The sequence below is a fragment of the Microcebus murinus genome, chromosome 24 (assembly GCF_040939455.1).
Source record: "Microcebus murinus isolate Inina chromosome 24, M.murinus_Inina_mat1.0, whole genome shotgun sequence".
In the NCBI taxonomy this organism is placed as follows: domain Eukaryota; kingdom Metazoa; phylum Chordata; class Mammalia; order Primates; family Cheirogaleidae; genus Microcebus; species Microcebus murinus.
The window spans coordinates 25,957,581-26,029,117 of record NC_134127.1 but is presented as its reverse complement, the minus strand read 5'-3'; the positions used below and the strand labels follow the sequence as shown (position 1 = coordinate 26,029,117).

Genomic DNA, 71,537 nt, shown 5'->3' with positions numbered 1-71,537 from the left:
AGCTCCCCTCATGGGTACAAGCTTCTGGAGACAAAATGACGTCAAAATCCCAGGCTGCTGCTACCAAAGGTGTAGAAGAGACACCCACACACAACCCTGCCGTCTCTGGTGGACGGGTTTGAGTCACTGACACCAGGGTGTCAAAACTTTTCTAGGCACAAGGGCATTCCTTGCCTAATAGGGTGCCGTGAAACTTAGACTATCCGAAGAAACCCCAAAGTTGGACCTTACACAAAAAAACACCCAAAGAAATAAAATTCCTAGACACAAAATACTGAAATACAACCTGAAATTCAGAAAACACTAAATGTACAAAGTCAACCATGAAACGTAGAAGAACATATGGGGGGAATGTTCAGGGCACGGGATTTTCTAAGGATTTCTTGCACATGACACCAACAATCAGGCATAAGAAAATAAATAGATTGGGGTGTATCAAAATTGGAACATTTTTTATTTTTCTCCAGCATATTGTGGGGGTACAAATGTTAGGGTCATGTCTATCACCCTTGCCCACCCCCTCCTTTGAGTCAGAGCTTCAAGCATGTCCTTCCCCCAGTTGGTGCGCAGTGCATTCACTATGAATGTATATAACCGTCCCCTCTCCCGCCACCTGCCCGACACACGATAAATGTGATTCCTTTATGTCCACTTAGGTGTTGATCACTTAATACCAATTTGCTGGTGAGTACATGTGATGCTTATATTTCCATTCTTGGGATACTTCACTTAATAGAATGGGTTCCAGCTCTATCCAGGAATAAACAAATGATGCTGCATCACCGTTGTTTCCTGCAACTGAAGAGTACTCCATGGCACACATATACCACGTTTTATTAATCGACTCATGTATTGATGGGCACTTGGGTTGTTTCCGCTTCTTTGCAATTGTGAATTGTGCTGCCCTGAACATTCGAGTGCAGGTGTCTTCTTCTTAGAGTGACTTTTGTTCTTTTGGAAGGGTGCCGAGTCATGGGATTGCTGGATCAAAGGCTAGATAGACTTGTTGATCCAGTCGCTTTAGGGAATCTCCATATTGCTTTCCACAGAGAATGAACTAGTTTGCAGTCCCACCGGCAGCGTGAGAGTGTTCCTATCTCTCTGCATCCACGCCGACATTAGAACTTTTATGCTTCAAGGCCACTCTAAAACAATGACGGAACTACCAAAAGGAGGCGACAAAATATTTGCAAAATATATTTCTGATCAAGAAGGAGTATCCAGAATATTACAAAAGTTTGTGACTTAGAAACAAATTAAATCCCAAAAATGTATAAAAGTAGACGTTTCACCAGAGAAGATATGAAATGGCCAATGAATTCTTGAAGGGAGGCTCAAAATCCTTCTTTATTAGGGAAACACTACTCCAAATACAAAGAGATAATGCTCTGCTCTTCTGAGGCTTGAGACATTCAATCTATCAGTCAGTCAAAGCAGAGATTCAGAACCATTGTTAAGGATATATTGAATGAGAATCTCTGCACATTGCTACTGAGAATGAGAAAATGAGGAAACTCCTGTGGAAAACCACACGACCATTCCTCACAAAATTAAATGGATAATTATCATATAAGGCAGAAACGTCCCTCTTAGCTACATAGACAAAAGACTGAAAGGCAGACGCTCTAAGAGAAACTTCTATACCTTTCCTCATTCTACCAAAATTCCAGAAAGGACACAGTGAAAACCACCCAAATATTCAACAGTGGATGAACGGATGAAAACAATGGGGTGTTTGGGTGTGTGTTTTTCTATGTGTGTCCCGTAACATCATTTGGCCTTAACAATGGATAAAGTGGCCTCTTTGAAGGTTGCTAAGGGAGGAGAATTGGTGGTAATAAAGCTTCTGTCAGCCAATATGAGAGGGGTGAAAACAACGTTCACAGTGTCTGTACAAATAAGTGGAAGATGGAAATGAAAATGCAAGAAACACAGACCCATCTGGCTCTCTAGAGGTATTTTAGAAAAACTTCCTTGAGGCACAAGGCACGGTGAAACATCAGCCAGTCACCCAAGGACAAATACTTGAGGATTCATGCCATGTGAGTTCTCTAGACCAGTCACATCCGTGGTGACACAAAGGAGAATTGTAGTTTGGAAGGAGTTCCCAGAGGGGGAACGTGGAGTTAAGGATTAATACATATAGAGTTTCCGTTGGGAAAACGAGAAGTCCCTGGGAGGTGGATGGTGGTTAGGGTTACACCTGAAGGAGAATGCACTGAATGTCACAGAATCCTGCTCGGGTGAATACGATTAAAATGTTGCATTTCATATTAACTATATTTTATTTCAATAAAAATGCAAAGTGCAAGATGAAACAGGTATATGCACAAAAATTTATTTTTCCTACACATGGAAGTGGTATCTCCGGATTAGAAAATAAGCATGAGTGTCATTTAAAGCTCACCAACTGCATTGAATGTGAGCCCAATTGAGAATAAGTCTGCACCCAACACTTACCACACTTGAATTTTCACAAACATCACTCAGATACATTGTTTTTTAAAAATTATTATTACATTTTTATTTTTACACTTTAAAAATACAGAGTTTATTATATGTCTATTATGGTTCCATAAAATTATATTTAATAATTGAAGGATATGTGTTTTTTTTTTCGGCATATTATGGGGGTACAGATTTTAAGGTTTCAATAAATGCCCAGTCTCCCCCTCCCCCAACAAGTCTGAGTCTTCAGCATGACCATCCCCCTGATGCCGCACATCTCACTCATTATATATGTTTCCCCCTCCCCCTCCCACCTGACCAATACCCTATTACTGTAGTACCTATGTGTCCACTTAGGTGCTGCTCAGTTCATACCAATTTGCTGGTGAGTATATGTGGTGCTTGTTTTTGCATTCTTGGGAAACTTCACTTAATAGTATGGGTTGCAGCTCTAACCAGGAAAATGTAAGATACATTGTTAATGTGTATGTTTTTGATTCATAAGGGGTGAGTTTTACCATAGATTTCTGTATTTCTAATAAGGTGCTACCAAGGTTTTCACTGCTCTCACATAATTAAACATTGATGACTATAACTACCAAGAAATTGAACTGGGGTGTTTTAGAAATTAAGCTCTTTGCAACATAGGGAGACACCAAATGCACAACAACAAAACATTCGCCAGGCACGGTGTCACCTGCCTGTGGTTGCAGCTGAGCCAGGAGGATGTCTGAAGCCTGGAGTTGGGGGTAGCAGTGAACTGTGACCTTGCGACTGCATCCGCTCCACCCTGGGTAAAGAATGAGTCTCTGCTGCCGAGGGAAAAAAGGAACTACAGTACCTATGTCACATTGGGATGAATTTTATTAACATTTAACAGATTTTAAAACTACAGCTTTGCAATGAAATTTAATAACCTCATACAGACAAGTCCATATTGGATCATGAAGCACAAGTAGCACCATATCTAGAAAAAATGTAGACTTTCCAGCCTACTGTATCCAGAGAACACACCATTGCACTTAATTTGATAACCCACCAAAATCCATGGAACAATCTTTACCAGCTGAAGGCTTGGAGCGGTAAAACGATCATACGTGTCTTGAAATCTTACTCCTATTTCAATTACTTAAAGTGTCGCACATGATTCCCAGATATCCCACGATACCAAAAGGCAAACATCTCACACCCACCCACAAGTGAGAACAAGTACTAACACAGCACCACCAGAAAATCATGAGACTCCATATTAAATTCCACCCACTCTAAAAACCTCACAGTGGAATCCTACACTTCAAAACCTAAAAATCAGAATTCACAATGAATTTCATATACAGTGAACATCTGCACGTAGGAAGTTCCTTCAAATGTTCAGAACACTCAAAAATCCAAAGAAAATATTTCACATATGTGGCCACATCCTGGAATGCAGCCACCAGGAACCAATGGCTGCAGGTGCTTGTAGCCAAACCGGACCTCTTCATTTCCAAGTTTCTTCCTCCAGTACTGACTTGTGTGTGTGTGTGTGTGTGTGTGAGTCACTGCACATGCATCAGTTCTCATACTGATATTACTGGAACACAACCAGAGAACTTGTGCCGTGCTTGTTCCTCCTCTTGCTACCCCTGGCCCTCCCACCCACACAAGGGACTTTGCTAGCTTTCAGGGACACCTGGTCTCTTTCTTCCTTGTCTGATGCGGGCAGCAAGTTATTGTCCTTTGTCATCTCCGTCTTGTATTTTGGTGGATGAATCACAACTGCATTGGAAGGCAGGGTGGATTCAATTTTTCGGAAGTTCACCGCAGGCTTTGGTCGGTTTTGTTCCAGGAGGCACTTCCACTGATCTAAGGAGAGCTCCGTAGTTGCTGTCTTTTCCAAGCGTTCCTCAAACTCGGGAATCTTGACGCCAGAGTCACTTTTGAGCTCCCGTTGGGTTTCTCCCTTGTCCGTGTCTTCAGCCCCACGGGCTCTTGGTTTCTTCCCTCTGGAGGCACACCCTCCGTCTCTCCCCAATTCACTCTTCTGGATGTAAAAGAGAAGGTAGGCAGGTTGACTGAGGACAGAAGAAATGTGACAGGCGGTCACCTTAGCATCATCCATTTTGTACCACTGGCCATTCCCAGCTTTGACATAGCAGAAGTAATGTCCACTTTGACAGCTGCTCCCAGCATGGACCAGCACAGCATACAGGAGGTAAACAAGGGGTCCTCTGTTCCGCTGAGACATGTATGGTTGCATGTCAAGGCACTCGGGATATTGCACTTCCTTTGCAATTTTGTTGCCTGTGACATCTGAGAACCTTTTCAACACAAGCATCAGGACCTTGGAGGCAGTGTGCACAGTCAGAGACTTGGACGCAGGGACCTTCTTTAGACAAGTACCACAGTGATAGGCATCCTCTCTGTCCAGGTGCTCGGGCTTCACCAACCATTGCAAAGCTTGGTTGAGGCTCTGAGCTGCCTCGATATCCAAGGCGATGTCCAGGTAAGGTTCAAAGGTGTCTGAAATGCCATGGCAGTGCAGACACTTGATCTGAGACCTCCAGTAGCCTCCAAATATTTGACGGATTAGGGTTGTGTCCTCAGAGTGACCGTCTAAGGGCTCGTGCCCAGACAGACAAGCTCTCTTCATGGCATCCACAGTGCACATGAGAAACTCATGGGCATCTTCCTGGTTGTATCTGTGGAAGCCAGCAGCCAGTGCCAGCGAGGGCTTGATCACCTGGCCAGGCTGGGTTAGCACCCGGGTGACATGAGCTTCCATAGTGCACAGCATGCAGCATTCCTGACGACGACAGCTTAGAGAATGCTCCTGGGACAGCACATAGTTGGCGAGGGGTGGTGTGTACGTCAGGCACTGCAGTGCAGCATTCATGTAGCACGTGTTTCCCACATTGCAGAGCCCAGCACCAACCCCATAAGGTCTCTTCCAGGTCAGCAGCAGTTTGTCCCTGGGAGCCAATGGCTTTGTCCCAGGAGCCTGTTTTAAATGCAGGTCGGGATCTCTCTTAGATAGCAGTGAAGAGTTCTTAGGTCGGTAACAACTGGGGTTATCCATATCGTCAGCTAAATTTGGCTGAGAAATTTTGAGTTTTGCAAAGGCATTGAAAGGAGGCTCCCCTCCCTGGAGGACTGAAGCAGCCTTCATGTTTCCGGGAGCGATGATCACGAAGCTCCCCCGCTGGGACCGTAAGTTGAGGAAGGACGATGCTTTCCCTTCTGAGAGCGCCTTCAAATGGCAGGTCCGTCTCCACATCAGCCTTTTTATAGCTAGCCCGACTCACCACACCCACTCCCGAGGCACAACATCCACCAGTCACGTCCAAGCACTCAATCGGATTAGGAAGCCTCAGGGTGTGTTCTCTGGCAGTCCCCAGATAATCCGACCAGCACCCTCCCCAATACTATTTGTGCAACACCTGGGGCAGATTGAACTAGCAGGATCCCGATTAAGTACCCTTAATCGGGATTTAACAAGGGTGGGGTGGTGGACATATATTTGTCCTAGCCCTTTGAAAACAATAATGGGGGAACGTTAGATATTAAATAACAAGTCGGACTCACGCTTCGAGATTTTATTTCTCATTGCAAAGCTACAGTTCCTAAGGCAGAATGGCACTGGTGTAAGATCAGACATAGAGACCAATGGAATAGAGCAAAAGGCCCAGAAATAGCCCTCCTTCTATGGTCAATAGAGTGAATGATTGGTGCGTGGGTAATAACACTTTTCAGTGTGGACAGGATAGTGTTTTCAAAAAAGGCTGCTCTGAAACTTCGATATCCACAAAATAATGTAAATTTCCACACTCAGCCCTCAAGTCACAGAAAGATGCCTCTGCTTCTCAGACTCCAAAGTGCAGTTTCGAAATCTCCTCACCCCTTCCAGGGCTCAGGCCTGCCGCTACAGCCAGCACACCCACTCACTAGGTGAAAGGTCAACAATCAGATCCAAACCATTAATGGCCTCAGGGGGATTACAGTGGGGTCCCTTGTGTTCTGGTGGGAATCCCATGGGCCTAATCCACGTTACTATTTATTGAACACCGGAAGCAGATTCAGATATCAGTATTGTCCTGAAATACCCTGAGAGTACCTCTGAGTCACGGTGGTGGGTTTCCCTCTGTCTGGCTTCTTCCAACAGAAAGAGAAGGGATAACATGGGAATAAGTGACGTGTGTATGCCTCTGTGTGCGTTTGTGTGTCTGTGTGTGTGCGTGTGTGTTTATCTATACTTTCATGCGTTCACATGTGCGAAGCACTAAAATGCCTTAGGATGCTGATAAGCAGAATGTGGACTCTTCCTTCCTGATTTTATATCTTACTACAAACTACATTAATAAGTCACTGCGTTGCTGGCACAAGATCAAACCTAGAGATCAAAGGAACAGAATCCGTAGCCAGATACAGCCCCTGCCGTCTGTGGTGCACTGGGTTGAGTGATTGATACAAGGGTGTCCAAACTCTTATGGAGAAAGTGCAGTCGTCTTTATAAAATACAGGATTGTGAAACTCTGATATCCACAGGAAACCTTCAAAGTTTGACCCTAAACAAATACGACACAAAATAACAAAATTACCTGGCAGAAAATACGAAAGTGTATCTTTAAATTGATGAACAAGTAAATATACAAAGTAAACGATGAAACGTTTAGAAGATGACATGGGGGATGTGTTCTCGGCACTGAATTTCTGGGGATTTCTTGGATATAACACCAAAGAATAGGCACAAAAGAAAAAAGCAAGTAAATTGGGGTTTAGCTACATTAAAACTTTTATTCATCATGGCCACCAGGAAATGAGTAACAATAAAACGCATAGGATGGGAGAAATTATTTGCCAATTTTATATGCGATAAAGGACCAGGTAACCAGAATATTAAAACTTGTATGCAACTTAAAACAAAATTAAAAGCAAAAGGTACAAAAATAGCATTTTTCCTAGAAAAGATGCACAATGGCCAATGAATTCATAAACGGATGATCAATATCGTTATATATTAGGGAAGCACTAATCAAAATACAATGAGATAATGCTCTGCTACTGTGAGGGTGGCTAAAGATTCAATCAATCAATCAACCAACCGATCAATCAAAGCGGAGACCAAGAAGCGCTGTTAAGGAGGTAGAACAATGGAATCTCCTTACATTGGTATTCAGAAAGAGAACATGATGAAATTCCTGTCCAAAACAACATGACCATTCATTACAAAGTTAAACACATAATCATCACATGATCTAGAAACGGAACTCCTATGTATATACACAAAGGATTGAAAAGCAGACACTCAAAGAAATATTTGTGCATCGTTGTTCATATTATCAAAGTTCACAACATCAAGGGTGAAAAGAAAGCAAAGATTCAACGGTGGATGAATGGATTTAAAAACTGTGGCGTTTGGGTGTGTGTTTTCCTGTGTGTGTCACGGAACATCGTTGAGCCTTGAAAATAAAGTTGTCTGTATTCAGGTTGCTAATGGAGGAGAGAGAGTGGAAATGAAGCTTCTATCCACCAACATTGCAGAGGTGAAAACAACGTTCACCGTGTCTGTACACATAAGTAGAAGACGGAAATGAAGATGCAGAAAACAGAGCTCCATCTGCCTCTCTAGAGGCATTTTAGGAGCAATCCTTGGAGTCACAAGGCAAGGTGAAAAATCAGCCAGTCACTCAAGGGCAAATACTTGAGGATTCATGTCAGGAGAGGTCTCCAGACCAGTCACTTCCATGGTGACAGAAAGGAGAACTGTAGTGTAGAAGGATTTCCCAGAGGGAAAACGTGGAGTGAAGGTTTGAACATTGCCGAGTTTCAGTTGGGAAAATGAGAAGTTCCAGAGGACGGTGGTTAGGGTTACACCTCAAGGTGAATGCAATGAATCTCGGGGAATCACAAATGGAAATACAATTAAAATGCTTCATCTAATATTAAGTACATTTCAGCTCAATAAAAATGCAAAGTGCAAGATGAAACAGGTGTATGTACAAAACTTTAATTTTCCTAAAGAAAGCATATGTTCTTAAAACCGTGCAGGTATACCAATACATTTGTTGTAAATAGGCTTCCAAATGGCAAACGACAAAGAGGAGTGCTTCCGTTCCCGGGACCATTAATGGAAACGTAACTGGATTACGCTGATTAGGTTAGGTCACACCCACAACTGCCAACCCACGGAACTGTATAAAAGTCGGCTCAGACAGGAAGCCTCCCTCAGTGCCCCTTGCCCAGGAGTCCCGGCTGCTGCAGCACACCCGGCGCAGAGCTGGCCCCGCAGCAGGCTCCCCTCCTCTGAGAACCCACTGACAGACAACAGGGGGTCCCCGCACTTCAGGTTGGTGACTTGCACTGATGTCTTCAGAAAATTAGTAGAGTACAGGAAATACATGATATTCAGGTTGTAGGTCAAAGATAGGTATTCTGTTTTTATGATTGTACTTCTTTGAAAAGAGACCTAAAATACTTGAGTGAAATGTCAATTATCTCACAAAAATTCACATTCCTAAGGAAATACACCCCTCCCACCCCCGACTTTGTAGGGAAACGGTTTTGGAAACGTGGTGCTATTGTCCGTAAGCAGTAAAGGCTGAATATTTCAGTTCTCCTTCGTTTCTTCAAACAGTTCACTGTGCACGTTTTAGAAAATACATAGAGGGTGGGCTTGTGGAGATAGGACAGTTAATGAAAGACTGTAGACCATAAACTTGCAGCAGAGCAGGGGAAAATTACATTTGCGTGTGAATTTGAGTTAGGAAATTGAATATTTTACCATCGATAGTGACAATTCAAAAGGTAACAGGAAAGCATGTTTGATTTCAGATTTTCAAATATTTGTGCCCCACGATTCTGGATCCCATTTTCTGTAGCTTCGATTTTTTGTCGCTCCTGGAAAATATTGTCCTTCATTTCACTCATAGAGGAAAGTGTCATAGAGCTTATCAAAGTCTGCAGCGTCAACGATTCTGGGGTAAAAACCTAAATTGATCGTTTCAGTACGTCAGGTCTAAGACAGGGCCCTATTTTGGGGATCGGTAATGATAGGAGAGGAAGGTAACACATCAGGGAATGAGAGTCCACTTTGTGAGGAAAGGACTTGAGGAAGTGGCTGACATGGCTTCCTTAAGGGGAAGAAGGTGTCGCGGGAATTTTTTGCACTATGCGAATTCATAGTGCTCTTAACGATCTTTTTTTTTTCTTTTACTCAGCAGATCCAAAGGTCCACCCCTGAGGTCATCCAACCTCAAGCTGCCGGGAGATGAGACGGGTGGCGGGTCACTACCCACAGTCTGAGAAGAACACACTCAGCAGAGCCCAGACTATGAGGAAGCAGCAGAGGGGACCCGCAGGGCCCAGGGCTCCCCGACCCGAGGAAGAGAATCCCAGGGTAAGTGGAGACGACGATCTTTGGGGATCAGGGGACACACGGACCTCAGAGTCGGGGAGTGACTGTAGAAAATTCTGACACCATAAGCCAGTTTTCATTCCTACCCAAGGATGGCCCTGCCCGAGGCCTCCTGACCATCAGGGGAGTCTGTCAGAGACTCTGAGGACCAAACTCACCTCCCAGTGAGTTCACGTGCAGCCAGGATTTTGTCCTGGTGCTGAGATCTGGTTCATGGCGCCCACCCCTAGAACCTTTAATCTCTACTCCTAATGCCCTTCCTAACGGGTGCTTTTGGTTATGACCTCCTGGCTCGAGTGTGCAAGCACCTAATTGGCTACTTGTGCCGCTCACCTCCCTAAAAGCAATATTCAGGTCTGAATGGAAACTCTGTCCTTACGTTGCCGTTGGACGGCTGCCCCTGACTGCTGCTGAATCGCTCGCTGACCACTGTCCTTGTTCACCCACAGGTCAAGTGCAGGGACTGTGGGGCTTTTGGACACACGGCCAGAAGCACCAGGTGCCCCATGAAGCGCTGGGGTGGAGCCCTGGCGCCGCAGCCCTTGGGCCCCAATAGGGGGAAGGAGAACCTGGCACCCCGGAAGCCCCATGATCTCCAGGACCCAGTGTCACTCGACCAGAGTGAGAGGGAGAAGGAGCAGAGACCGAGGTGAGCCATGGGGGAGGTGTAGCCGCTGCCTGGGCCCTGGACCCCCAAAAGGTGGTGTGTCTCCTTCTCACACCTCGTGCACAGCCTTGTCCAGGCAAGGAAAACAGTACTGGGGGGACAAAGGGCCAGGAGGTCCCTTTCGGGTAGGTCTCCTGCCCCAGGAGCTCTTTCTCCTCCTGCACATTCAGGAAGGGGAGGCCGGAGCAGCTGCTGAGCTTGTGCACATGACCGGCACAAAGGGTGTGGAGACTTCAGGAAAGTCCTTGCTGGGAAAACCCGGAGGGCTGCCTGGAGTAGGGCAGGGATCTGACAAGAGGGAAGGTGCAGCTTTAGCCCAGGTCACGGGGCTTCAACACCTGTGTCACACCCAAACAGTCACTGGGACCCTGCCCCCAGAAGGATTCCTCCATGTGTGGACGGGAAATCCCTGGGTGTTGATCACACCCTTTGTTCCGCAGGCGGGAGCAGCAGCAGAGGAAGTCTGTCCTGCACGCGTTTCCCAGGACACCCCAAGGGAGGCCCCAGCAGGACTGCAAGGAAGTGCCGCAACCTTGTGCCTACCTGAGGGTGAGTGTGGCCCTGGTCCCTGCTCCCTGGGCCTGCTGGGCACCCCCGCTGCGTGTCCCTCCAGGCCCCGCTGTGTCTAGTCCTAGTTCTAGTCCTTACCCCCGAGCGAGTGTTAGTTAGAAATCCTTTGGGGCCAAGCTGATTCCAGTTTGTGTCCCTCTCAGATGTCATTTTCCCCATTTCCTCGTTTCAGCAAATTTACTTCCAAGCCTCCCAACGCTATGTGTGTGGGGGCACGTGCAAATCTGTTACCAGATTATTGCAAAAGCCAGAATCCTACATCCAGAAACACACATCTCTTGAGTGGATAAATATTCCGAAATTCCCTGTCCCGCCTCCTCACCCACCCAACTGCTCTCTGAAGAACATGAGGCAGTTACACTCCATGGGATGAAACGTGTGTTTCAAGGTCCTGCAGAGGGGGCGCTGATTTGAAGACCACCCTGTGGAATAGGACCTAGTCCGGGATCCCGTTCATTCTGTACTTGTCCCGATCACCCCAGGTGGAGAGCCTGTCCATATTTAGAATGACTTCTCATAATTAGGTCATCGTGACATCTAAGTTGCTTGGATCCTCGTTTCTAATCCTATGTGGTTGATTTTCATGTTGAGTCGTCGGTGAGGAGTTTCTAACGTGTGTTCTGCCTTTTCCTACAGATTCCGAGCAGACCCGTGCCGGTCTACACAACCAACGACAGGCCTGCCCTGGACCCTCCTCTTAGAAGCCAGCCACCTGCCAGGGGTGACATGAGCTCCACGTTCTCCTCACTGTCTCCCATGGAAATGCAGAGACTGAGCTCCTTCTGCAGTAGTGGACCAGATAGAGGACAGGCAGGGCTCCTCACAGAGACCCCGAAGCCTGCGTTCAAGCGCTACGGCCAGGACCCTCTCGCCATTGACAGGCTGGCCCCGAGCAGAGGTGACCGCAGCTTCCTTGGAGCTCCCCACGCTGCCTCCACAACCCCTGTCCTGGGAGACGTCCTCAAGCCCCAGGCAGGGCACAAGCGTCCTGTTCTGATCTCACAGCCCTGCCCACCGCCTGCCACACGGAGCTCGGGCCAAGACTTCAATCTCAGCATCAGGGCACCCGGCAAGAGACCTGCAGAGACCCCCACCCAGACTTGCCAGCGTCCTCCAAAGAAACCCAGACGAAACCCCTTGGAGACACCTCAGAAGAGCACTCAGAGGCCGAAGCTGAGCCCTGTGCGGGCTGACCTGCCTCCACCAAGAGAAGCTGGACTTGAATGCAAAGTGGCGCCTCAGTGGACCGGGAAGAGTGCAAGCCAGGTGCCCAGCAGTGACCTGCAGCCTCCACATGGCAGAAGTCTCCTGAGCCCTGTCCAGGCCTGCACCGAGCCCCGTCTCCCGTCACCCAGCCCTGCTCCAGGCCAGCCCCTCAGGATGGCCTTCAGGAGACTGGACAGCGGGCAGTGGAGCTCCAGGCTCCTGCCAGCTCCCTCCTGCCTCCTCCCTGAGAAGCCAGGTCCTCCTGCCCAGAACCCTCACGCCCCAGAGAAGTCTGAGGCTCACTGTGCCCGGGTCCCCCCGAGTGTCCTGTATGAGGACCTTCGGCTTTCCTCGTCCTCTGAGGACACTGACTCCGAGTGAGACATTGTGTACTTGGGGTCCAAGTGTGTGTACTTCGCGGTGTCTGGGTGGTGCCTGGGTCCTTCATCTCTGAAGCCCTGTCCCGTCCTCAGGGGAGAGGCTTTGACTCTGGAAGTTGTCAGGGGAACCCAGGCTTGGGATATTTCTTCACCTTGTACATTGGAGTTCTCTAATGTCACTGTATGAAAGTCTCTTTGCACTTTGCTTCTCTGTCAATAAAATTGTCACCTCGATACCAGGCCGTGTCCTATTTTTTCTTTATCCCAGTGCAAATTACGTAAAACCTATCTCTATAGGTGGAAGTTTATGGAAGGTGATGAGGAGGCTGGCAGGTCTAATGGCTCCTTAACAATTCAGAATCTCAGGCAAAATTCATCTCCATCCGATCCCAAGCCACTAAGATTGTGGGAGGGACCTGTGGATTTACATGGGGACAAGGACCCGTGCGCTGTTCGTTCTGGTCAGCCAGATCCCCACACTTAGCTTCCTGAGCTGGGAAAGAAGCCCCAGCACACGACCCCTCCACCCCGACCCTCACACCCCAGGAAAAATAGGCGTCGTTCTCCAGAGGATCCCCCATCGCCGCCGCCCCCACCCCCCAAAACATCACTTTCCTTTGCCGAGTCCTAGTAAACTTAGATCAAAATAGGAGTCTGAGGAAGGCAGCCTATGGAAATTTATGTGTATGCCCCTATTAATGCAAACTTCACTGGGCATCTGCTCCGTGTCCACACCCTCCTTACTGTACACCCTGTGCTGAGAACTTCAAGATGTTACCAGAATCAATTCCATAGCTGCTCAGGGAGGAACGCCCATGTCCTGGGAGGAAGGAGGACATGGGGACTGGGAGGGAGCAGCAGGGCAGGAGCAGACACTGCAGAGTGTGAGGAAAAACTGTCTCTGCCGGGATTCTGCTCTCAGGAGGAGTGACCTCCGAGCTCCCCTCATGGGTACAAGCTTCTGGAGACAAAATGACGTCAAAATCCCAGGCTGCTGCTACCAAAGGTGTAGAAGAGACACCCACACACAACCCTGCCGTCTCTGGTGGACGGGTTTGAGTCACTGACACCAGGGTGTCAAAACTTTTCTAGGCACAAGGGCATTCCTTGCCTAATAGGGTGCCGTGAAACTTAGACTATCCGAAGAAACCCCAAAGTTGGACCTTACACAAAAAAACACCCAAAGAAATAAAATTCCTAGACACAAAATACTGAAATACAACCTGAAATTCAGAAAACACTAAATGTACAAAGTCAACCATGAAACGTAGAAGAACATATGGGGGGAATGTTCAGGGCACGGGATTTTCTAAGGATTTCTTGCACATGACACCAACAATCAGGCATAAGAAAATAAATAGATTGGGGTGTATCAAAATTGGAACATTTTTTATTTTTCTCCAGCATATTGTGGGGGTACAAATGTTAGGGTCATGTCTATCACCCTTGCCCACCCCCTCCTTTGAGTCAGAGCTTCAAGCATGTCCTTCCCCCAGTTGGTGCGCAGTGCATTCACTATGAATGTATATAACCGTCCCCTCTCCCGCCACCTGCCCGACACACGATAAATGTGATTCCTTTATGTCCACTTAGGTGTTGATCACTTAATACCAATTTGCTGGTGAGTACATGTGATGCTTATATTTCCATTCTTGGGATACTTCACTTAATAGAATGGGTTCCAGCTCTATCCAGGAATAAACAAATGATGCTGCATCACCGTTGTTTCCTGCAACTGAAGAGTACTCCATGGCACACATATACCACGTTTTATTAATCGACTCATGTATTGATGGGCACTTGGGTTGTTTCCGCTTCTTTGCAATTGTGAATTGTGCTGCCCTGAACATTCGAGTGCAGGTGTCTTCTTCTTAGAGTGACTTTTGTTCTTTTGGAAGGGTGCCGAGTCATGGGATTGCTGGATCAAAGGCTAGATAGACTTGTTGATCCAGTCGCTTTAGGGAATCTCCATATTGCTTTCCACAGAGAATGAACTAGTTTGCAGTCCCACCGGCAGCGTGAGAGTGTTCCTATCTCTCTGCATCCACGCCGACATTAGAACTTTTATGCTTCAAGGCCACTCTAAAACAATGACGGAACTACCAAAAGGAGGCGACAAAATATTTGCAAAATATATTTCTGATCAAGAAGGAGTATCCAGAATATTACAAAAGTTTGTGACTTAGAAACAAATTAAATCCCAAAAATGTATAAAAGTAGACGTTTCACCAGAGAAGATATGAAATGGCCAATGAATTCTTGAAGGGAGGCTCAAAATCCTTCTTTATTAGGGAAACACTACTCCAAATACAAAGAGATAATGCTCTGCTCTTCTGAGGCTTGAGACATTCAATCTATCAGTCAGTCAAAGCAGAGATTCAGAACCATTGTTAAGGATATATTGAATGAGAATCTCTGCACATTGCTACTGAGAATGAGAAAATGAGGAAACTCCTGTGGAAAACCACACGACCATTCCTCACAAAATTAAATGGATAATTATCATATAAGGCAGAAACGTCCCTCTTAGCTACATAGACAAAAGACTGAAAGGCAGACGCTCTAAGAGAAACTTCTATACCTTTCCTCATTCTACCAAAATTCCAGAAAGGACACAGTGAAAACCACCCAAATATTCAACAGTGGATGAACGGATGAAAACAATGGGGTGTTTGGGTGTGTGTTTTTCTATGTGTGTCCCGTAACATCATTTGGCCTTAACAATGGATAAAGTGGCCTCTTTGAAGGTTGCTAAGGGAGGAGAATTGGTGGTAATAAAGCTTCTGTCAGCCAATATGAGAGGGGTGAAAACAACGTTCACAGTGTCTGTACAAATAAGTGGAAGATGGAAATGAAAATGCAAGAAACACAGACCCATCTGGCTCTCTAGAGGTATTTTAGAAAAACTTCCTTGAGGCACAAGGCACGGTGAAACATCAGCCAGTCACCCAAGGACAAATACTTGAGGATTCATGCCATGTGAGTTCTCTAGACCAGTCACATCCGTGGTGACACAAAGGAGAATTGTAGTTTGGAAGGAGTTCCCAGAGGGGGAACGTGGAGTTAAGGATTAATACATATAGAGTTTCCGTTGGGAAAACGAGAAGTCCCTGGGAGGTGGATGGTGGTTAGGGTTACACCTGAAGGAGAATGCACTGAATGTCACAGAATCCTGCTCGGGTGAATACGATTAAAATGTTGCATTTCATATTAACTATATTTTATTTCAATAAAAATGCAAAGTGCAAGATGAAACAGGTATATGCACAAAAATTTATTTTTCCTACACATGGAAGTGGTATCTCCGGATTAGAAAATAAGCATGAGTGTCATTTAAAGCTCACCAACTGCATTGAATGTGAGCCCAATTGAGAATAAGTCTGCACCCAACACTTACCACACTTGAATTTTCACAAACATCACTCAGATACATTGTTTTTTAAAAATTATTATTACATTTTTATTTTTACACTTTAAAAATACAGAGTTTATTATATGTCTATTATGGTTCCATAAAATTATATTTAATAATTGAAGGATATGTGTTTTTTTTTTCGGCATATTATGGGGGTACAGATTTTAAGGTTTCAATAAATGCCCAGTCTCCCCCTCCCCCAACAAGTCTGAGTCTTCAGCATGACCATCCCCCTGATGCCGCACATCTCACTCATTATATATGTTTCCCCCTCCCCCTCCCACCTGACCAATACCCTATTACTGTAGTACCTATGTGTCCACTTAGGTGCTGCTCAGTTCATACCAATTTGCTGGTGAGTATATGTGGTGCTTGTTTTTGCATTCTTGGGAAACTTCACTTAATAGTATGGGTTGCAGCTCTAACCAGGAAAATGTAAGATACATTGTTAATGTGTATGTTTTTGATTCATAAGGGGTGAGTTTTACCATAGATTTCTGTATTTCTAATAAGGTGCTACCAAGGTTTTCACTGCTCTCACATAATTAAACATTGATGACTATAACTACCAAGAAATTGAACTGGGGTGTTTTAGAAATTAAGCTCTTTGCAACATAGGGAGACACCAAATGCACAACAACAAAACATTCGCCAGGCACGGTGTCACCTGCCTGTGGTTGCAGCTGAGCCAGGAGGATGTCTGAAGCCTGGAGTTGGGGGTAGCAGTGAACTGTGACCTTGCGACTGCATCCGCTCCACCCTGGGTAAAGAATGAGTCTCTGCTGCCGAGGGAAAAAAGGAACTACAGTACCTATGTCACATTGGGATGAATTTTATTAACATTTAACAGATTTTAAAACTACAGCTTTGCAATGAAATTTAATAACCTCATACAGACAAGTCCATATTGGATCATGAAGCACAAGTAGCACCATATCTAGAAAAAATGTAGACTTTCCAGCCTACTGTATCCAGAGAACACACCATTGCACTTAATTTGATAACCCACCAAAATCCATGGAACAATCTTTACCAGCTGAAGGCTTGGAGCGGTAAAACGATCATACGTGTCTTGAAATCTTACTCCTATTTCAATTACTTAAAGTGTCGCACATGATTCCCAGATATCCCACGATACCAAAAGGCAAACATCTCACACCCACCCACAAGTGAGAACAAGTACTAACACAGCACCACCAGAAAATCATGAGACTCCATATTAAATTCCACCCACTCTAAAAACCTCACAGTGGAATCCTACACTTCAAAACCTAAAAATCAGAATTCACAATGAATTTCATATACAGTGAACATCTGCACGTAGGAAGTTCCTTCAAATGTTCAGAACACTCAAAAATCCAAAGAAAATATTTCACATATGTGGCCACATCCTGGAATGCAGCCACCAGGAACCAATGGCTGCAGGTGCTTGTAGCCAAACCGGACCTCTTCATTTCCAAGTTTCTTCCTCCAGTACTGACTTGTGTGTGTGTGTGTGTGTGTGTGAGTCACTGCACATGCATCAGTTCTCATACTGATATTACTGGAACACAACCAGAGAACTTGTGCCGTGCTTGTTCCTCCTCTTGCTACCCCTGGCCCTCCCACCCACACAAGGGACTTTGCTAGCTTTCAGGGACACCTGGTCTCTTTCTTCCTTGTCTGATGCGGGCAGCAAGTTATTGTCCTTTGTCATCTCCGTCTTGTATTTTGGTGGATGAATCACAACTGCATTGGAAGGCAGGGTGGATTCAATTTTTCGGAAGTTCACCGCAGGCTTTGGTCGGTTTTGTTCCAGGAGGCACTTCCACTGATCTAAGGAGAGCTCCGTAGTTGCTGTCTTTTCCAAGCGTTCCTCAAACTCGGGAATCTTGACGCCAGAGTCACTTTTGAGCTCCCGTTGGGTTTCTCCCTTGTCCGTGTCTTCAGCCCCACGGGCTCTTGGTTTCTTCCCTCTGGAGGCACACCCTCCGTCTCTCCCCAATTCACTCTTCTGGATGTAAAAGAGAAGGTAGGCAGGTTGACTGAGGACAGAAGAAATGTGACAGGCGGTCACCTTAGCATCATCCATTTTGTACCACTGGCCATTCCCAGCTTTGACATAGCAGAAGTAATGTCCACTTTGACAGCTGCTCCCAGCATGGACCAGCACAGCATACAGGAGGTAAACAAGGGGTCCTCTGTTCCGCTGAGACATGTATGGTTGCATGTCAAGGCACTCGGGATATTGCACTTCCTTTGCAATTTTGTTGCCTGTGACACCTGAGAACCTTTTCAACACAAGCATCAGGACCTTGGAGGCAGTGTGCACAGTCAGAGACTTGGACGCAGGGACCTTCTTTAGACAAGTACCACAGTGATAGGCATCCTCTCTGTCCAGGTGCTCGGGCTTCACCAACCATTGCAAAGCTTGGTTGAGGCTCTGAGCTGCCTCGATATCCAAGGCGATGTCCAGGTAAGGTTCAAAGGTGTCTGAAATGCCATGGCAGTGCAGACACTTGATCTGAGACCTCCAGTAGCCTCCAAATATTTGACGGATTAGGGTTGTGTCCTCAGAGTGACCGTCTAAGGGCTCGTGCCCAGACAGACAAGCTCTCTTCATGGCATCCACAGTGCACATGAGAAACTCATGGGCATCTTCCTGGTTGTATCTGTGGAAGCCAGCAGCCAGTGCCAGCGAGGGCTTGATCACCTGGCCAGGCTGGGTTAGCACCCGGGTGACATGAGCTTCCATAGTGCACAGCATGCAGCATTCCTGACGACGACAGCTTAGAGAATGCTCCTGGGACAGCACATAGTTGGCGAGGGGTGGTGTGTACGTCAGGCACTGCAGTGCAGCATTCATGTAGCACGTGTTTCCCACATTGCAGAGCCCAGCACCAACCCCATAAGGTCTCTTCCAGGTCAGCAGCAGTTTGTCCCTGGGAGCCAATGGCTTTGTCCCAGGAGCCTGTTTTAAATGCAGGTCGGGATCTCTCTTAGATAGCAGGGAAGAGTTCTTAGGTCGGTAACAACTGGGGTTATCCATATCGTCAGCTAAATTTGGCTGAGAAATTTTGAGTTTTGCAAAGGCATTGAAAGGAGGCTCCCCTCCCTGGAGGACTGAAGCAGCCTTCATGTTTCCGGGAGCGATGATCACGAAGCTCCCCCGCTGGGACCGTAAGTTGAGGAAGGACGATGCTTTCCCTTCTGAGAGCGCCTTCAAATGGCAGGTCCGTCTCCACATCAGCCTTTTTATAGCTAGCCCGACTCACCACACCCACTCCCGAGGCACAACATCCACCAGTCACGTCCAAGCACTCAATCGGATTAGGAAGCCTCAGGGTGTGTTCTCTGGCAGTCCCCAGATAATCCGACCAGCACCCTCCCCAATACTATTTGTGCAACACCTGGGGCAGATTGAACTAGCAGGATCCCGATTAAGTACCCTTAATCGGGATTTAACAAGGGTGGGGTGGTGGACATATATTTGTCCTAGCCCTTTGAAAACAATAATGGGGGAACGTTAGATATTAAATAACAAGTCGGACTCACGCTTCGAGATTTTATTTCTCATTGCAAAGCTACAGTTCCTAAGGCAGAATGGCACTGGTGTAAGATCAGACATAGAGACCAATGGAATAGAGCAAAAGGCCCAGAAATAGCCCTCCTTCTATGGTCAATAGAGTGAATGATTGGTGCGTGGGTAATAACACTTTTCAGTGTGGACAGGATAGTGTTTTCAAAAAAGGCTGCTCTGAAACTTCGATATCCACAAAATAATGTAAATTTCCACACTCAGCCCTCAAGTCACAGAAAGATGCCTCTGCTTCTCAGACTCCAAAGTGCAGTTTCGAAATCTCCTCACCCCTTCCAGGGCTCAGGCCTGCCGCTACAGCCAGCACACCCACTCACTAGGTGAAAGGTCAACAATCAGATCCAAACCATTAATGGCCTCAGGGGGATTACAGTGGGGTCCCTTGTGTTCTGGTGGGAATCCCATGGGCCTAATCCACGTTACTATTTATTGAACACCGGAAGCAGATTCAGATATCAGTATTGTCCTGAAATACCCTGAGAGTACCTCTGAGTCACGGTGGTGGGTTTCCCTCTGTCTGGCTTCTTCCAACAGAAAGAGAAGGGATAACATGGGAATAAGTGACGTGTGTATGCCTCTGTGTGCGTTTGTGTGTCTGTGTGTGTGCGTGTGTGTTTATCTATACTTTCATGCGTTCACATGTGCGAAGCACTAAAATGCCTTAGGATGCTGATAAGCAGAATGTGGACTCTTCCTTCCTGATTTTATATCTTACTACAAACTACATTAATAAGTCACTGCGTTGCTGGCACAAGATCAAACCTAGAGATCAAAGGAACAGAATCCGTAGCCAGATACAGCCCCTGCCGTCTGTGGTGCACTGGGTTGAGTGATTGATACAAGGGTGTCCAAACTCTTATGGAGAAAGTGCAGTCGTCTTTATAAAATACAGGATTGTGAAACTCTGATATCCACAGGAAACCTTAAAAGTTTGACCCTAAACAAATACGACACAAAATAACAAAATTACCTGGCAGAAAATACGAAAGTGTATCTTTAAATTGATGAACAAGTAAATATACAAAGTAAACGATGAAACGTTTAGAAGATGACATGGGGGATGTGTTCTCGGCACTGAATTTCTGGGGATTTCTTGGATATAACACCAAAGAATAGGCACAAAAGAAAAAAGCAAGTAAATTGGGGTTTAGCTACATTAAAACTTTTATTCATCATGGCCACCAGGAAATGAGTAACAATAAAACGCATAGGATGGGAGAAATTATTTGCCAATTTTATATGCGATAAAGGACCAGGTAACCAGAATATTAAAACTTGTATGCAACTTAAAACAAAATTAAAAGCAAAAGGTACAAAAATAGCATTTTTCCTAGAAAAGATGCACAATGGCCAATGAATTCATAAACGGATGATCAATATCGTTATATATTAGGGAAGCACTAATCAAAATACAATGAGATAATGCTCTGCTACTGTGAGGGTGGCTAAAGATTCAATCAATCAATCAACCAACCGATCAATCAAAGCGCAGACCAAGAAGCGCTGTTAAGGAGGTAGAACAATGGAATCTCCTTACATTGGTATTCAGAAAGAGAACATGATGAAATTCCTGTCCAAAACAACATGACCATTCATTACAAAGTTAAACACATAATCATCACATGATCTAGAAACGGAACTCCTATGTATATACACAAAGGATTGAAAAGCAGACACTCAAAGAAATATTTGTGCATCGTTGTTCATATTATCAAAGTTCACAACATCAAGGGTGAAAAGAAAGCAAAGATTCAACGGTGGATGAATGGATTTAAAAACTGTGGCGTTTGGGTGTGTGTTTTCCTGTGTGTGTCACGGAACATCGTTGAGCCTTGAAAATAAAGTTGTCTGTATTCAGGTTGCTAATGGAGGAGAGAGAGTGGAAATGAAGCTTCTATCCACCAACATTGCAGAGGTGAAAACAACGTTCACCGTGTCTGTACACATAAGTAGAAGACGGAAATGAAGATGCAGAAAACAGAGCTCCATCTGCCTCTCTAGAGGCATTTTAGGAGCAATCCTTGGAGTCACAAGGCAAGGTGAAAAATCAGCCAGTCACTCAAGGGCAAATACTTGAGGATTCATGTCAGGAGAGGTCTCCAGACCAGTCACTTCCATGGTGACAGAAAGGAGAACTGTAGTGTAGAAGGATTTCCCAGAGGGAAAACGTGGAGTGAAGGTTTGAACATTGCCGAGTTTCAGTTGGGAAAATGAGAAGTTCCAGAGGACGGTGGTTAGGGTTACACCTCAAGGTGAATGCAATGAATCTCGGGGAATCACAAATGGAAATACAATTAAAATGCTTCATCTAATATTAAGTACATTTCAGCTCAATAAAAATGCAAAGTGCAAGATGAAACAGGTGTATGTACAAAACTTTAATTTTCCTAAAGAAAGCATATGTTCTTAAAACCGTGCAGGTATACCAATACATTTGTTGTAAATAGGCTTCCAAATGGCAAACGACAAAGAGGAGTGCTTCCATTCCCGGGACCATTAATGGAAACGTAACTGGATTACGCTGATTAGGTTAGGTCACACCCACAACTGCCAACCCACGGAACTGTATAAAAGTCGGCTCAGACAGGAAGCCTCCCTCAGTGCCCCTTGCCCAGGAGTCCCGGCTGCTGCAGCACACCCGGCGCAGAGCTGGCCCCGCAGCAGGCTCCCCTCCTCTGAGAACCCACTGACAGACAACAGGGGGTCCCCGCACTTCAGGTTGGTGACTTGCACTGATGTCTTCAGAAAATTAGTAGAGTACAGGAAATACATGATATTCAGGTTGTAGGTCAAAGATAGGTATTCTGTTTTTATGATTGTACTTCTTTGAAAAGAGACCTAAAATACTTGAGTGAAATGTCAATTATCTCACAAAAATTCACATTCCTAAGGAAATACACCCCCCCCACCCCCGACTTTGTAGGGAAACGGTTTTGGAAACGTGGTGCTATTGTCCGTAAGCAGTAAAGGCTGAATATTTCAGTTCTCCTTCGTTTCTTCAAACAGTTCACTGTGCACGTTTTAGAAAATACATAGAGGGTGGGCTTGTGGAGATAGGACAGTTAATGAAAGACTGTAGACCATAAACTTGCAGCAGAGCAGGGGAAAATTACATTTGCGTGTGAATTTGAGTTAGGAAATTGAATATTTTACCATCGATAGTGACAATTCAAAAGGTAACAGGAAAGCATGTTTGATTTCAGATTTTCAAATATTTGTGCCCCACGATTCTGGATCCCATTTTCTGTAGCTTCGATTTTTTGTCGCTCCTGGAAAATATTGTCCTTCATCTCACTCATAGAGGAAAGTGTCATAGAGCTTATCAAAGTCTGCAGCGTCAACGATTCTGGGGTAAAAACCTAAATTGATCGTTTCAGTACGTCAGGTCTAAGACAGGGCCCTATTTTGGGGATCGGTAATGATAGGAGAGGAAGGGAACACATCAGGGAATGAGAGTCCACTTTGTGAGGAAAGGACTTGAGGAAGTGGCTGACATGGCTTCCTTAAGGGGAAGAAGGTGTCGCGGGAATTTTTTGCACTATGCGAATTCATAGTGCTCTTAACGATCTTTTTTTTTTCTTTTACTCAGCAGATCCAAAGGTCCACCCCTGAGGTCATCCAACCTCAAGCTGCCGGGAGATGAGACGGGTGGCGGGTCACTACCCACAGTCTGAGAAGGACACACTCAGCAGAGCCCAGACTATGAGGAAGCAGCAGAGGGGACCCGCAGGGCCCAGGACTCCCCGACCCGAGGAGGAGAATCCCAGGGTAAGTGGAGACGACGATCTTTGGGGATCAGGGGACACACAGACCTCAGAGTCGGGGGGTGACTGTAGAAAATTCTGACACCATAAGCCAGTTTTCATTCCTACCCAAGGATGGCCCTGCCCGAGGCCTCCTGACCATCAGGGGAGTCTGTCAGAGACTCTGAGGACCAAACTCACCTCCCAGTGAGTTCACGTGCAGCCAGGATTTTGTCCTGGTGCTGAGATCTGGTTCATGGCGCCCACCCCTAGAACCTTTAATCTCTACTCCTAATGCCCTTCCTAACGGGTGCTTTTGGTTATGACGTCCTGGCTCGAGTGTGCAAGCACCTAATTGGCTACTTGTGCCGCTCACCTCCCTAAAAGCAATATTCAGGTCTGAATGGAAACTCTGTCCTTACGTTGCCGTTGGACGGCTGCCCCTGACTGCTGCTGAATCGCTCGCTGACCACTGTCCTTGTTCACCCACAGGTCAAGTGCAGGGACTGTGGGGCTTTTGGACACACGGCCAGAAGCACCAGGTGCCCCATGAAGCGCTGGGGTGGAGCCCTGGCGCCGCAGCCCTTGGGCCCCAATAGGGGGAAGGAGAACCTGGCACCCCGGAAGCCCCATGATCTCCAGGACCCAGTGTCACTCGACCAGAGTGAGAGGGAGAAGGAGCAGAGACCGAGGTGAGCCATGGGGGAGGTGTAGCCGCTGCCTGGGCCCTGGACCCCCAAAAGGTGGCGTGTCTCCTTCTCACACCTCGTGCACAGCCTTGTCCAGGCAAGGAAAACAGCACTGGGGACAAAGGGCCAGGAGGTCCCTTTCGGGTAGGTCTCCTGCCCCAGGAGCTCTTTCTCCTCCTGCACATTCAGGAAGGGGAGGCCGGAGCAGCTGCTGAGCTTGTGCACATGACCGGCAGAAAGCGTGTGGAGACTTCAGGAAAGTCCTTGCTGGGAAAACCCGGAGGGCTGCCTGGAGTAGGGCAGGGATCTGACAAGAGGGAAGGTGCAGCTTTAGCCCAGGTCACGGGGCTTCAACACCTGTGTCACACCCAAACAGTCACTGGGACCCTGCCCCCAAAAGGATTCCTCCATGTGTGGACGGGAAATCCCTGGGTGTTGATCACACCCTTTGTTCCGCAGGCGGGAGCAGCAGCAGAGGAAGTCTGTCCTGCAGGCGTTTCCCAGGACACCCCAAGGGAGGCCCCAGCAGGACTGCAAGGAAGTGCCGCAACCTTGTGCCTACCTGAGGGTGAGTGTGGCCCTGGTCCCTGCTCCCTGGGCCTGCTGGGCACCCCCGCTGCATGTCCCTCCAGGCCCCGCTGTGTCTAGTCCTAGTTCTAGTCCTTACCCCCGAGCGAGTGTTAGTTAGAAATCCTTTGGGGCCAAGCTGATTCCAGTTTGTGTCCCTCTCAGATGTCATTTTTCCCATTTCCTCGTTTCAGCAAATTTACTTCCAAGCCTCCCAACGCTATGTGTGTGGGGGCACGTGCAAATCTGTTACCAGATTATTGCAAAAGCCAGAATCCTACATCCAGAAACACACATCTCTTGAGTGGATAAATATTCCGAAATTCCCTGTCCCGCCTCCTCACCCACCCAACTGCTCTCTGAAGAACATGAGGCAGTTACACTCCATGGGATGAAACGTGTGTTTCAAGGTCCTGCAGAGGGGGCGCTGATTTGAAGACCACCCTGTGGAATAGGACCTAGTCCGGGATCCCGTTCATTCTGTACTTGTCCCGATCACCCCAGGTGGAGAGCCTGTCCATATTTAGAATGACTTCTCATAATTAGGTCATCGTGACATCTAAGTTGCTTGGATCCTCGTTTCTAATCCCATGTGGTTGATTTTCATGTTGAGTCGTCGGTGAGGAGTTTCTAACGTGTGTTCTGCCTTTTCCTACAGATTCCGAGCAGACCCGTGCCGGTCTACACAACCAACGACAGGCCTGCCCTGGACCCTCCTCTTAGAAGCCAGCCACCTGCCAGGGATGACATGAGCTCCACGTTCTCCTCACTGTCTCCCATGGAAATGCAGAGACTGAGCTCCTTCTGCAGTAGTGGACCAGATAGAGGACAGGCAGGGCTCCTCACAGAGACCCCGAAGCCTGCGTTCAAGGGCTACGGCCAGGACCCTCTCGCCATTGACAGGCTGGCCCCGAGCAGAGGTGACCGCAGCTTCCTTGGAGCTCCCCACGCTGCCTCCACAACCCCTGTCCTGGGAGATGTCCTCAAGCCCCAGGCAGGGCACAAGTGTCCTGTTCTGATCTCACAGCCCTGTCCACCGCCTGCCACCCGGAGCTCGGGCCAAGACTTCAATCTCAGCATCAGGGCACCCGGCAAGAGACCTGCAGAGACCCCCACCCAGACTTGCCAGCGTCCTCCAAAGAAACCCAGACGAAACCCCTTGGAGACACCTCAGAAGAGCACTCAGAGGCCGAAGCTGAGCCCTGTGCGGGCTGACCTGCCTCCACCAAGAGAAGCTGGACTTGAATGCAAAGTGGCGCCTCAGTGGACCGGGAAGAGTGCAAGCCAGGTGCCCAGCAGTGACCTGCAGCCTCCACATGGCAGAAGTCTCCTGAGCCCTGTCCAGGCCTGCACCGAGCCCCGTCTCCCGTCACCCAGCCCTGCTCCAGGCCAGCCCCTCAGGATGGCCTTCAGGAGACTGGACAGCGGACAGTGGAGCTCCAGGCTCCTGCCAGCTCCCTCCTGCCTCCTCCCTGAGAAGCCAGGTCCTCCTGCCCAGAACCCTCACGCCCCAGAGAAGTCTGAGGCTCCCTGTGCCCGGGTCCCCCCGAGTGTCCTGTATGAGGACCTTCGGCTTTCCTCGTCCTCTGAGGACACTGACTCCGAGTGAGACATTGTGTACTTGGGGTCCAAGTGTGTGTACTTCGCGGTGTCTGGCTGGTGCCTGGGTCCTTCATCTCTGAAGCCCTGTCCCGTCCTCAGGGGAGAGGCTTTGACTCTGGAAGTTGTCAGGGGAACCCAGGCTTGGGATATTTCTTCACCTTGTACATTGGAGTTCTCTAATGTCACTGTATGAAAGTCTCTTTGCACTTTGCTTCTCTGTCAATAAAATTGTCACCTCGATACCAGGCCGTGTCCTATTTTTTCTTTATCCCAGTGCAAACGACGTAAAACCTATCTTTATAGGTGGAAGTTTATGGAAGGTGATGAGGAGGCTGGCAGGTCTAATGGCTCCTTAACAATTCAGAATCTCAGGCCAAATTCATCTCCATCCGATCCCAAGCCACTAAGATTGTGGGAGGGACCTGTGGATTTACCTGGGGACAAGGACCCGTGTGCTGTTCGTTCTGGTCAGCCAGATCCCCACACTTAGCTTCCTGAGCTGGGAAAGAAGCCCCAGCACACGACCCCTCCACCCCGACCCTCACACCCCAGGAAAAATAGGCGTCGTTCTCCAGAGGATCCCCCATCGCCGCCCCCACCCCCCAAAACATCACTTTCCTTTGCCGAGTCCTAGTAAACTTAGATCAAAATAGGAGTCTGAGGAAGGCAGCCTATGGAAATTTATGTGTATGCCCCTATTAATGCAAACTTCACTGGGCATCTGCTCCGTGTCCACACCCTCCTTACTGCACACCCTGTGCTGAGAACTTCAAGATGTTACCAGAATCAATTCCATAGCTGCTCAGGGAGGAACGCCCATGTCCTGGGAGGAAGGAGGACATGGGGACTGGGAGGGAGCAGCAGGGCAGGAGCAGACACTGCAGAGTGTGAGGAAAAACTGTCTCTGCCGGGATTCTGCTCTCAGGAGGAGTGACCTCCGAGCTCCCCTCATGGGTACAAGCTTCTGGAGACAAAATGACGTCAAAATCCCAGGCTGCTGCTACCAAAGGTGTAGAAGAGACACCCACACACAACCCTGCCGTCTCTGGTGGACGGGTTTGAGTCACTGACACCAGGGTGTCAAAACTTTTCTATGCACAAGGGCATTCCTTGCCTAATAGGGTGCCGTGAAACTTAGACTATCCGAAGAAACCCCAAAGTTGGACCTTACACAAAAAACACCCAAAGAAATAAAATTCCTAGACACAAAATACTGAAATACAACCTGAAATTCAGAAAACACTAAATGTACAAAGTAAACCATGAAACGTAGAAGAACATATGGGGGGAATGTTCAGGGCACGGGATTTTCTAAGGATTTCTTGCACATGACACCAACAATCAGGCATAAGAAAATAAATAGATTGGGGTGTATCAAAATTGGAACATTTTTTATTTTTTTCCAGCATATCGTGGGGGTACAAATGTTAGGGTCATGTCTATCACCCTTGCCCACCCCCTCCTTTGAGTCAGAGCTTCAAGCATGTCCTTCCCCCAGTTGGTGCGCAGTGCATTCACTATGAGTGTATATAACCGTCCCCTCTCCCGCCACCTGCCCGACACACGATAAATGTGATTCCTTTATGTCCACTTAGGTGTTGATCACTTAATACCAATTTGCTGGTGAGTACATGTGATGCTTATATTTCCATTCTTGGGATACTTCACTTAATAGAATGGGTTCCAGCTCTATCCAGGAATAAACAAATGATGCTGCATCACCGTTGTTTCCTACAACTGAAGAGTACTCCATGGCACACATATACCACGTTTTATTAATCGACTCATGTATTGATGGGCACTTGGGTTGTTTCCGCTTCTTTGCAATTGTGAATTGTGCTGCCCTGAACATTCGAGTGCAGGTGACTTCTTCTTAGAGTGACTTTTGTTCTTTTGGAAGGGTGCCGAGTCATGGGATTGCTGGATCAAAGGCTAGATAGACTTGTTGATCCAGTCGCTTTAGGGAATCTCCATATTGCTTTCCACAGAGAATGAACTAGTTTGCAGTCCCACCGGCAGCGTAAGAGTGTTCCTATCTCTCTGCATCCACGCCAACATTAGAACTTTTATGCTTCAAGGCCACTGTAAAACAATGACGGAACTACCAAAAGGAGGCGACAAAATATTTGCAAAATATATTTCTGATCAAGAAGGAGTATCCAGAATATTACAAAAGTTTGTGACTTAGAAACAAATTAAATCCCAAAAATGTATAAAAGTAGACGTTTCACCAGAGAAGATATGAAATGGCCAATGAATTCTTGAAGGGAGGCTCAAAATCCTTCTTTATTAGGGAAACACTACTCCAAATACAAAGAGATAATGCTCTGCTCTTCTGAGGCTTGAGACATTCAATCTATCAGTCAGTCAAAGCAGAGATTCAGAACCATTGTTAAGGATATATTGAATGAGAATCTCTGCACATTGCTACGGAGAATGAGAAAATGAGGAAACTCCTGTGGAAAACCACACGACCATTCCTCACAAAATTAAATGGATAATTATCATATAAGGCAGAAACGTCCCTCTTAGCTACATAGACAAAAGACTGAAAGGCAGACGCTCTAAGAGAAACTTCTATACCTTTCCTCATTCTACCAAAATTCCAGAAAGGACACAGTGAAAACCACCCAAATATTCAACAGTGGATGAACGGATGAAAACAATGGGGTGTTTGGGTGTGTGTTTTTCTATGTGTGTCCCGTAACATCATTTGGCCTTAACAATGGATAAAGTGGGCTCTTTGAAGGTTGCTAAGGGAGGAGAATTGGTGGTAATAAAGCTTCTGTCAGCCAATATGAGAGGGGTGAAAACAACGTTCACAGTGTCTGTACAAATAAGTGGAAGATGGAAATGAAAATGCAAGAAACACAGACCCATCTGGCTCTCTAGAGGTATTTCAGAAAAACTTCCTTGAGGCACAAGGCACGGTGAAACATCAGCCAGGCACCCAAGGACAAATACTTGAGGATTCATGCCATGTGAGTTCTCTAGACCAGTCACATCCGTGGTGACACAGAGGAGAATTGTAGTTTGGAAGGAGTTCCCAGAGGGAGGACGTGGAGTTAAGGATTAATACATATAGAGTTTCAGTTGGGAAAACGAGAAGTCCCTGGGAGGTGGATGGTGGTTAGGGTTACACCTGAAGGAGAATGCACTGAATGTCACAGAATCCTGCTCAGGTGAATACGATTAAAATGCTGCATTTCATATTAACTATATTTTATTTCAATAAAAATGCAAAGTGCAAGATGAAACAGGTATATGCACAAAAATTTATTTTTCCTACACATGGAAGTGGTATCTCGGGATTAGAACATAAGCATGAGTGTGATTTAAAGCTCACCAACTGCATGGAATGTGAGCCCAATTGAGAATAAGTCTGCACCCAACACTTACCACACTTGAATTTTCACAAACATCACTCAGATACATTGTTTTTCAAAAATTATTATTACATTTTTATTTTTACACTTTAAAAATACAGAGTTTATTATATGTCTATTATGCTTCCATAAAGTTATCTTTAATAATTGAAGGATATGTTTTTTTTTTCGGCATATTATGGGGGTACAGATTTTAAGGTTTCAATAAATGCCCAGTCCCCCCCTCCCCCAACAAGTCTGAGTCTTCAGCATGACCATCCCCCTGATGCCGCACATCTCACTCATTATATATGTTTCCCCCTCCCCCTCCCCCCTGACCAATACCCTATTACTGTAGTACCTATGTGTCCACTTAGGTGCTGCTCAGTTCATACCAATTTGCTGGTGAGTATATGTGGTGCTTGTTTTTGCATTCTTGGGAAACTTCACTTAAGAGTATGAGTTGCAGCTCTAACCAGGAAAATGTAAGATACATTGTTAATGTGTATGTTTTTGATTCATAAGGGGTGAGTTTTACCATAGATTTCTGTATTTCTAATAAGGTGCTACCAAGGTTTTCATTGCTCTCACATAATTAAACATTGATGACTATAACTACCAAGAAATTGAACTGGGGTGTTTTAGAAATTAAGCTCTTTGCAACATAGGGAGACACCAAACGCACAACAACAAAACATTCGCCAGGCACGGTGTCACCTGCCTGTGGTTGCAGCTGAGCCAGGAGGATGTCTGAAGCCTGGAGTTGGGGGTAGCAGTGAACTGTGACCTTGCGACTGCATCCGCTCCACCCTGGGTAAAGAATGAGTCTCTGCTGCCGAGGGAAAAAAGGAACTACAGTACCTATGTCACATTGGGATGAATTTTATTAACATTTAACAGATTTTAAAACTACAGCTTTGCAATGAAATTTAATAACCTCATACAGACAAGTCCATATTGGATCATGAAGCACAAGGAGCACCATATCTAGAAAAAATGTAGACTTTCCAGCCTACTGTATCCAGAGAACACACCATTGCACTTAATTTGATAACCCACCAAAATCCATGGAACAATCTTTACCAGCTGAAGGCTTGGAGCGGTAAAACCATCATACGTGTCTTGAAACCTTACTCCTATTTCAATTACTTAAAGCGGCGCACATGATTCCCAGATATCCCACGATACCAAAAGGCAAACATCTCACACCCACCCACAAGTGAGAACAAGTACTAACACAGCACCACCAGAAAATCATGAGACTCCATATTAAATTCCACACACTCTAAAAACCTCACAGTGGAATCCTACACTTCAAAACCTAAAAATCAGAATTCACAATGAATTTCATATACAGTGAACATCTGCACGTAGAAAGTTCCTTCAAATGTTCAGAACACTCAAAAATCCAAAGAAAATATTTCACATATGTGGCCACATCCTGGAATGCAGCCACCAGGAACCAATGGCTGCAGGTGCTTGTAGCCAAACCGGACCTCTTCATTTCCAAGTTTCTTCCTCCAGTACTGACTTGTGTGTGTGTGTGTGTGTGAGTCACTGCACATGCATCAGTTCTCATACTGATATTACTGGAACACAACCAGAGAACTTGTGCCGTGCTTGTTCCTCCTCTTGCTACCCCTGGCCCTCCCACCCACACAAGGGACTTTGCTAGCTTTCAGGGACACCTGGTCTCTTTCTTCCTTGTCTGATGTGGGCAGCAAGTTATTGTCCTTTGTCATCTCCGTCTTGTATTTTGGTGGATGAATCACAACTGCATTGGAAGGCAGGGTGGATTCAATTTTTCGGAAGTTCACCGCAGGCTTTGGTCGGTTTTGTTCCAGGAGGCACTTCCACTGATCTAAGGAGAGCTCCGTAGTTGCTGTCTTTTCCAAGCGTTCCTCAAACTCGGGAATCTTGACGCCAGAGTCACTTTTGAGCTCCCGTTGGGTTGCTCCCTTGTCCGTGTCTTCAGCCCCACGGGCTCTTGGTTTCTTCCCTCTGGAGGCACACCCACCGTCTCTCCCCAATTCACTCTTCTGGATGTAAAAGAGAAGGTAGGCAGGTTGACTGAGGACAGAAGAAATGTGACAGGCGGTCACCTTAGCATCATCCATTTTGTACCACTGGCCATTCCCAGCTTTGACATAGCAGAAGTAATGTCCACTTTGACAGCTGCTCCCAGCATGGACCAGCACAGCATACAGGAGGTAAACAAGGGGTCCTCTGTTCCGCTGAGACATGTATGGTTGCATGTCAAGGCACTCGGGATATTGCACTTCTTTTGCAATTTTGTTGCCTGTGACATCTGAGAACCTTTTCAACACAAGCATCAGGACCTTGGAGGCAGTGTGCACAGTCAGAGACTTGGACGCAGGGACCTTCTTTAGACAAGTACCACAGTGATAGGCATCCTCTCCGTCCAGGTGCTCGGGCTTCACCAACCATTGCAAAGCTTGGTTGAGGCTCTGAGCTGCCTCGATATCCAAGGCGATGTCCAGGTAAGGTTCAAAGGTGTCTGAAATGCCATGGCAGTGCAGACACTTGATCTGAGACCTCCAGTAGCCTCCAAATATTTGACGGATTAGGGTTGTGTCCTCAGAGTGACCGTCTAAGGGCTCGTGCCCAGACAGACAAGCTCTCTTCATGGCATCCACAGTGCACATGAGAAACTCATGGGCATCTTCCTGGTTGTATCTGTGGAAGCCAGCAGCCAGTGCCAGCGAGGGCTTGATCACCTGGCCAGGCTGGGTTAGCACCCGGGTGACATGAGCTTCCATAGTGCACAGCATGCAGCATTCCTGACGACGACAGCTTAGAGAATGCTCCTGGGACAGCACATAGTTGGCGAGGGGTGGTGTGTACGTCAGGCACTGCAGTGCAGCATTCATGTAGCACGTGTTTCCCACATTGCAGAGCCCAGCACCAGCCCCATAAGGTCTCTTCCAGGTCAGCAGCAGTTTGTCCCTGGGAGCCAATGGCTTTGTCCCAGGAGCCTGTTTTAAATGTAGGTCGGGATCTCTCTTAGATAACAGTGAAGAGTTCTTAGGTCGGTAACAACTGGGGTTATCCATATCGTCAGCTAAATTTGGCTGAGAAATTTTGAGTTTTGCAAAGGCATTGAAAGGAGGCTCCCCTCCCTGGAGGACTGAAGCAGCCTTCATGTTTCCGGGAGCGATGATCACGAAGCTCCCCCGCTGGGACCGTAAGTTGAGGAAGGACGATGCTTTCCCTTCTGAGAGCGCCTTCAAATGGCAGGTCCGTCTCCACATCAGCCTTTTTATAGCTAGCCCGACTCACCACACCCACTCCCGAGGCACAACATCCACCAGTCACGTCCAAGCACTCAATCGGATTAGGAAGCCTCAGGGTGTGTTCTCTGGCAGTCCCCAGATAATCCGACCAGCACCCTCCCCATTACTATTTGTGCAACACCTGGGGCAGATTGAACTAGCAGGATCCCGATTAAGTACCCTTAATCGGGATTTAACAAGGGTGGGGTGGTGGACATATATTTGTCCTAGCCCTTTGAAAACAATAATGGGGGAACGTTAGATATTGAATAACAAGTCGGACTCACGCTTCGAGATTTTATTTCTCATTGCAAAGCTACAGTTCCTAAGGCAGAATGGCACTGGTGTAAGATCAGACATAGAGACCAATGGAATAGAGCAAAAGGCCCAGAAATAGCCCTCCTTCTATGGTCAATAGAGTGAATGATTGGTGCGTGGGTAATAACACTTTTCAGTGTGGCCAGGATAGTGTTTTCAAAAAAGGCTGCTCTGAAACTTCGATATCCACAAAATAAAGTAAATTTCCACACTCAGCCCTCAAGTCACAGAAAGATGCCTCCGCTTCTCAGACTCCAAAGTGCAGTTTTGAAATCTTGTCACCACTTCCATGGCTCAGGCCTGCCGCTACAGCCAGCACACACACTCACTAGGTAAAAGGTCAACAATCAGATCCAAACCATTAATGGCCTCAGGGGGATTACAGTGGGGTCCCTTGTATTCTGGTGGGAATCCCATGGGCCTAATCCACGTTACTATTTATTGAACACCGGAAGCAGATTCCGATATCAGTATTGTCCTGAAATACCCTGAGAGTACCTCTGAGTCACGGTGGTGGGTTTCCCTCTGTCTGGCTTCTTCCAACAGAAAGAGAAGGGATAACATGGGAATAAGTGACGTGTGTATGCCTCTGTGTGCGTTTGTGTGTCTGTGTGTGTGTGTGTGTATCAATACTTTCATGCGTTTACATGTGCGAAGCACTAAAATGCCTTAGGATGCTGATAAGCAGAATTTGGACTCTTCCCTCCTGATTTTATATCTTACTACAAACTACATTAATAAGTCACTGCGTTGCTGGCACAAGATCAAACCTAGAGATCAAAGGAACAGAATCCGTAGCCCAGATACAGCCCCTGCCGTCTGTGGTGCACTGGGTTGAGTGATTGATACAAGGGTGTCCAAACTCTTATGGAGAAAGTGCAGTCGTCTTTATAAAATACAGGATTGTGAAACTCTGATATCCACAGGAAACCTTCAAAGTTTGACCCTAAACAAATACGACACAAAATAACAAAATTACCTGGCAGAAAATACGAAAGTGTATCTTTAAATTGATGAACAAGTAAATATACAAAGTAAACGATGAACCGTTTAGAAGATGACATGGGGGATGTGTTCTCGGCACTGAATTTCTGGGGATTTCTTGGATATAACACCAAAGAATAGGCACAAAAGAAAAAAGCAAGTAAATTGGGGTTTAGCTACATTAAACCTTTTATTCATCATGGCCACCAGGAAATGAGTAACAATAAAACGCATAGGATGGGAGAAATTATTTGCCAATTTTATATGCGATAAAGGACCAGGTAACCAGAATATTAAAACTTGTATGCAACTTAAAACAAAATTAAAAGCAAAAGGTACAAAAATAGCATTTTTCCTAGAAAAGATGCACAATGGCCAATGAATTCATAAACAGATGATCAATATCGTTATATATTAGGGAAGCACTAATCAAAATACAATGAGATAATGCTCTGCTACTGTGAGGGTGGCTAAAGATTCAATCAATCAATCAACCAACCGATCAATCAAAGCGGAGACCAAGAAGCGCTGTTAAGGAGGTAGAACAATGGGATCTCCTTACATTGGTATTCAGAAAGAGAACGTGATGAAATTCCTGTCCAAAACAACATGACCATTCATTACAAAGTTAAACACATAATCATCACATGATCTAGAAACGGAACTCCTATGTATATTCACAAAGGATTGAAAAGCAGACACTCAAAGAAATATTTGTGCATCGTTGTTCATATTATCAAAGTTCACAACATCAAGGGTGAAAAGAAACCAAAGATTCAACGGTGGATGAATGGATTTAAAAACTGTGGCGTTTGGGTGTGTGTTTTCCTGTGTGTGTCACGGAACATCGTTGAGCCTTGAAAATAAAGTTGTCTGTATTCAGGTTGCTAATGGAGGAGAGAGAGTGGAAATGAAGCTTCTATCCACCAACATTGCAGAGGTGAAAACGACGTTCACCGTGTCTGTACACATAAGTAGAAGACGGAAATGAAGATGCAGAAAACAGAGCTCCATCTGCCTCTCTAGAGGCATTTTAGGAGCAATCCTTAGAGTCACAAGGCAAGGTGAAAAATCAGCCAGTCACTCAAGGGCAAATACTTGAGGATTCATGTCAGGAGAGGTCTCCAGACCAGTCACTTCCATGGTGACAGAAAGGAGAACTGTAGTGTAGAAGGATTTCCCAGAGGGAAAACGTGGAGTGAAGGTTTGAACATTGCCGAGTTTCAGTTGGGAAAATGAGAAGTTCCAGAGGACGGTGGTTAGGGTTACACCTCAAGGTGAATGCAATGAATCTCGGGGAATCACAAATGGAAATACAATTAAAATGCTTCATCTAATATTAAGTACATTTCAGCTCAATAAAAATGCAAAGTGCAAGATGAAACAGGTGTATGTACAAAACTTTAATTTTCCTAAAGAAAGCATATGTTCTTAAAACCGTGCAGGTATACCAATACATTTGTTGTAAATAGGCTTGAAAATGGCAAACGACAAAGAGGAGTGCTTCCGTTCCCGGGACCATTAATGGAAACGTAACTGGATTACGCTGATTAGGTTAGGTCACACCCACAACTGCCAACCCACGGAACTGTATAAAAGTCGGCTCAGACAGGAAGCCTCCCTCAGTGCCCCTTGCCCAGGAGTCCCGGCTGCTGCAGCACACCCGGCGCAGAGCTGGCCCCGCAGTAGGCTCCCCTCCTCTGAGAACCCACTGACAGACAACAGGGCGTCCCCGCACTTCAGGTTGGTGACTTGCACTGATGTCTTCAGAAAATTAGTAGACTACAAGAAATACATGACATTCAGGTTGTAGGTCAAAGATAGGTATTCTGTTTTTATGATTGTACTTCTTTGAAAAGAGACCTAAAATACTTGAGTGAAATGTCAATTATCTCACAAAAATTCACATTCCTAAGGAAATACACCCCCCCACCCCCGACTTTGTAGGGAAACGGTTTTGGAAACGTGGTGCATTTGTCCGTAAGCAGTAAAGGCTGAATATTTCAGTTCTCCTTCGTTTCTTCAAACAGTTCACTGTGCACGTTTTAGAAAACACATAGAGGGTGGGCTTGTGGAGATAGGACAGTTATTGAAAGACTGTAGACCATAAACTTGCAGCAGAGCAGGGGAAAATTACATTTGCGTGTGAATTTGAGTTAGGAAATTGAATATTTTACCATCGATAGTGACAATTCAAAAGGTAACAGGAAAGCATGTTTGATTTCAGATTTTCAAATATTTGTGCCCCACGATTCTGGATCCCATTTTCTGTAGCTTCGATTTTTTGTCGCTCCTGGAAAATATTGTCCTTCATTTCACTCATAGAGGAAAGTGTCATAGAGCTTATCAAAGTCTGCAGCGTCAACGATTCTGGGGTAAAAACCTAAATTGATCGTTTCAGTACGTCAGGTCTAAGACAGGGCCCTATTTTGGGGATCGGTAATGATAGGAGAGGAAGGGAACACATCAGGGAATGAGAGTCCACTTTGTGAGGAAAGGACTTGAGGAAGTGGCTGACATGGCTTCCTTAAGGGGAAGAAGGTGTCGCGGGAATTTTTTGCACTATGTGAATTCATAGTGCTCTTAACGATCTTTTTTTTTTCTTTTACTCAGCAGATCCAAAGGTCCACCCCTGAGGTCATCCAACCTCAAGCTGCCGGGAGATGAGACGGGTGGCGGGTCACTACCCACAGTCTGAGAAGAACACACTCAGCAGAGCCCAGACTATGAGGAAGCAGCAGAGGGGACCCGCAGGGCCCAGGGCTCCCCGACCCGAGGAGGAGAATCCCAGGGTAAGTGGAGACGACGATCTTTGGGGATCAGGGGACACACGGACCTCAGAGTCGGGGGGTGACTGTAGAAAATTCTGACACCATAAGCCAGTTTTCATTCCTACCCAAGGATGGCCCTGCCCGAGGCCTCCTGCCCATCAGGGGAGTCTGTCAGAGACTCTGAGGACCAAACTCAGCTCCCAGTGAGTTCACGTGCAGCCAGGATTTTGTCCTGGTGCTGAGATCTGGTTCATAGCGCCCACCCCTAGAACCTTTAATCTCTACTCCTAATGCCCTTCCTAACGGGTGCTTTTGGTTATGACGTCCTGGCTCGAGTGTGCAAGCACCTAATTGGCTACTTGTGCCGCTCACCTCCCTAAAAGCAATATTCAGGTCTGAATGGAAACTCTGTCCTTACGTTGCCGTTGGACGGCTGCCCCTGACTGCTGCTGAATCGCTCGCTGACCACTGTCCTTGTTCACCCACAGGTCAAGTGCAGGGACTGTGGGGCTTTTGGACACACGGCCAGAAGCACCAGGTGCCCCATGAAGCGCTGGGTTGGAGCCCTGGCGCCACAGCCCTTGGGCCCCAATAGGGGGAAGGAGAACCTGGCACCCCGGAAGCCCCATGATCTCCAGGACCCAGTGTCACTCGACCAGAGTGAGAGGGAGAAGGAGCAGAGACCGAGGTGAGCCATGGGGGAGGTGTAGCCGCTGCCTGGGCCCTGGACCCCCAAAAGGTGGTGTGTCTCCTTCTCACACCTCGTGCACAGCCTCGTCCAGCCAAGGAAAACAGTACTGGGGACAAAGGGCCAGGAGGTCCCTTTCGGGTAGGTCTCCTGCCCCAGGAGCTCTTTCTCCTCCTGCACATTCAGGAAGGGGAGGCCGGAGCAGCTGCTGAGCTTGTGCACATGACCGGCAGAAAGGGTGTGGAGACTTCAGGAAAGTCCTTGCTGGGAAAACCCGGAGGGCTGCCTGGAGTAGGGCAGGGATCTGACAAGAGGGAAGGTGCAGCTTTAGCCCAGGTCACGGGGCTTCAACACCTGTGTCACACCCAAACAGTCACTGGGACCCTGCCCCCAAAAGGATTCCTCCATGTGTGGACGGGAAATCCCCGGGTGTTGATCACACCCTTTGTTCCGCAGGCAGGAGCAGCAGCAGAGGAAGTCTGTCCTGCAGGCGTTTCCCAGGACACCCCAAGGGAGGCCCCAGCAGGACTGCAAGGAAGTGCCGCAACCTTGTGCCTACCTGAGGGTGAGTGTGGCCCTGGTCCCTGCTCCCTGGGCCTGCTGGGCACCCCCGCTGCGTGTCCCTCCAGGCCCCGCTGTGTCTAGTCCTAGTTCTAGTCCTTACCCCCTAGCGAGTGTTAGTTAGAAATCCTTTGGGGCCAAGCTGATTCCAGTTTGTGTCCCTCTCAGATGTCATTTTTCCCATTTCCTCGTTTCAGCAAATTTACTTCCAAGCCTCCCAACGCTATGTGTGTGGGGGCACGTGCAAATCTGTTACCAGATTATTGCAAAAGCCAGAATCCTACATCCAGAAACACACATCTCTTGAGTGGATAAATATTCCGAAATTCCCTGTCCCGCCTCCTCACCCACCCAACTGCTCTCTGAAGAACATGAGGCAGTTACACTCCATGGGATGAAACGTGTGTTTCAAGTTCCTCCAGAGGGGGCGCTGATTTGAAGACCACCCTGTGGAATAGGACCTAGTCCGGGATCCCGTTCATTCTGTACTTGTCCCGATCACCCAAGGTGGAGAGCCTGCCCATATTTAGAATGACTTCTCATAATTAGGTCATCGTGACATCTAAGTTGCTTTGATCCTCGTTTCTAATCCCATGTGGTTGATTTTCAGGTTGAGTCGTCGGTGAGGAGTTTCTAACGTGTGTTTTGTCTTTTCCTACAGATTCCGAGCAGACCCGTGCCGGTCTACACAACCAACAACAGACCTGCCCTGGACCCTCCTCTTAGAAGCCAGCCACCTGCCAGGGATGACATGAGCTCCACGTTCTCCTCACTGTCTCCCATGGCAATGCAGAGACTGAGCTCCTTCTGCAGTAGTGGACCAGATAGAGGACAGGCAGGGCTCCTCACAGAGACCCCGAAGCCTGCGTTCAAGGGCTACGGCCAGGACCCTCTCGCCATTGACAGGCTGGCCCCGAGCAGGGGTGACCGCAGCTTCCTTGGAGCTCCCCACGCTGCCTCCACAACCCCTGTCCTGGGAGACGTCCTCAAGCCCCAGGCAGGGCACAAGCGTCCTGTTCTGATCTCACAGCCCTGCCCACCGCCTGCCACACGGAGCTCGGGCCAAGACTTCAATCTCAGCATCAGGGCACCCGGCAAGAGACCTGCAGAGACCCCCACCATGACTTGCCAGCGTCCTCCAAAGAAACCCAGACGAAACCCCTTGGAGACACCTCAGAAGAGCACTCAGAGGCCGAAGCTGAGCCCTGTGCGGGCTGACCTGTCTCCACCAAGAGAAGCTGGACTTGAATGCAAAGTGGCGCCTCAGTGGACCGGGAAGAGTGCAAGCCAGGTGCCCAGCAGTGACCTGCAGCCTCCACATGGCAGAAGTCTCCTGAGCCCTGTCCAGGCCTGCACCGAGCCCCGTCTCCCGTCACCCAGCCCTGCTCCAGGCCAGCCCCTCAGGATGGCCTTCAGGAGACTGGACAGCGGACAGTGGAGCTCCAGGCTCCTGCCAGCTCCCTCCTGCCTCCTCCCTGAGAAGCCAGGTCCTCCTGCCCAGAACCCTCACGCCCCAGAGAAGTCTGAGGCTCACTGTGCCCGGGTCCCACCGAGTGTCCTGTATGAGGACCTTCGGCTTTCCTCGTCCTCTGAGGACACTGACTCCGAGTGAGACATTGTGTACTTGGGGTCCAAGTGTGTGTACTTCGCGGTGTCTGGCTGGTGCCTGGGTCCTTCATCTCTGAAGCCCTGTCCCGTCCTCAGGGGAGAGGCTTTGACTCTGGAAGTTGTCAGGGAACCCAGGCTTGGGATATTTCTTCACCTTGTACATTGGCGTTCTCTAATGTCACTGTATGAAAGTCTCTTTGCACTTTGCTTCTCTGTCAATAAAATTGTCACCTCGATACCAGGCCGTGTCCTATTTTTTCTTTATCCCAGTGCAAATTACGTAAAACCTATCTCTATAGGTGGAAGTTTATGGAAGGTGATGAGGAGGCTGGCAGGTCTAATGGCTCCTTAACAATTCAGAATCTCAGGCAAAATTCATCTCCATCCGATCCCAAGCCACTAAGATTGTGGGAGGGACCTGTGGATTTACCTGGGGACAAGGACCCGTGCGCTGCTCGTTCTGGTCAGCCAGATCCCCACACTTAGCTTCCTGAGCTGGGAAAGAAACCCCAGCACACGACCCCTCCACCCCGACCCTCACACCCCAGGACAAATAGGCGTCGTTCTCCAGATAATCCCCCAAAGCCGCCGCCCCCACCCCCCAAAACATCACTTTCCTTTGCCGAGTCCTAGTAAACTTAGATAAAAGTAGGAGTCTGAGGAAGGCAGCCTATGGAAATTTATGTGTATGCCCCTATTGATGCAAACTTCACTGGGCATCTGCTCCGTGTCCACACCCTCCTTACTGCACACCCTGTGCTGAGAACTTCAAGATGTTACCAGAATCAATTCCATAGCTGCTCAGGGAGGAACGCCCATGTCCTGGGAGGAAGGAGGACATGGGGACTGGGGGGGAGCAGCAGGGCAGGAGCAGACACTGCAGAGTGTGAGGAAAAACTGTCTCTGCCGGGATTCTGCTCTCAGGAGGAGTGACCTCCGAGCTCCCCTCATGGGTACAAGCTTCTGGAGACAAAATGACGTCAAAATCCCAGGCTGCTGCTACCAAAGGTGTAGAAGAGACACCCACACACAGCCCTGCCGTCTCTGGTGGACGGGTTTGAGTCACTGACACCAGGGTGTCAAAACTTTTCTATGCACAAGGGCATTCCTTGCCTAATAGGGTGCCGTGAAACTTAGACTATCCGAAGAAACCCCAAAGTTGGACCTTACACAAAAAAACACCCAAAGAAATAAAATTCCTAGACACAAAATACTGAAATACAACCTGAAATTCAGAAAACACTAAATGTACAAAGTAAACCATGAAACGTAGAAGAACATATGGGGGCAATGTTCAGGGCACGGGATTTTCTAAGGATTTCTTGCACATGACACCAACAATCAGGCATAAGAAAATAAATAGATTGGGGTGTATCAAAATTGGAACATTTTATTTTTCTCCAGCATATTGTGGGGGTACAAATGTTAGGGTCATGTCTATCACCCTTGCCCACACCCTCCTTTGAGTCAGAGCTTCAAGCATGTCCTTCCCCCAGTTGGTGCGCAGTGCATTCACTATGAATGTATATAACCGTCCCCTCTCCCGCCACCTGCCCCACACACGATAAATGTTATTCCTTTATGTCCACTTAGGTGTTGATCACTTAATACCAATTTGCTGGTGAGTACATGTGATGCTTATATTTCCATTCTTGGGATACTTCACTTAATAGAATGGGTTCCAGCTCTATCCAGGAATAAACAAATGATGCTGCATCACCGTTGTTTCCTGCAACTGAAGAGTACTCCATGGCACACATATACCACGTTTTATTAATCGACTCATGTATTGATGGGCACTTGGGTTGTTTCCGCTCTTTGCAATTGTGAATTGTGCTGCCCTGAACATTCGAGTGCAGGTGTCTTCTTCTTAGAGTGACTTTTGTTCTTTTGGAAGGGTGCTGAGTCATGGGATTGCTGGATCAAAGGCTAGATAGACTTGTTGATCCAGTCGCTTTAGGGAATCTCCATATTGCTTTCCACAGAGAATGAACTAGTTTGCAGTCCCACCGGCAGCGTGAGAGTGTTCCTATCTCTCTGCATCCACGCCAACATTAGAACTTTTATGCTTCAAGGCCACTGTAAAACAATGACGGAACTACCAAAAGGAGGCGACAAAATATTTGCAAAATATATTTCTGATCAAGAAGGAGTATCCAGAATATTACAAAAGTTTGTGACTTAGAAACAAATTAAATCCCAAAAATGTATAAAAGTAGACGTTTCACCAGAGAAGATATGAAATGGCCAATGAATTCTTGAAGGGAGGCTCAAAATCCTTCTTTATTAGGGAAACACTACTCCAAATACAAAGAGATAATGCTCTGCTCTTCTGAGGCTTGAGACATTCAATCTATCAGTCAGTCAAAGCAGAGATTCAGAACCATTGTTAAGGATATATTGAATGAGAATCTCTGCACATTGCTACGGAGAATGAGAAAATGAGGAAACTCCTGTGGAAAACCACACGACCATTCCTCACAAAATTAAATGGATAATTATCATATAAGGCAGAAACGTCCCTCTTAGCTACATAGACAAAAGACTGAAAGGCAGACGCTCTAAGAGAAACTTCTATACCTTTCCTCATTCTACCAAAATTCCAGAAAGGACACAGTGAAAACCACCCAAATATTCAACAGTGGATGAACGGATGAAACCAATGGGGTGTTTGGGTGTGTGTTTTTCTATGTGTGTCCCGTAACATCATTTGGCCTTAACAATAGATAAAGTGGCCTCTTTGAAGGTTGCTAAGGGAGGAGAATTGGTGGTAATAAAGCTTCTGTCAGCCAATATGAGAGGGGTGAAAACAACGTTCACAGTGTCTGTACAAATAAGTGGAAGATGGAAATGAAAATGCAAGAAACACAGACCCATCTGGCTCTCTAGAGGTATTTCAGAAAAACTTCCTTGAGGCACAAGGCACGGTGAAATATCAGCCAGTCACCCAAGGACAAATACTTGAGGATTCATGCCATGTGAGTTCTCTAGACCAGTCACATCCGTGGTGACACAAAGGAGAATTGTAGTTTGGAAGGAGTTCCCAGAGGGAGAACGTGGAGTTAAGGATTAATACATATAGAGTTTCAGTTGGGAAAATGAGAAGTCCCTGGGAGGTGGATGGTGGTTAGGGTTACACCTGAAGGAGAATGCACTGAATGTCACAGAATCCTGCTCAGGTGAATACGATTAAAATGCTGCATTTCATATTAACTATATTTTATTTCAATAAAAATGCAAAGTGCAAGATGAAACAGGTATATGCAAAAAATTTATTTTTCCTACACATGGAAGTGGTATCTCGGGATTAGAACACAAGCATGAGTGTGATTTAAAGCTCACCAACTGCATTGAATGTGAGCCCAATTGAGAATAAGTCTGCACCCAACACTTACCACACTTGAATTTTCACAAACATCACTCAGATACATTGTTTTTTAAAAATTATTATTACATTTTTATTTTTACACTTTAAAAATACAGAGTTTATTATATGTCTATTATGGTTCCATAAAATTATATTTAATAATTGAAGGATATGTGTTTTTTTTTTCGGCATATTATGGGGGTACAGATTTTAAGGTTTCAATAAATGCCCAGTCCCCCCCTCCCCCAACAAGTCTGAGTCTTCAGCATGACCATCCCCCTGATGCCGCACATCTCACTCATTATATATGTTTCCCCCTCCCCCTCCCACCTGACCAATACCCTATTACTGTAGTACCTATGTGTCCACTTAGGTGCTGCTCAGTTCATACCAATTTGCTGGTGAGTATATGTGGTGCTTGTTTTTGCATTCTTGGGAAACTTCACTTAATAGTATGGGTTGCAGCTCTAACCAGGAAAATGTAAGATACATTGTTAATGTGTATGTTTTTGATTCATAAGGGGTGAGTTTTACCATAGATTTCTGTATTTCTAATAAGGTGCTACCAAGGTTTTCATTGCTCTCACATAATTAAACATTGATGACTATAACTACCAAGAAATTGAACTGGGGTGTTTTAGAAATTAAGCTCTTTGCAACATAGGGAGACACCAAATGCACAACAACAAAACATTCGCCAGGCACGGTGTCACCTGCCTGTGGTTGCAGCTGAGCCAGGAGGATGTCTGAAGCCTGGAGTTGGGGGTAGCAGTGAACTGTGACCTTGCGACAGCATTCGCTCCACCCTGGGTAAAGAATGAGTCTCTGCTGCTGACGGAAAAAAGGAACTACAGTACCTATGTCACATTGGGATGAATTTTATTAACATTTAACAGATTTTAAAACTACAGCTTTGCAATGAAATTTAATAACCTCATACAGACAAGTCCATATTGGATCATGAAGCACAAGGAGCACCATATCTAGAAAAAATGTAGACTTTCCCGCCTACTGTATCCAGAGAACACACCATTGCACTTAATTTGATAACCCACCAAAATCCATGGAACAATCTTTACCAGCTGAAGGCTTGGAGCGGTAAAACCATCATACGTGTCTTGAAACCTTACTCCTATTTCAATTACTTAAAGTGTCGCACATGATTCCCAGATATCCCACGATACCAAAAGGCAAACATCTCACACCCACCCACAAGTGAGAACAAGTACTAACACGGCACCACCAGAAAATCATGAGACTCCATATTAAATTCCACACACTCTAAAAACCTCACAGTGGAATCCTACACTTCAAAACCTAAAAATCAGAATTCACAATGAATTTCATATACAGTGAACATCTGCACGTAGAAAGTTCCTTCAAATGTTCAGAACACTCAAAAATCCAAAGAAAATATTTCACATATGTGGCCACATCCTGGAATGCAGCCACCAGGAACCAATGGCTGCAGGTGCTTGTAGCCAAACCGGACCTCTTCATTTCCAAGTTTCTTCTTCCAGTACTGACTTGTGTGTGTGTGTGTGTGTGTGCGTCACTGCACATGCATCAGTTCTCATACTGATATTACTGGAACACAACCAGAGAACTTCTGCCGTGCTTGTTCCTCCTCTTGCTACCCCTGGCCCTCCCACCCACACAAGGGACTTTGCTAGCTTTCAGGGACACCTGGTCTCTTTCTTCCTTGTCTGATGTGGGCAGCAAGTTATTGTCCTTTGTCATCTCCGTCTTGTATTTTGGTGGATGAATCACAACTGCATTGGAAGGCAGGGTGGATTCAATTTTTCGGAAGTTCACCGCAGGCTTTGGTCGGTTTTGTTCCAGGAGGCACTTCCACTGATCTAAGGAGAGCTCCGTAGTTGCTGTCTTTTCCAAGCGTTCCTCAAACTCGGGAATCTTGACGCCAGAGTCACTTTTGAGCTCCCGTTGGGTTGCTCCCTTGTCCGTGTCTTCAGCCCCACGGGCTCTTGGTTTCTTCCCTCTGGAGGCACACCCACCGTCTCTCCCCAATTCACTCTTCTGGATGTAAAAGAGAAGGTAGGCAGGTTGACTGAGGACAGAAGAAATGTGACAGGCGGTCACCTTAGCATCATCCATTTTGTACCACTGGCCATTCCCAGCTTTGACATAGCAGAAGTAATGTCCACTTTGACAGCTGCTCCCAGCATGGACCAGCACAGCATACAGGAGGTAAACAAGGGGTCCTCTGTTCCGCTGAGACATGTATGGTTGCATGTCAAGGCACTCGGGATATTGCACTTCTTTTGCAATTTTGTTGCCTGTGACATCTGAGAACCTTTTCAACACAAGCATCAGGACCTTGGAGGCAGTGTGCACAGTCAGACACTTGGACGCAGGGACCTTCTTTAGACAAGTACCACAGTGATAGGCATCCTCTCCGTCCAGGTGCTCGGGCTTCACCAACCATCGCAAAGCTTGGTTGAGGCTCTGAGCTGCCTCGATATCCAAGGCGATGTCCAGGTAAGGTTCAAAGGTGTCTGAAATGCCATGGCAGTGCAGACACTTGATCTGAGACCTCCAGTAGCCTCCAAATATTTGACGGATTAGGGTTGTGTCCTCAGAGTGACCGTCTAAGGGCTCGTACCCAGACAGACAAGCTTTCTTCATGGCATCCACAGTGCACATGAGAAACTCATGGGCATCTTCCTGGTTATATCTGTGGAAGCCAGCAGCCAGTGCCAGCGAGGGCTTGATCACCTGGCCAGGCTGGGTTAGCACCCGGGTGACATGAGCTTCCATAGTGCACAGCATGCAGCATTCCTGACGACGACAGCTTAGAGAATGCTCCTGGGACAGCACATAGTTGGCGAGGGGTGGTGTGTACGTCAGGCACTGCAGTGCAGCATTCATGTAGCACGTGTTTCCCACATTGCAGAGCCCAGCACCAACCCCATAAGGTCTCTTCCAGGTCAGCAGCAGTTTGTCCCTGGGAGCCAATGGCTTTGTCCCAGGAGCCTGTTTCAAACGCAGGTCGGGATCTCTCTTAGATAACAGTGAAGAGTTCTTAGGTCGGTAACAACTGGGGTTATCCATATCGTCAGCTAAATTTGGCTGAGAAATTTTGAGTTTTGCAAAGGCATTGAAAGGAGGCTCCCCTCCCTGGAGGACTGAAGCAGCCTTCATGTTTCCAGGAGCAATGATCACGAAGCTCCCCCGCTGGGACCGTAAGTTGAGGAAGGACGATGCTTTCCCTTCTGAGAGCGCCTTCAAATGGCAGATCCGTCTCCACATCAGCCTTTTTATAGCTAGCCCGACTCACCACACCCACTCCTGAGGCACAACATCCACCAGTCACGTCCAAGCACTCAATCGGATTAGGAAGCCTCAGGGTGTGTTCTCTGGCAGTCCCCAGATAATCCGACCAGCACCCTCCCCATTACTATTTGTGCAACACCTGGGGCAGATTGAACTAGCAGGATCCCGATTAAGTACCCTTAATCGGGATTTAACAAGGGTGGGGTGGTGGACATATATTTGTCCTAGCCCTTTGAAAACAATAATGGGGGAACGTTAGATATTGAATAACAAGTTGGACTCACGCTTCGAGATTTTATTTCTCATTGCAAAGCTACAGTTCCTAAGGCAGAATGGCACTGGTGTAAGATCAGACATAGAGACCAATGGAATAGAGCAAAAGGCCCAGAAATAGCCCTCCTTCTATGGTCAATAGAGTGAATGATTGGTGCAAAGGTAATAACACTTTTCAGTGTGGACAGGATAGTGTTTTCAAAAAAGGCTGCTCTGAAACTTCGATATCCACAAAATAATGTAAATTTCCACACTCAGCCCTCAAGTCACAGAAAGATGCCTCTGCTTCTCAGACTCCAAAGTGCAGTTTCGAAATCTCGTCACCCCTTCCACGGCTCAGGCCTGCCGCTACAGCCAGCACACCCACTCACTAGGTAAAAGGTCAACAATCAGATCCAAACCATTAATGGCCTCAGGGGGATTACAGTGGGGTCCCTTGTATTCTGGTGGGAATCCCATGGGCCTAATCCACGTTACTATTTATTGAACACCGGAAGCAGATTCCGATATCAGTATTGTCCTGAAATACCCTGAGAGTACCTCTGAGTCACGGTGGTGGGTTTCCCTCTGTCTGGCTTCTTCCAACAGAAAGAGAAGGGATAACATGGGAAGAAGTGACGTGTGTATGCCTCTGTGTGCGTTTGTGTGTCTGTGTGTGTGCGTGTGTGTTTATCTATACTTTCATGCGTTTACATGTGCGAAGCACTAAAATGCCTTAGGATGCTGATAAGCAGAATTTGGACTCTTCCTTCCTGATTTTATATCTTACTACAAACTACATTACTAAGTCACTGCGTTGCTGGCACAAGATCAAACCTAGAGATCAAAGGAACAGAATCCGTAGCCCAGATACAGCCCCTGCCGTCTGTGGTGCACTGGGTTGAGTGATTGATACAAGGGTGTCCAAACTCTTATGGAGACAGTGTAGTCGTCTTTATAAAATACAGGATTGTGAAACTCTGATATCCACAGGAAACCTTAAAAGTTTGACCCTAAACAAATACGACACAAAATAACAAAATTACCTGGCAGAAAATACGAAAGTGTATCTTTAAATTGATGAACAAGTAAATATACAAAGTAAACGATGAAACGTTTAGAAGATGACATGGGGGATGTGTTCTCGGCACTGAATTTCTGGGGATTTCTTGGATATAACACCAAAGAATAGGCACAAAAGAAAAAAGCAAGTAAATTGGGGTTTAGCTACATTAAAACTTTTATTCATCATGGCCACCAGGAAATGAGTAACAATAAAACGCATAGGATGGGAGAAATTATTTGCCAATTTTATATGCGATAAAGGACCAGGTAACCAGAATATTATAACTTGTATGCAACTTAAAACAAAATTAAAAGCAAAAGGTACAAAAATAGCATTTTTCCTAGAAAAGATGCACAATGGCCAATGAATTCATAAACGGATGATCAATATCGTTATATATTAGGGAAGCACTAATCAAAATACAATGAGATAATGCTCTGCTACTGTGAGGGTGGCTAAAGATTCAATCAATCAATCAACCAACCGATCAATCAAAGCGGAGACCAGGAAGCGCTGTTAAGGAGGTAGAACAATGGAATCTCCTTACATTGGTATTCAGAAAGAGAACATGATGAAATTCCTGTCCAAAACAACATGACCATTCATTACAAAGTTAAACACATAATCATCACATGATCTAGAAACGGAACTCCTATGTATATACACAAAGGATTGAAAAGCAGACACTCAAAGAAATATTTGTGCATCGTTGTTCATATTATCAAAGTTCACAACATCAAGGGTGAAAAGAAACCAAAGATTCAACGGTGGATGAATGGATTTAAAAACTGTGGCGTTTGGGTGTGTGTTTTCCTGTGTGTGTCACGGAACATCGTTGAGCCTTGAAAATAAAGTTGTCTGTATTCAGGTTGCTAATGGAGGAGAGAGAGTGGAAATGAAGCTTCTATCCACCAACATTGCAGAGGTGAAAACAACGTTCACCGTGTCTGTACACATAAGTAGAAGACGGAAATGAAGATGCAGAAAACAGAGCTCCATCTGCCTCTCTAGAGGCATTTTAGGGGCAATCCTTGGAGTCACAAGGCAAGGTGAAAAATCAGCCAGTCACTCAAGGGCAAATACTTGAGGATTCATGTCAGGAGAGGTCTCCAGACCAGTCACTTCCATGGTGACAGAAAGGAGAACTGTAGTGTAGAAGGATTTCCCAGAGGGAAAACGTGGAGTTAAGGTTTGAACATTGCCGAGTTTCAGTTGGGAAAATGAGAAGTTCCAGAGGACGGTGGTTAGGGTTACACCTCAAGGTGAATGCAATGAATCTCGGGGAATCACAAATGGAAATACAATTAAAATGCTTCATCTAATATTAAGTACATTTCAGCTCAATAAAAATGTAAAGTGCAAGATGAAAGAGGTGTATGTACAAAAATTTAATTTTCCTAAAGAAAGCATATGTTCTTAAAACCGTGCAGGTATACCAATACATTTGTTGTAAATAGGCTTGAAAAGGGCAAAAGACAAAGAGGAGTGCTTCCATTCCCGGGACCATTAATGGAAACGTAACTGGATTACGCTGATTAGGTTAGGTCACACCCACAACTGCCAACCCACGGAACTGTATAAAAGTCGGCTCAGACAGGAAGCCTCCCTCAGTGCCCCTTGCCCAGGAGTCCCGGCTGCTGCAGCACACCCGGCGCAGAGCTGGCCCCGCAGCAGGCTCCCCTCCTCTGAGAACCCACTGACAGACAACAGGGGGTCCCCGCACTTCAGGTTGGTGACTTGCACTGATGTCTTCAGAAAATTAGTAGAGTACAAGAAATACATGATATTCAGGTTGTAGGTCAAAGATAGGTATTCTGTTTTTATGATTGTACTTCTTTGAAAAGAGACCTAAAATACTTGAGTTAAATGTCAATTATCTCACAAAAATTCACATTCCTAAGGAAATACACCCCCCCCCACCCCCGACTTTGTAGGGAAACGGTTTTGGAAACGTGGTGCATTTGTCCGTAAGCAGTAAAGGCTGAATATTTCAGTTCTCCTTCGTTTCTTCAAACAGTTCACTGTGCACGTTTTAGAAAATACATAGAGGGTGGGCTTGTGGAGATAGGACAGTTATTGAAAGACTGTAGACCATAAACTTGCAGCAGAGCAGGGGAAAATTACATTTGCGTGTGAATTTGAGTTAGGAAATTGAATATTTTACCATCGATAGTGACAATTCAAAAGGTAACAGGAAAGCATGTTTGATTTCAGATTTTCAAATATTTGTGCCCCACGATTCTGGATCCCATTTTCTGTAGCTTCGATTTTTTGTCGCTCCTGGAAAATATTGTCCTTCATTTCACTCATAGAGGAAAGTGTCATAGAGCTTATCAAAGTCTGCAGCGTCAACGATTCTGGGGTAAAAACCTAAATTGATGGTTTCAGTACGTCAGGTCTAAGACAGGGCCCTATTTTGGGGATCGGTAATGATAGGAGAGGAAGGGAACACATCAGGGAATGAGAGTCCACTTTGTGAGGAAAGGACTTGAGGAAGTGGCTGACATGGCTTCCTTAAGGGGAAGAAGGTGTCGCGGGAATTTTTTGCACTATGCGAATTCATAGTGCTCTTAACGATCTTTTTTTTTTTCTTTTACTCAGCAGATCCAAAGGTCCACCCCTGAGGTCATCCAACCTCAAGCTGCCGGGAGATGAGACGGGTGGCGGGTCACTACCCACAGTCTGAGAAGAACACACTCAGCAGAGCCCAGACTATGAGGAAGCAGCAGACGGCACCCGCAGGGCCCAGGGCTCCCCGACCCGAGGAGGAGAATCCCAGGGTAAGTGGAGACGACGATCTTTGGGGATCAGGGGACACACGGACCTCAGAGTCGGGGGGTGACTGTAGAAAATTCTGACACCATAAGCCAGTTTTCATTCCTACCCAAGGATGGCCCTGCCCCAGGCCTCCTGACCATCAGGGGAGTCTATGAGAGACTCTGAGGACCAAACTCAGCTCCCAGTGAGTTCACCGTGCAGCCAGGATTTTGTCCTGGTGCTGAGATCTGGTTCATGGCGCCCACCCCTAGAACCTTTAATCTCTACTCCTAATGCCCTTCCTAACGGGTGCTTTTGGTTATGACGTCCTGGCTCGAGTGTGCAAGCACCTAATTGGCTACTTGTGCCGCTCACCTCCCTAAAAGCAATATTCAGGTCTGAATGGAAACTCTGTCCTTACGTTGCCGTTGGACGGCTGCCCCTGACTGCTGCTGAATCGCTCGCTGACCACTGTCCTTGTTCACCCACAGGTCAAGTGCAGGGACTGTGGGGCTTTTGGACACACGGCCAGAAGCACCAGGTGCCCCATGAAGCGCTGGGGTGGAGCCCTGGCGCCGCAGCCCTTGGGCCCCAATAGGGGGAAGGAGAACCTGGCACCCCGGAAGCCCCATGATCTCCAGGACCCAGTGTCACTCGACCAGAGTGAGAGGGAGAAGGAGCAGAGACCGAGGTGAGCCATGGGGGAGGTGTAGCCACTGCCTGGGCCCTGGACCCCCAAAAGGTGGTGTGTCTCCTTCTCACACCTCGTGCACAGCCTCGTCCAGGCAAGGAAAACAGTACTGGGGACAAAGGGCCAGGAGGTCCCTTTCGGGTAGGTCTCCTGCCCCAGGAGCTCTTTCTCCTCCTGCACATTCAGGAAGGGGAGGCCGGAGCAGCTGCTGAGCTTGTGCACATGACCGGCAGAAAGGGTGTGGAGACTTCAGGAAAGTCCTTGCTGGGAAAACCCGGAGGGCTGCCTGGAGTAGGGCAGGGATCTGACAAGAGGGAAGGTGCAGCTTTAGCCCAGGTCACGGGGCTTCAACACCTGTGTCACACCCAAACAGTCACTGGGACCCTGCCCCCAAAAGGATTCCTCCATGTGTGGACGGGAAATCCCCGGGTGTTGATCACACCCTTTGTTCCGCAGGCAGGAGCAGCAGCAGAGGAAGTCTGTCCTGCAGGCGTTTCCCAGGACACCCCAAGGGAGGCCCCAGCAGGACTGCAAGGAAGTGCCGCAACCTTGTGCCTACCTGAGGGTGAGTGTGGCCCTGGTCCCTGCTCCCTGGGCCTGCTGGGCACCCCCGCTGCGTGTCCCTCCAGGCCCCGCTGTGTCTAGTCCTAGTTCTAGTCCTTACCCCCGAGCGAGTGTTAGTTAGAAATCCTTTGGGGCCAAGCTGATTCCAGTTTGTGTGCCTCTCAGATGTCATTTTTCCCATTTCCTCGTTTCAGCAAATTTACTTCCAAGCCTCCCAACGCTATGTGTGTGGGGGCACGTGCAAATCTGTTACCAGATTATTGCAAAAGCCAGAATCCTACATCCAGAAACACACATCTCTTGAGTGGATAAATATTCCGAAATTCCCTGTCCCGCCTCCTCACCCACCCAACTGCTCTCTGAAGAACATGAGGCAGTTACACTCCATGGGATGAAACGTGTGTTTCAAGGTCCTGCAGAGGGGGCGCTGATTTGAAGACCACCCTGTGGAATAGGACCTAGTCCGGGATCCCGTTCATTCTGTACTTGTCCCGATCACCCCAGGTGGAGAGCCTGTCCATATTTAGAATGACTTCTCATAATTAGGTCATCGTGACATCTAAGTTGCTTTGATCCTCGTTTCTAATCCCATGTGGTTGATTTTCAGGTTGAGTCGTCGGTGAGGAGTTTCTAACGTGTGTTCTGCCTTTTCCTACAGATTCCGAGCAGACCCGTGCCGGTCTACACAACCAACAACAGACCTGCCCTGGACCCTCCTCTTAGAAGCCAGCCACCTGCCAGGGATGACATGAGCTCCACGTTCTCCTCACTGTCTCCCATGGCAATGCAGAGACTGAGCTCCTTCTGCAGTAGTGGACCAGATAGAGGACAGGCAGGGCTCCTCACAGAGACCCCGAAGCCTGCGTTCAAGCGCTACGGCCAGGACCCTCTCGCCATTGACAGGCTGGCCCCGAGCAGGGGTGACCGCAGCTTCCTTGGAGCTCCCCACGCTGCCTCCACAACCCCTGTCCTGGGAGACGTCCTCAAGCCCCAGGCAGGGCACAAGCGTCCTGTTCTGATCTCACAGCCCTGCCCACCGCCTGCCACACGGAGCTCGGGCCAAGACTTCCATCTCAGCATCAGGGCACCCGGCAAGAGACCTGCAGAGACCCCCACCCAGACTTGCCAGCGTCCTCCAAAGAAACCCAGACGAAACCCCTTGGAGACACCTCAGAAGAGCACTCAGAGGCCGAAGCTGAGCCCTGTGCGGGCTGACCTGCCTCCACCAAGAGAAGCTGGACTTGAATGCAAAGTGGCGCCTCAGTGGACCGGGAAGAGTGCAAGCCAGGTGCCCAGCAGTGACCTGCAGCCTCCACATGGCAGAAGTCTCCTGAGCCCTGTCCAGGCCTGCACCGAGCCCCGTCTCCCGTCACCCAGCCCTGCTCCAGGCCAGCCCCTCAGGATGGCCTTCAGGAGACTGGACAGCGGACAGTGGAGCTCCAGGCTCCTGCCAGCTCCCTCCTGCCTCCTCCCTGAGAAGCCAGGTCCTCCTGCCCAGAACCCTCACGCCCCAGAGAAGTCTGAGGCTCACTGTGCCCGGGTCCCCCCGAGTGTCCTGTATGAGGACCTTCGGCTTTCCTCGTCCTCTGAGGACACTGACTCCGAGTGAGACATTGTGTACTTGGGGTCCAAGTGTGTGTACTTCGCGGTGTCTGGGTGGTGCCTGGGTCCTTCATCTCTGAAGCCCTGTCCCGTCCTCAGGGGAGAGGCTTTGACTCTGGAAGTTGTCAGGGGAACCCAGGCTTGGGATATTTCTTCACCTTGTACATTGGAGTTCTCTAATGTCACTGTATGAAAGTCTCTTTGCACTTTGCTTCTCTGTCAATAAAATTGTCACCTCGATACCAGGCCGTGTCCTATTTTTTCTTTATCCCAGTGCAAATGACGTAAAACCTATCTCTATAGGTGGAAGTTTATGGACGGTGATGAGGAGGCTGGCAGGTCTAATGGCTCCTTAACAATTCAGAATCTCAGGCAAAATGCATCTCCATCCGATCCCAAGCCACTAAGATTGTGGGAGGGACCTGTGGATTTACCTGGGGACAAGGACCCGTGTGCTGTTCGTTCTGGTCAGCCAGATCCCCACACTTAGCTTCCTGAGCTGGGAAAGAAGCCCCAGCACACGACCCCTCCACCCCGACCCTCACACCCCAGGACAAATAGGCGTCGTTCTCCAGAGGATCCCCCGTCGCCGCCGCCCCCACCCCCCAAAACATCACTTTCCTTTGCCGAGTCCTAGTAAACTTAGATCAAAATAGGAGTCTGAGGAAGGCAGCCTGTGGAAATTTATGTGTATGCCCCTATTAATGCAAACTTCACTGGGCATCTGCTCCGTGTCCACACCCTCCTTACTGTACACCCTGTGCTGAGAACTTCAAGATGTTACCAGAATCAATTCCATAGCTGCTCAGGGAGGAACGCCCATGTCCTGGGAGGAAGGAGGACATGGGGACTGGGAGGGAGCAGCAGGGCAGGAGCAGACACTGCAGAGTGTGAGGAAAAACTGTCTCTGCCGGGATTCTGCTCTCAGGAGGAGTGACCTCCGAGCTCCCCTCATGGGTACAAGCTTCTGGAGACAAAATGACGTCAAAATCCCAGGCTGCTGCTACCAAAGGTGTAGAAGAGACACCCACACACAACCCTGCCGTCTCTGGTGGACGGGTTTGAGTCACTGACACCAGGGTGTCAAAACTTTTCTATGCACAAGGGCATTCCTTGCCTAATAGGGTGCCGTGAAACTTAGACTATCCGAAGAAACCCCAAAGTTGGACCTTACACAAAAAAACACCCAAAGAAATAAAATTCCTAGACACAAAATACTGAAATACAACCTGAAATTCAGAAAACACTAAATGTGCAAAGTAAACCATGAAACGTAGAAGAACATATGGGGGCAATGTTCAGGGCACGGGATTTTCTAAGGATTTCTTGCACATGACACCAACAATCAGGCATAAGAAAATAAATAGATTGGGGTGTATCAAAATTGGAACATTTTTTATTTTTTTCCAGCATATCGTGGGGGTACAAATGTTAGGGTCATGTCTATCACCCTTGCCCACCCCCTCCTTTGAGTCAGAGCTTCAAGCATGTCCTTCCCCCAGTTGGTGCGCAGTGCATTCACTATGAATGTATATAACCGTCCCCTCTCCCGCCACCTGCCCGACACACGATAAATGTGATTCCTTTATGTCCACTTAGGTGTTGATCACTTAATACCAATTTGCTGGTGAGTACATGTGATGCTTATATTTCCATTCTTGGGATACTTCACTTAATAGAATGGGTTCCAGCTCTATCCAGGAATAAACAAATGATGCTGCATCACCGTTGTTTCCTACAACTGAAGAGTACTCCATGGCACACATATACCACGTTTTATTAATCGACTCATGTATTGATGGGCACTTGGGTTGTTTCCGCTTCTTTGCAATTGTGAATTGTGCTGCCCTGAACATTCGAGTGCAGGTGTCTTCTTCTTAGAGTGACTTTTGTTCTTTTGGAAGGGTGCCGAGTCATGGGATTGCTGGATCAAAGGCTAGATAGACTTGTTGATCCAGTCGCTTTAGGGAATCTCCATATTGCTTTCCACAGAGAATGAACTAGTTTGCAGTCCCACCGGCAGCGTGAGAGTGTTCCTATCTCTCTGCATCCACGCCAACATTAGAACTTTTATGCTTCAAGGCCACTCTAAAACAATGACGGAACTACCAAAAGGAGGCGACAAAATATTTGCAAAATATATTTCTGATCAAGAAGGAGTATCCAGAATATTACAAAAGTTTGTGACTTAGAAACAAATTAAATCCCAAAAATGTATAAAAGTAGACGTTTCACCAGAGAAGATATGAAATGGCCAATGAATTCTTGAAGGGAGGCTCAAAATCCTTCTTTATTAGGGAAACACTACTCCAAATACAAAGAGATAATGCTCTGCTCTTCTGAGGCTTGAGACATTCAATCTATCAGTCAGTCAAAGCAGAGATTCAGAACCATTGTTAAGGATACATTGAATGAGAATCTCTGCACATTGCTACGGAGAATGAGAAAATGAGGAAACTCCTGTGGAAAACCACACGACCATTCCTCACAAAATTAAATGGATAATTATCATATAAGGCAGAAACGTCCCTCTTAGCTACATAGACAAAAGACTGAAAGGCAGACGCTCTAAGAGAAACTTCTATACCTTTCCTCATTCTACCAAAATTCCAGAAAGGACACAGTGAAAACCACCCAAATATTCAACAGTGGATGAACGGATGAAAACAATGGGGTGTTTGGGTGTGTGTTTTTCTATGTGTGTCCCGTAACATCATTTGGCCTTAACAATGGATAAAGTGGCCTCTTTGAAGGTTGCTAAGGGAGGAGAATTGGTGGTAATAAAGCTTCTGTCAGCCAATATGAGAGGGGTGAAAACAACGTTCACAGTGTCTGTACAAATAAGTGGAAGATGGAAATGAAAATGCAAGAAACACAGACCCATCTGGCTCTCTAGAGGTATTTTAGAAAAACTTCCTTGAGGCACAAGGCACGGTGAAACATCAGCCAGTCACCCAAGGACAAATACTTGAGGATTCATGCCATGTGAGTTCTCTAGACCAGTCACATCCGTGGTGACACAAAGGAGAATTGTAGTTTGGAAGGAGTTCCCAGAGGGAGAACGTGGAGTTAAGGATTAATACATATAGAGTTTCAGTTGGGAAAACGAGAAGTCCCTGGGAGGTGGATGGTGGTTAGGGTTACACCTGAAGGAGAATGCACTGAATGTCACAGAATCCTGCTCAGGTGAATACGATTAAAATGCTGCATTTCATATTAACTATATTTTATTTCAATAAAAATGCAAAGTGCAAGATGAAACAGGTATATGCACAAAAATTTATTTTTCCTACACATGGAAGTGGTATCTCGGGATTAGAACACAAGCATGAGTGTGATTTAAAGCTCACCAACTGCATTGAATGTGAGCCCAATTGAGAATAAGTCTGCACCCAACACTTACCACACTTGAATTTTCACAAACATCACTCAGATACATTGTTTTTTAAAAATTATTATTACATTTTTATTTTTACACTTTAAAAATACAGAGTTTATTATATGTCTATTATGGTTCCATAAAATTATATTTAATAATTGAAGGATATGTGTTTTTTTTTTCCGGCATATTATGGGGGTACAGATTTTAAGGTTTCAATAAATGCCCAGTCCCCCCCTCCCCCAACAAGTCTGAGTCTTCAGCATGACCATCCCCCTGATGCCGCACATCTCACTCATTATATATGTTTCCCCCTCCCCCTCCCCCCTGACCAATACCCTATTACTGTAGTACCTATGTGTCCACTTAGGTGCTGCTCAGTTAATACCAATTTGCTGGTGAGTATATGTGGTGCTTGTTTTTGCATCCTTGGGAAACTTCACTTAATAGTATGGGTTGCAGCTCTAACCAGGAAAATGTAAGATACATTGTTAATATGTATGTTTTTGATTCATAAGGGGTGAGTTTTACCATAGATTTCTGTATTTCTAATAAGGTGCTACCAAGGTTTTCATTGCTCTCACATAATTAAACATTGATGACTATAACTACCAAGAAATTGAACTGGGGTGTTTTAGAAATTAAGCTCTTTGCAACATAGGGAGACACCAAATGCACAACAACAAAACATTCGCCGGGCACGGTGTCACCTGCCTGTGGTTGCAGCTGAGCCAGGAGGATGTCTGAAGCCTGGAGTTGGGGGTAGCAGTGAACTGTGACCTTGCGACTGCATCCGCTCCACCCTGGGTAAAGAATGAGTCTCTGCTGCCGAGGGAAAAAAGGAACTACAGTACCTATGTCACATTGGGATGAATTTTATTAACATTTAACAGATTTTAAAACTACAGCTTTGCAATGAAATTTAATAACCTCATACAGACAAGTCCATAATGGATCATGAAGCACAAGGAGCACCATATCTAGAAAAAATGTAGACTTTCCAGCCTACTGTACCCAGAGAACACACCATTGCACTTAATTTGATAACCCACCAAAATCCTTGGAACAATCTTTACCAGCTGAAGGCTTGGAGCGGTAAAACCATCATACGTGTCTTGAAACCTTACTCCTATTTCAATTACTTAAAGTGTCGCACATGATTCCCAGATATCCCACGATACCAAAAGGCAAACATCTCACACCCACCCACAAGTGAGAACAAGTACTAACACAGCACCACCAGAAAATCATGAGACTCCATATTAAATTCCACACACTCTAAAAACCTCACAGTGGAATCCTACACTTCAAAACCTAAAAATCAGAATTCACAATGAATTTCATATACAGTGAACATCTGCACGTAGGAAGTTCCTTCAAATGTTCAGAACACTCAAAAATCCAAAGAAAAGATTTCACATATGTGGCCACATCCTGGAATGCAGCCACCAGGAACCAATGGCTGCAGGTGCTTGTAGCCAAACCGGACCTCTTCATTTCCAAGTTTCTTCCTCCAGTACTGACTTGTGTGTGTGTGTGTGTGTGAGTCACTGCACATGCATCAGTTCTCATACTGATATTACTGGAACACAACCAGAGAACTTGTGCCGTGCTTGTTCCTCCTCTTGCTACCCCTGGCCCTCCCACCCACACAAGGGACTTTGCTAGCTTTCAGGGACACCTGGTCTCTTTCTTCCTTGTCTGATGCGGGCAGCAAGTTATTGTCCTTTGTCATCTCCGTCTTGTATTTTGGTGGATGAATCACAACTGCATTGGAAGGCAGGGTGGATTCAATTTTTCGGAAGTTCACCGCAGGCTTTGGTCGGTTTTGTTCCAGGAGGCACTTCCACTGATCTAAGGAGAGCTCCGTAGTTGCTGTCTTTTCCAAGCGTTCCTCAAACTCGGGCATCTTGACGCCAGAGTCACTTTTGAGCTCCCGTTGGGTTGCTCCCTTGTCCGTGTCTTCAGCCCCACGGGCTCTTGGTTTCTTCCCTGTGGAGGCACACCCACCGTCTCTCCCCAATTCACTCTTCTGGATGTAAAAGAGAAGGTAGGCAGGTTGACTGAGGACAGAAGAAATGTGACAGGCGGTCACCTTAGCATCATCCATTTTGTACCACTGGCCATTCCCAGCTTTGACATAGCAGAAGTAATGTCCACTTTGACAGCTGCTCCCAGCATGGACCAGCACAGCATACAGGAGGTAAACAAGGGGTCCTCTGTTCCGCTGAGACATGTATGGTTGCATGTCAAGGCACTCGGGATATTGCACTTCTTTTGCAATTTTGTTGCCTGTGACATCTGAGAACCTTTTCAACACAAGCATCAGGACCTTGGAGGCAGTGTGCACAGTCAGACACTTGGACGCAGGGACCTTCTTTAGACAAGTACCACAGTGATAGGCATCCTCTCCGTCCAGGTGCTCGGGCTTCACCAACCATTGCAAAGCTTGGTTGAGGCTCTGAGCTGCCTCGATATCCAAGGCGATGTCCAGGTAAGGTTCAAAGGTGTCTGAAATGCCATGGCAGTGCAGACACTTGATCTGAGACCTCCAGTAGCCTCCAAATATTTGACGGATTAGGGTTGTGTCCTCAGAGTGACCGTCTAAGGGCTCGTGCCCAGATAGACAAGCTCTCTTCATGGCATCCACAGTGCACATGAGAAACTCATGGGCATCTTCCTGGTCGTATCTGTGGAAGCCAGCAGCCAGTGCCAGCGAGGGCTTGATCACCTGGCCAGGCTGGGTTAGCACCCGGGTGACATGAGCTTCCATAGTGCACAGCATGCAGCATTCCTGACGACGACAGCTTAGAGAATGCTCCTGGGACAGCACATAGTTGGCGAGGGGTGGTGTGTACGTCAGGCACTGCAGTGCAGCATTCATGTAGCACGTGTTTCCCACATTGCAGAGCCCAGCACCAACCCCATAAGGTCTCTTCCAGGTCAGCAGCAGTTTGTCCCTGGGAGCCAATGGCTTTGTCCCAGGAGCCTGTTTCAAATGCAGGTCGGGATCTCTCTTAGATAACAGTGAAGAGTTCTTAGGTCGGTAACAACTGGGGTTATCCATATCGTCAGCTAAATTTGGCTGAGAAATTTTGAGTTTTGCAAAGGCATTGAAAGGAGGCTCCCCTCCCTGGAGGACTGAAGCAGCCTTCATGTTTCCGGGAGCGATGATCACGAAGCCCCCGCTGGGACCGTAAGTTGAGGAAGGACGATGCTTTCCCTTCTGAGAGCGCCTTCGAATGGCAGGTCCGTCTCCACATCAGCCTTTTTATAGCTAGCCCGACTCACCACACCCACTCCCGAGGCACAACATCCACCAGTCACGTCCAAGCACTCAATCGGATTAGGAAGCCTCAGGGTGTGTTCTCTGGCAGTCCCCAGATAATCCGACCAGCACCCTCCCCATTACTATTTGTGCAACACCTGGGGCAGATTGAACTAGCAGGATCCCGATTAAGTACCCTTAATCGGGATTTAACAAGGGTGGGGTGGTGGACATATATTTGTCCTAGCCCTTTGAAAACAATAATGGGGGAACGTTAGATATTGAATAACAAGTCGGACTCACGCTTCGAGATTTTATTTCTCATTGCAAAGCTACAGTTCCTAAGGCAGAATGGCACTGGTGTAAGATCAGACATAGAGACCAATGGAATAGAGCAAAAGGCCCAGAAATAGCCCTCCTTCTATGGTCAATAGAGTGAATGATTGGTGCAAAGGTAATAACACTTTTCAGTGTGGACAGGATAGTGTTTTCAAAAAAGGCTGCTCTGAAACTTCGATATCCACAAAATAATGTAAATTTCCACACTCAGCCCTCAAGTCACAGAAAGATGCCTCTGCTTCTCAGACTCCAAAGTGCAGTTTCGAAATCTCGTCACCCCTTCCACGGCTCAGGCCTGCCGCTACAGCCAGCACACCCACTCACTAGGTAAAAGGTCAACAATCAGATCCAAACCATTAATGGCCTCAGGGGGATTACAGTGGGGTCCCTTGTATTCTGGTGGGAATCCCATGGGCCTAATCCACGTTACTATTTATTGAACACCGGAAGCAGATTCCGATATCAGTATTGTCCTGAAATACCCTGAGAGTACCTCTGAGTCACGGTGGTGGGTTTCCCTCTGTCTGGCTTCTTCCAACAGAAAGAGAAGGGATAACATGGGGAGAAGTGACGTGTGTATGCCTCTGTGTGCGTTTGTGTGTCTGTGTGTGTGCGTGTGTGTTTATCTATACTTTCATGCGTTTACATGTGCGAAGCACTAAAATGCCTTAGGATGCTGATAAGCAGAATTTGGACTCTTCCTTCCTGATTTTATATCTTACTACAAACTACATTACTAAGTCACTGCGTTGCTGGCACAAGATCAAACCTAGAGATCAAAGGAACAGAATCCGTAGCCCAGATACAGCCCCTGCCGTCTGTGGTGCACTGGGTTGAGTGATTGATACAAGGGTGTCCAAACTCTTATGGAGACAGTGTAGTCGTCTTTATAAAATACAGGATTGTGAAACTCTGATATCCACAGGAAACCTTAAAAGTTTGACCCTAAACAAATACGACACAAAATAACAAAATTACCTGGCAGAAAATACGAAAGTGTATCTTTAAATTGATGAACAAGTAAATATACAAAGTAAACGATGAAACGTTTAGAAGATGACATGGGGGATGTGTTCTCGGCACTGAATTTCTGGGGATTTCTTGGATATAACACCAAAGAATAGGCACAAAAGAAAAAAGCAAGTAAATTGGGGTTTAGCTACATTAAAACTTTTATTCATCATGGCCACCAGGAAATGAGTAACAATAAAACGCATAGGATGGGAGAAATTATTTGCCAATTTTATATGCGATAAAGGACCAGGTAACCAGAATATTATAACTTGTATGCAACTTAAAACAAAATTAAAAGCAAAAGGTACAAAAATAGCATTTTTCCTAGAAAAGATGCACAATGGCCAATGAATTCATAAACGGATGATCAATATCGTTATATATTAGGGAAGCACTAATCAAAATACAATGAGATAATGCTCTGCTACTGTGAGGGTGGCTAAAGATTCAATCAATCAATCAACCAACCGATCAATCAAAGCGGAGACCAGGAAGCGCTGTTAAGGAGGTAGAACAATGGAATCTCCTTACATTGGTATTCAGAAAGAGAACATGATGAAATTCCTGTCCAAAACAACATGACCATTCATTACAAAGTTAAACACATAATCATCACATGATCTAGAAACGGAACTCCTATGTATATACACAAAGGATTGAAAAGCAGACACTCAAAGAAATATTTGTGCATCGTTGTTCATATTATCAAAGTTCACAACATCAAGGGTGAAAAGAAACCAAAGATTCAACGGTGGATGAATGGATTTAAAAACTGTGGCGTTTGGGTGTGTGTTTTCCTGTGTGTGTCACGGAACATCGTTGAGCCTTGAAAATAAAGTTGTCTGTATTCAGGTTGCTAATGGAGGAGAGAGAGTGGAAATGAAGCTTCTATCCACCAACATTGCAGAGGTGAAAACAACGTTCACCGTGTCTGTACACATAAGTAGAAGACGGAAATGAAGATGCAGAAAACAGAGCTCCATCTGCCTCTCTAGAGGCATTTTAGGGGCAATCCTTGGAGTCACAAGGCAAGGTGAAAAATCAGCCAGTCACTCAAGGGCAAATACTTGAGGATTCATGTCAGGAGAGGTCTCCAGACCAGTCACTTCCATGGTGACAGAAAGGAGAACTGTAGTGTAGAAGGATTTCCCAGAGGGAAAACGTGGAGTTAAGGTTTGAACATTGCCGAGTTTCAGTTGGGAAAATGAGAAGTTCCAGAGGACGGTGGTTAGGGTTACACCTCAAGGTGAATGCAATGAATCTCGGGGAATCACAAATGGAAATACAATTAAAATGCTTCATCTAATATTAAGTACATTTCAGCTCAATAAAAATGTAAAGTGCAAGATGAAAGAGGTGTATGTACAAAAATTTAATTTTCCTAAAGAAAGCATATGTTCTTAAAACCGTGCAGGTATACCAATACATTTGTTGTAAATAGGCTTGAAAAGGGCAAACGACAAAGAGGAGTGCTTCCATTCCCGGGACCATTAATGGAAACGTAACTGGATTACGCTGATTAGGTTAGGTCACACCCACAACTGCCAACCCACGGAACTGTATAAAAGTCGGCTCAGACAGGAAGCCTCCCTCAGTGCCCCTTGCCCAGGAGTCCCGGCTGCTGCAGCACACCCGGCGCAGAGCTGGCCCCGCAGCAGGCTCCCCTCCTCTGAGAACCCACTGACAGACAACAGGGGGTCCCCGCACTTCAGGTTGGTGACTTGCACTGATGTCTTCAGAAAATTAGTAGAGTACAAGAAATACATGATATTCAGGTTGTAGGTCAAAGATAGGTATTCTGTTTTTATGATTGTACTTCTTTGAAAAGAGACCTAAAATACTTGAGTTAAATGTCAATTATCTCACAAAAATTCACATTCCTAAGGAAATACACCCCCCCCCACCCCCGACTTTGTAGGGAAACGGTTTTGGAAACGTGGTGCATTTGTCCGTAAGCAGTAAAGGCTGAATATTTCAGTTCTCCTTCGTTTCTTCAAACAGTTCACTGTGCACGTTTTAGAAAATACATAGAGGGTGGGCTTGTGGAGATAGGACAGTTATTGAAAGACTGTAGACCATAAACTTGCAGCAGAGCAGGGGAAAATTACATTTGCGTGTGAATTTGAGTTAGGAAATTGAATATTTTACCATCGATAGTGACAATTCAAAAGGTAACAGGAAAGCATGTTTGATTTCAGATTTTCAAATATTTGTGCCCCACGATTCTGGATCCCATTTTCTGTAGCTTCGATTTTTTGTCGCTCCTGGAAAATATTGTCCTTCATTTCACTCATAGAGGAAAGTGTCATAGAGCTTATCAAAGTCTGCAGCGTCAACGATTCTGGGGTAAAAACCTAAATTGATGGTTTCAGTACGTCAGGTCTAAGACAGGGCCCTATTTTGGGGATCGGTAATGATAGGAGAGGAAGGGAACACATCAGGGAATGAGAGTCCACTTTGTGAGGAAAGGACTTGAGGAAGTGGCTGACATGGCTTCCTTAAGGGGAAGAAGGTGTCGCGGGAATTTTTTGCACTATGCGAATTCATAGTGCTCTTAACGATCTTTTTTTTTTTCTTTTACTCAGCAGATCCAAAGGTCCACCCCTGAGGTCATCCAACCTCAAGCTGCCGGGAGATGAGACGGGTGGCGGGTCACTACCCACAGTCTGAGAAGAACACACTCAGCAGAGCCCAGACTATGAGGAAGCAGCAGACGGCACCCGCAGGGCCCAGGGCTCCCCGACCCGAGGAGGAGAATCCCAGGGTAAGTGGAGACGACGATCTTTGGGGATCAGGGGACACACGGACCTCAGAGTCGGGGGGTGACTGTAGAAAATTCTGACACCATAAGCCAGTTTTCATTCCTACCCAAGGATGGCCCTGCCCCAGGCCTCCTGACCATCAGGGGAGTCTATGAGAGACTCTGAGGACCAAACTCAGCTCCCAGTGAGTTCACCGTGCAGCCAGGATTTTGTCCTGGTGCTGAGATCTGGTTCATGGCGCCCACCCCTAGAACCTTTAATCTCTACTCCTAATGCCCTTCCTAACGGGTGCTTTTGGTTATGACGTCCTGGCTCGAGTGTGCAAGCACCTAATTGGCTACTTGTGCCGCTCACCTCCCTAAAAGCAATATTCAGGTCTGAATGGAAACTCTGTCCTTACGTTGCCGTTGGACGGCTGCCCCTGACTGCTGCTGAATCGCTCGCTGACCACTGTCCTTGTTCACCCACAGGTCAAGTGCAGGGACTGTGGGGCTTTTGGACACACGGCCAGAAGCACCAGGTGCCCCATGAAGCGCTGGGGTGGAGCCCTGGCGCCGCAGCCCTTGGGCCCCAATAGGGGGAAGGAGAACCTGGCACCCCGGAAGCCCCATGATCTCCAGGACCCAGTGTCACTCGACCAGAGTGAGAGGGAGAAGGAGCAGAGACCGAGGTGAGCCATGGGGGAGGTGTAGCCACTGCCTGGGCCCTGGACCCCCAAAAGGTGGTGTGTCTCCTTCTCACACCTCGTGCACAGCCTCGTCCAGGCAAGGAAAACAGTACTGGGGACAAAGGGCCAGGAGGTCCCTTTCGGGTAGGTCTCCTGCCCCAGGAGCTCTTTCTCCTCCTGCACATTCAGGAAGGGGAGGCCGGAGCAGCTGCTGAGCTTGTGCACATGACCGGCAGAAAGGGTGTGGAGACTTCAGGAAAGTCCTTGCTGGGAAAACCCGGAGGGCTGCCTGGAGTAGGGCAGGGATCTGACAAGAGGGAAGGTGCAGCTTTAGCCCAGGTCACGGGGCTTCAACACCTGTGTCACACCCAAACAGTCACTGGGACCCTGCCCCCAAAAGGATTCCTCCATGTGTGGACGGGAAATCCCCGGGTGTTGATCACACCCTTTGTTCCGCAGGCAGGAGCAGCAGCAGAGGAAGTCTGTCCTGCAGGCGTTTCCCAGGACACCCCAAGGGAGGCCCCAGCAGGACTGCAAGTAAGTGCCGCAACCTTGTGCCTACCTGAGGGTGAGTGTGGCCCTGGTCCCTGCTCCCTGGGCCTGCTGGGCACCCCCGCTGCGTGTCCCTCCAGGCCCCGCTGTGTCTAGTCCTAGTTCTAGTCCTTACCCCCGAGCGAGTGTTAGTTAGAAATCCTTTGGGGCCAAGCTGATTCCAGTTTGTGTGCCTCTCAGATGTCATTTTTCCCATTTCCTCGTTTCAGCAAATTTACTTCCAAGCCTCCCAACGCTATGTGTGTGGGGGCACGTGCAAATCTGTTACCAGATTATTGCAAAAGCCAGAATCCTACATCCAGAAACACACATCTCTTGAGTGGATAAATATTCCGAAATTCCCTGTCCCGCCTCCTCACCCACCCAACTGCTCTCTGAAGAACATGAGGCAGTTACACTCCATGGGATGAAACGTGTGTTTCAAGGTCCTCCAGAGGGGGCGCTGATTTGAAGACCACCCTGTGGAATAGGACCTAGTCCGGGATCCCGTTCATTCTGTACTTGTCCCGATCACCCAAGGTGGAGAGCCTGCCCATATTTAGAATGACTTCTCATAATTAGGTCATCGTGACATCTAAGTTGCTTTGATCCTCGTTTCTAATCCCATGTGGTTGATTTTCAGGTTGAGTCGTCGGTGAGGAGTTTCTAACGTGTGTTCTGCCTTTTCCTACAGATTCCGAGCAGACCCGTGCCGGTCTACACAACCAACAACAGACCTGCCCTGGACCCTCCTCTTAGAAGCCAGCCACCTGCCAGGGATGACATGAGCTCCACGTTCTCCTCACTGTCTCCCATGGCAATGCAGAGACTGAGCTCCTTCTGCAGTAGTGGACCAGATAGAGGACAGGCAGGGCTCCTCACAGAGACCCCGAAGCCTGCGTTCAAGCGCTACGGCCAGGACCCTCTCGCCATTGACAGGCTGGCCCCGAGCAGGGGTGACCGCAGCTTCCTTGGAGCTCCCCACGCTGCCTCCACAACCCCTGTCCTGGGAGACGTCCTCAAGCCCCAGGCAGGGCACAAGCGTCCTGTTCTGATCTCACAGCCCTGCCCACCGCCTGCCACATGGATCTCGGGCCAAGACTTCCATCTCAGCATCAGGGCACCCGGCAAGAGACCTGCAGAGACCCCCACCCAGACTTGCCAGCGTCCTCCAAAGAAACCCAGACGAAACCCCTTGGAGACACCTCAGAAGAGCACTCAGAGGCCGAAGCTGAGCCCTGTGCGGGCTGACCTGCCTCCACCAAGAGAAGCTGGACTTGAATGCAAAGTGGCGCCTCAGTGGACCGGGAAGAGTGCAAGCCAGGTGCCCAGCAGTGACCTGCAGCCTCCACATGGCAGAAGTCTCCTGAGCCCTGTCCAGGCCTGCACCGAGCCCCGTCTCCCGTCACCCAGCCCTGCTCCAGGCCAGCCCCTCAGGATGGCCTTCAGGAGACTGGACAGCGGACAGTGGAGCTCCAGGCTCCTGCCAGCTCCCTCCTGCCTCCTCCCTGAGAAGCCAGGTCCTCCTGCCCAGAACCCTCACGCCCCAGAGAAGTCTGAGGCTCACTGTGCCCGGGTCCCCCCGAGTGTCCTGTATGAGGACCTTCGGCTTTCCTCGTCCTCTGAGGACACTGACTCCGAGTGAGACATTGTGTACTTGGGGTCCAAGTGTGTGTACTTCGCGGTGTCTGGGTGGTGCCTGGGTCCTTCATCTCTGAAGCCCTGTCCCGTCCTCAGGGGAGAGGCTTTGACTCTGGAAGTTGTCAGGGGAACCCAGGCTTGGGATATTTCTTCACCTTGTACATTGGAGTTCTCTAATGTCACTGTATGAAAGTCTCTTTGCACTTTGCTTCTCTGTCAATAAAATTGTCACCTCGATACCAGGCGGTGTCCTATTTTTTCTTTATCCCAGTGCAAATTACGTAAAACCTATCTCTATAGGTGGAAGTTTATGGACGGTGATGAGGAGGCTGGCAGGTCTAATGGCTCCTTAACAATTCAGAATCTCAGGCAAAATGCATCTCCATCCGATCCCAAGCCACTAAGATTGTGGGAGGGACCTGTGGATTTACCTGGGGACAAGGACCCGTGTGCTGTTCGTTCTGGTCAGCCAGATCCCCACACTTAGCTTCCTGAGCTGGGAAAGAAGCCCCAGCACACGACCCCTCCACCCCGACCCTCACACCCCAGGACAAATAGGCGTCGTTCTCCAGAGGATCCCCCATCGCCGCCGCCCCCACCCCCCAAAACATCACTTTCCTTTGCCGAGTCCTAGTAAACTTAGATCAAAATAGGAGTCTGAGGAAGGCAGCCTGTGGAAATTTATGTGTATGCCCCTATTAATGCAAACTTCACTGGGCATCTGCTCCGTGTCCACACCCTCCTTACTGTACACCCTGTGCTGAGAACTTCAAGATGTTACCAGAATCAATTCCATAGCTGCTCAGGGAGGAACGCCCATGTCCTGGGAGGAAGGAGGACATGGGGACTGGGAGGGAGCAGCAGGGCAGGAGCAGACACTGCAGAGTGTGAGGAAAAACTGTCTCTGCCGGGATTCTGCTCTCAGGAGGAGTGACCTCCGAGCTCCCCTCATGGGTACAAGCTTCTGGAGACAAAATGACGTCAAAATCCCAGGCTGCTGCTACCAAAGGTGTAGAAGAGACACCCACACACAACCCTGCCGTCTCTGGTGGACGGGTTTGAGTCACTGACACCAGGGTGTCAAAACTTTTCTATGCACAAGGGCATTCCTTGCCTAATAGGGTGCCGTGAAACTTAGACTATCCGAAGAAACCCCAAAGTTGGACCTTACACAAAAAAACACCCAAAGAAATAAAATTCCTAGACACAAAATACTGAAATACAACCTGAAATTCAGAAAACACTAAATGTGCAAAGTAAACCATGAAACGTAGAAGAACATATGGGGGGAATGTTCAGGGCACGGGATTTTCTAAGGATTTCTTGCACATGACACCAACAATCAGGCATAAGAAAATAAATAGATTGGGGTGTATCAAAATTGGAACATTTTTTATTTTTCTCCAGCATATTGTGGGGGTACAAATGTTAGGGTCATGTCTATCACCCTTGCCCACACCCTCCTTTGAGTCAGAGCTTCAAGCATGTCCTTCCCCCAGTTGGTGCGCAGTGCATTCACTATGAATGTATATAACCGTCCCCTCTCCCGCCACCTGCCCGACACACGATAAATGTTATTCCTTTATGTCCACTTAGGTGTTGATCACTTAATACCAATTTGCTGGTGAGTACATGTGATGCTTATATTTCCATTCTTGGGATACTTCACTTAATAGAATGGGTTCCAGCTCTATCCAGGAATAAACAAATGATGCTGCATCACCGTTGTTTCCTACAACTGAAGAGTACTCCATGGCACACATATACCACGTTTTATTAATCGACTCATGTATTGATGGGCACTTGGGTTGTTTCCGCTTCTTTGCAATTGTGAAGTGTGCTGCCCTGAACATTCGAGTGCAGGTGTCTTCTTCTTAGAGTGACTTTTGTTCTTTTGGAAGGGTGCCGAGTCATGGGATTGCTGGATCAAAGGCTAGATAGACTTGTTGATCCAGTCGCTTTAGGGAATCTCCATATTGCTTTCCACAGAGAATGAACTAGTTTGCAGTCCCACCGGCAGCGTAAGAGTGTTCTCTGCATCCACGCCAACATTAGAACTTTTATGCTTCAAGGCCACTCTAAAACAATGACGGAACTACCAAAAGGAGGCGACAAAATATTTGCAAAATATATTTCTGATCAAGAAGGAGTATCCAGAATATTACAAAAGTTTGTGACTTAGAAACAAATTAAATCCCAAAAATGTATAAAAGTAGACGTTTCACCAGAGAAGATATGAAATGGCCAATGAATTCTTGAAGGGAGGCTCAAAATCCTTCTTTATTAGGGAAACACTACTCCAAATACAAAGAGATAATGCTCTGCTCTTCTGAGGCTTGAGACATTCAATCTATCAGTCAGTCAAAGCAGAGATTCAGAACCATTGTTAAGGATATATTGAATGAGAATCTCTGCACATTGCTACTGAGAATGAGAAAATGAGGAAACTCCTGTGGAAAACCACACGGCCATTCCTCACAAAATTAAATGGATAATTATCATATAAGGCAGAAACGTCCCTCTTAGCTACATAGACAAAAGACTGAAAGGCAGACGCTCTAAGAGAAACTTCTATACCTTTCCTCATTCTACCAAAATTCCAGAAAGGACACAGTGAAAACCACCCAAATATTCAACAGTGGATGAACGGATGAAAACAATGGGGTGTTTGGGTGTGTGTTTTTCTATGTGTGTCCCGTAACATCATTTGGCCTTAACAATGGATAAAGTGGCCTCTTTGAAGGTTGCTAAGGGAGGAGAATTGGTGGTAATAAAGCTTCTGTCAGCCAATATGAGAGGGGTGAAAACAACGTTCACAGTGTCTGTACAAATAAGTGGAAGATGGAAATGAAAATGCAAGAAACACAGACCCATCTGGCTCTCTAGAGGTATTTTAGAAAAACTTCCTTGAGGCACAAGGCACGGTGAAACATCAGCCAGTCACCCAAGGACAAATACTTGAGGATTCATGCCATGTGAGTTCTCTAGACCAGTCACATCCGTGGTGACACAAAGGAGAATTGTAGTTTGGAAGGAGTTCCCAGAGGGAGAACGTGGAGTTAAGGATTAATACATATAGAGTTTCCGTTGGGAAAATGAGAAGTCCCTGGGAGGTGGATGGTGGTTAGGGTTACACCTGAAGGAGAATGCACTGAATGTCACAGAATCCTGCTCAGGTGAATACGATTAAAATGCTGCATTTCATATGAACTATATTTTATTTCAATAAAAATGCAAAGTGCAAGATGAAACAGGTATATGCACAAAAATTTATTTTTCCTACACATGGAAGTGGTATCTCGGGATTAGAACATAAGCATGAGTGTGATTTAAAGCTCACCAACTGCATTGAATGTGAGCCCAATTGAGAATAAGTCTGCACCCAACACTTACCACACTTGAATTTTCACAAACATCACTCAGATACATTGTTTTTTAAAAATTATTATTACATTTTTATTTTTACACTTTAAAAATACAGAGTTTATTATATGTCTATTATGGTTCCATAAAATTATATTTAATAATTGAAGGATATGTGTTTTTTTTTCGGCATATTATGGGGGTACAGATTTTAAGGTTTCAATAAATGCCCAGTCCCCCCCTCCCCCAACAGGTCTGAGTCTTCAGCATGACCATCCCCCTGATGCCGCACATCTCACTCATTATATATGTTTCCCCCTCCCCCTCCCACCTGACCAATACCCTATTACTGTAGTACCTATGTGTCCACTTAGGTGCTGCTCAGTTCATACCAATTTGCTGGTGAGTATATGTGGTGCTTGTTTTTGCATTCTTGGGAAACTTCACTTAATAGTATGGGTTGCAGCTCTAACCAGGAAAATGTAAGATACATTGTTAATGTGTATGTTTTTGATTCATAAGGGGTGAGTTTTACCATAGATTTCTGTATTTCTAATAAGGTGCTACCAAGGTTTTCATTGCTCTCACATAATTAAACATTGATGACTATAACTACCAAGAAATTGAACTGGGGTGTTTTAGAAATTAAGCTCTTTGCAACATAGGGAGACACCAAACGCACCACAACAAAACATTCGCCGGGCACGGTGTCACCTGCCTGTGGTTGCAGCTGAGCCAGGAGGATGTCTGAAGCCTGGAGTTGGGGGTAGCAGTGAACTGTGACCTTGCGACTGCATCCGCTCCACCCTGGGTAAAGAATGAGTCTCTGCTGCCGAGGGAAAAAAGGAACTACAGTACCTATGTCACATTGGGATGAATTTTATTAACATTTAACAGATTTTAAAACTACAGCTTTGCAATGAAATTTAATAACCTCATACAGACAAGTCCATAATGGATCATGAAGCACAAGGAGCACCATATCTAGAAAAAATGTAGACTTTCCAGCCTACTGTATCCAGAGAACACACCATTGCACTTAATTTGATAACCCACCAAAATCCTTGGAACAATCTTTACCAGCTGAAGGCTTGGAGCGGTAAAACCATCATACGTGTCTTGAAACCTTACTCCT

General features: G+C 46.9%; 5 protein-coding genes across 5 annotated transcripts; all 5 read right to left on the bottom strand.

Annotated features, from left to right (window-relative positions):
• Positions 1 to 4,018: 4,018 nt before the first annotated feature.
• Positions 4,019 to 5,704, bottom strand: LOC142864118 (ubiquitin carboxyl-terminal hydrolase 17-like protein 6). The gene has a single exon (XM_075997268.1). It carries the CDS (start codon positions 5,702 to 5,704, stop codon positions 4,019 to 4,021), a length of 1,686 nt encoding a protein of 561 aa, XP_075853383.1.
• Positions 5,705 to 17,619: 11,915 nt separating this feature from the next.
• On the bottom strand, positions 17,620 to 19,305 carry LOC142864117 (ubiquitin carboxyl-terminal hydrolase 17-like protein 6). Its single transcript, XM_075997267.1, has one exon. The coding sequence runs from the start codon at positions 19,303 to 19,305 to the stop codon at positions 17,620 to 17,622; it is 1,686 nt and encodes a 561-aa protein (XP_075853382.1).
• An 11,903-nt stretch (positions 19,306 to 31,208) lies between these two features.
• LOC142864116 (ubiquitin carboxyl-terminal hydrolase 17-like protein 6) lies at positions 31,209 to 32,894 on the bottom strand. The gene has a single exon (XM_075997266.1). It carries the CDS (start codon positions 32,892 to 32,894, stop codon positions 31,209 to 31,211), a length of 1,686 nt encoding a protein of 561 aa, XP_075853381.1.
• Positions 32,895 to 40,587: 7,693 nt separating this feature from the next.
• On the bottom strand, positions 40,588 to 46,284 carry LOC142864115 (ubiquitin carboxyl-terminal hydrolase 17-like protein 6). Its single transcript, XM_075997265.1, has 2 exons — positions 44,865 to 46,284; positions 40,588 to 40,667 (listed from the first exon to the last, which is right to left on the bottom strand). Exons 1-2 carry the CDS (start codon positions 46,282 to 46,284, stop codon positions 40,588 to 40,590), a joined length of 1,500 nt encoding a protein of 499 aa, XP_075853380.1.
• Positions 46,285 to 58,396: 12,112 nt separating this feature from the next.
• On the bottom strand, positions 58,397 to 59,974 carry LOC142864114 (ubiquitin carboxyl-terminal hydrolase 17-like protein 6). The gene has a single exon (XM_075997264.1). The coding sequence runs from the start codon at positions 59,972 to 59,974 to the stop codon at positions 58,397 to 58,399; it is 1,578 nt and encodes a 525-aa protein (XP_075853379.1).
• Between the last annotated feature and the right edge of the window lie 11,563 nt (positions 59,975 to 71,537).

What these genes read in the sequence shown, in the direction of transcription:
- LOC142864118 (XM_075997268.1), bottom strand. Translation starts at nt 5,704, where the DNA reads ATGTGGAGACGGACCTGCCATTTGAAGGCGCTCTCAGAAGGGAAAGCA.
- LOC142864117 (XM_075997267.1), bottom strand. Translation starts at nt 19,305, where the DNA reads ATGTGGAGACGGACCTGCCATTTGAAGGCGCTCTCAGAAGGGAAAGCA.
- LOC142864116 (XM_075997266.1), bottom strand. Translation starts at nt 32,894, where the DNA reads ATGTGGAGACGGACCTGCCATTTGAAGGCGCTCTCAGAAGGGAAAGCA.
- LOC142864115 (XM_075997265.1), bottom strand. Translation starts at nt 46,284, where the DNA reads ATGGATAACCCCAGTTGTTACCGACCTAAGAACTCTTCACTGTTATCT. An exon ending in TAGCAAAGTCCCTTGTGTGG is followed by an intron (nt 40,668 to 44,864) that starts GTGGGAGGGCCA and finishes CCTTCCTCCCAG; the next exon opens with GACATGGGCGTTCCTCCCTG.
- LOC142864114 (XM_075997264.1), bottom strand. Translation starts at nt 59,974, where the DNA reads ATGAAGGCTGCTTCAGTCCTCCAGGGAGGGGAGCCTCCTTTCAATGCC.